The 72,089-nt window shown below is 44.6% G+C and overlaps 1 long non-coding RNA gene and 1 pseudogene across 1 annotated transcript; one reads left to right on the top strand and one right to left on the bottom strand.

Annotated features, from left to right (window-relative positions):
- Nucleotides 1–9,738: 9,738 nt before the first annotated feature.
- On the bottom strand, nucleotides 9,739–10,935 carry LOC122684805 (annotated as a pseudogene).
- Nucleotides 10,936–41,978: 31,043 nt separating this feature from the next.
- LOC122684815 lies at nucleotides 41,979–54,903 on the top strand. The gene is made up of 3 exons (XR_006338157.1): nucleotides 41,979–42,088; nucleotides 42,488–42,628; nucleotides 53,787–54,903. It is a non-coding gene; the product is annotated as an uncharacterized LOC122684815 (long non-coding RNA).
- The last annotated feature ends 17,186 nt before the right edge of the window (nucleotides 54,904–72,089 follow it).

Genomic DNA, 72,089 nt, shown 5'->3' with positions numbered 1-72,089 from the left:
TTAATTTTTATTTTATATTGGGGTATAGTTGATTTACAATGTTGCATTAGTTTCAGGTGTATAGCAAAGTGATTCAGGTATGTGTATGTGTGTTAGTTGTGCCTGACTCTTTGCAGCCCCATGGACTATAGCCCACCAGTCTCCTCTGTCAATGGAATACTTCAGGCAAGAATACTGCAGTGGGTTGCCATTCCCTTCTCCAGGCTTCCCAACCCAGGGATCAAACCAGGACTCCTGCCTTGCAGGCAGATTCTTTATCATCTGAGCCATCAGGGAAATGCATACATATAGATATATCCATTCTCTTTTAGATTCTTTTCCTCTATAGGTTATGATAGAGCACTGAGTTGAGTTCCCTGTGCTATAGAGTAGGTCCTTGTTGATTTCTTTACTTCATTCCTCCTGCAAGGAAAATGAAAGGCCTTTCCTCCAGGCCTCTCCAGTGATCCAGCCTGGCAGACTCCATAAGCCCCAAGTGCAAGGGACAAGGGCTGAGCCATTTCACCTCTGCTTGCCCAGCTATTTGAGCTGATTCACACATAGTGTGTCTTCCTCTGGTCCCTACTCTTCAGCAGTTTACAGCTAAGGCAGGAAAGAGGTCAGATCATACAGAATCTTAAAGACAGGTTCAGACTCTCCAATGCCAAGGGAGGCCACAGAGGGCTTTCACAAGACAGGCCTGGTCATCTTTCAACATTGCTGAGCTCACCTAGGATTTAGGGAGAAGACTGATAAGCCAGCTTTCCAGGAGCGGCCTCTGGTGAGCAAGACCAAAGGACGTCAGGTACAGAGCAGAGGTATGAGCCATTTGAAGTGAAAGCCTCTATGTTAGCTCATGGCTAACCCCAACTGGAGGATTCAGAGCAGGCTTCCTGGAGGAGGTGACATATAAGCAGGGCCTTGAAGGGTGTGGTAGTTTGATGGGCAGAGGGGAGGAAGGGAGGCTTAGAGGTCTGGAAGTGGAAAGCCTGCCTTAGGAACAGATGGTCCATCAGAGTAGATGGCCTACTGGATAAAGGAGGCAGAGAAGCAGGTTAGGACACAACAGCACAGTGTAATAAATAGGATGCTGAGGAGTTGTGGCTTTTTGTGCAGGGAGAGGTGGTCTTGAGAGCAGGGATCTGGGGCCAGGCCAGCTGCTCAGGTAACATAGGGCATCACTCATCTGTGGGGTGTTCTGGGAAACGGAGCCTCACTGATGTCTCACACATAGGTTGTAACTTGGGGCCATCTCTGAGGGGAGCAGAGAACTAAGGGCAACTCAGCCGCATGTTTCCCCACCCCCAGGCCTATGTTCATATCGTCCCAGGTGACTCAGTGGTAAAGAATCTGCCTGCAATGCAGGAGACTTGGGTTCAATCCCTGGGTCTGGAAGATCCCCTGGAGAAGGCAGTGGCAACCCACTCCAGTATTCTTGCCTGGAGAACCCCATGGAGGAGGAGCCTGGCAGGCTCCATGGGGTTGCAAAGAGTCAGACACAACTGAGCTACTAAACACATATACACACAATTTCTGTATTCAGGGAGATCAGCTCACAGGCTATGGGGCCTGGAAATAATGAATGTCTCAGTTCAGTCGCTCAGTCATGTCGTGCTTTTAAAATGGTCTATATAAAAATTTTAAAAAAAAATTAATTTACTTACAAATTTCCCCAAATTCTGTTTTGACTATTCTACCAAATATTTTAGGCTTCCCTGGGAGGCCTGGGTTCGATCTCTGGGTTGGGAGGATCCCCTGGAGGAGGGCATGGCAACCCACTCCAGTATTCTTGCCTGGAGAATCCCCATGGACAGAGGAGGCTGGCGTGCTATGGTCCATGGGGTCTCAAAAAGTCAGACACGACTGAGTGACTAAGCACACACAGACACCAAACATTTCAGTGGCCAAGCCTCCCAATTTCCCTCCATCACCTAAGGAATTACATCATATCTGTGAGCACCGACCCTCTTGTGTAATGGCCAGACCGAAAGCCGTCTCTTAGGGCACTTTGGCAGATGAGGGTCAACAAAGGAGAGAGGAACCAGGAATAAGGGGAAGTGTGTTCCATGGTGTGAATTCCATGAAACTGACAGTAGATAGGCACTATTTTTTTTTATCTTGAAATAAATGTGCTTTCCTTCCAAAGTGACAGTCTCTGCTAATAACCATAGCACACTGTGGACAGATCCTCAGTGCAGGTTAACTTGGTTGTTTCTGGGGATGCCCAGGGTCCCAGACAAGAAGAAGAGGGTTTGGAAGGGAAGGTGTGAGTTAGGGTGGAGAACAGCAGACTTGTGAAAAGAGTTTCTGACAGCACCGAGCTGTCTCCAAAAGAAATTTGCTTCCAGACTGTGCAAGCTCTTTCTAAATTTAGACCTGCAGTCTTTGACTGACACAGGTGAGTGATTCCAGCCCTGTGGTAACCGTTGGAGACAAACACAAATACTTAGTCTCTTCGATTTTTACAAAGCAAACACATGAGACATACTCACCAGACCTTGGCCCTAGATCAGACCGCTGTGAAAGCCAATCGCAAAGCTAGATATTAAATGGGATACCCAGAAGTTCTTAGCCATCACTTTCATCCTCAAGGGACATATAATCCAGCTAAGAAAAAGAGATATGTGTGTATAAAAGGATAACATGGCATCAGTGTTTATATAACTGAGATTAGTTCAGCTGCAACTAAATATCTCACAAAGAGAAAGTCCACAGATGAGCATTCTCAGGCTGGTGGGACTGAAGACCTTTCCTCTGAGCTTTCCGCCATCTTAGGGTGTGACTCTCCTCCTCCTGGTTCAAAGCACAGATGCATTTCAGGCAGAAAAAGGGAGAAAGAAACTAGGAAGGGCTATCACCAGAAAGATAAGAAATAACAAGTGTTGGCGAGGACGTGGAACAAAGGGAACCCTTGTACATTATCAAACTACATCTCATTGAAGTGACTGTGGCAACAGTATGGAGGTTATTCAAAAACTAAAACTAGGGGACCATATGCTCTAGAAGTTCTACTTCTGGGTATTTATTCAAAGGAAACAAAGCACTAACTCAAGAAGATATCTGTACCCAAATGTTCACTGCCCCTTTATTTACAGTGGCCAAGAAATGGAAATAATCTGTGTCCATTGATGGAAAATGGATGTAGGAAACTTGGACATAGATACACAGAAATCCTGCTGTTTGTGACACATGAGTGAACTTGAGGTCATTATGTTTAGTGAAGTCAAACAGAGAAAGACAAATACTGTATGATTACACTTACATGCAGAATCTTTAAATACCAAACATAGAAGCAGAGAACTGATGGTTGCCAGAGGTGGAGGCTGAGAGTCACCCAATGGTACAAACTTCCAGTTATAGGTCCTAGGGATGCAATGTACAGCACGCTGACTACACTTGATAGCACTGTATTGTGAATTTAAAAGTTGCTAAGAGAGTAAATCTTTAAAGTTCTCATCACAAGAACAAAAAAGTGTAACTATGTGTGGTGATGGATGTTAACTAGACCTATTGTGGTGATCATTTTGTAATATATACATTGTTGTACACTTGAAATTAATACAACATTGTATGTCAATTATATCTCAATTAAAAATCATGTATAATATTTAATTGCATTGAAACATGCTGGCAGTACTCTTGAAAAAAGAAACATAAGACCTCAAAAAAGAGTCTGAAATAATTTTCACTGAATATTTTGAAATTAGTCTACAATTATTGCTACAGTTTACTCTGCTGGTCCTTAATCAAAATGGATATACTATAAGCTATTTGTAACTAATAATAAGGAACTGATTATGTTGAACATTTTCTTTTACAAAACTAGAGAGGATTCATGTTATTCCTCTATCGATGTCACTTGTTAATTTTATTCAACATCCTTTTTTAGATACTGGTGAACGTATAAGTCATATCACTTGTGCACTAGACATTGTGCCTTATGGGCATCCTAACTTCTTTATAACAGAGCTTTTTCAGTACCTTATAATGATAATTACAAGTCTGTTTAATGCTTTCTTTTTGGTCATTGCTATGACTGTATGTTGGATTTTCCAATAGTATTAAGTTGTATATTCAAGAAGTATTTACTGAGCTGCTACTATGCAGGGTGATGATGGTCTAATGATGAATAAAAATGATGTAGACCTGGCTTCATAAAATTTAACTTATTGCAAGAATGATGGACATTTAAGAAAGGATAATGTCTATGAGATATTGACTGCATGTGCTTCTATCTATAGCAGTCATCACAGAAGCCAGATCCTTTTGTGGGCTAATGCTCTGAGAGCAACAGAAGAATAACATCTAACTTAAAATATGCCACAGCAGAAACCGGCTGCAAAACGTGTGTTGGACAAGTAGCTACTGCTTGTGTGTTCTTCACTTTGGACACGAGGCAGGGAATTTCACAAGTGGAGAGAAATTCAGACCAGAGGATTCTTCCTCTTGGGTGTAACTTTAAAATTTTTAGAACAGCCCTGACTAATACCATGACTCTCCTGATTTTGGTGAATTTCCTGGCTCAGTTCAAGCTACTGATTCAGCAGATATTTGCCGCCACGTCAGACCATCCTGGAAACCAACACGTGAGGTCTGGTGCCAAGCAATTTCCTACATTCAGTAAGGATTTGTACAAGAGATGAATGCATGAATACTCACACTAAACAATTCTCTTTCTGTCTTTACCTCCTTTTTCCCCCTTCCTTCACTTTCTTTCTCTCCTTTTCTTCCTTCTTTCCTCCCTCTTTCTTTCTGTTTTCCCTCTCAGACTCTTTTAATTGCTTCCCCGCTCATGTTCCAGTGCTTCTCTCGAGCACATGGGAATTTTACAGTCCCTTGGGTTCAAAGATTACTGACCCATCGAAGACCAGTGACGTGGAATCAGAAGATCTATTTTTCCCCCTACTTTTTAAGGAAGTATGTTGTAATTTCTGCAGCAGGAGTAAAGTGATTAGCAGCTACTCAAATGTTTGCAGGGCACAAGAATTTTTTGAAGGTCTGAGAGTAAACCTGCGCCTTAGTTCTGACCACTCAGTGGATGGAAATGAAAGCTGTGTTCAAGGAAATGTTGTCACTGATTAGAGGTCTCTCATCAAGCAGGGTGCCAGGGGAAAAAATGTTCATTCTAACTTGTCTACAGGCATATCTCATTTTATTGTGTTTCACCTTTAATGTGTTTTGCAGATCTTATGTTTTTTACAGATTGAAGGTTTGTAGCAACCTTGTGTCAGGAGGCCTATTGGTGCCATTTTTCCAATAGCATTTGTTCACTTTAAGTCTGTCTGTCAGTTCAGTTCAGTTCAGTCGCTCAGTCATGTATGACTCTTTGCGACTCCATGGACTGCAGCACTCTAGGCCTCCCTGTCCATCACCGACTTCCAGAGCTTGCTCAAACTCATGTCCATTGAGTCGGTGATGCCATCCAACTATCTCATCCTCTGTCATCCCCTTCTCCTCCCGCCTTCAGTCATTCCCAGCATCAGGGTCTTTTCAAATGAGTCAGTTATTCGTATCAGGTGGACAAAGTATTGGAGTTTCAGCTTCAGCCTCAGTCCTTCCAATGAATATTCAGGACTGATTTCCTTTAGGATGGACTGGTTGGATCTCCTTGCAGTCCAAGGGACTCTCCAGAGTCTTCTCCAACACCACAGTTCAAAAGCATCAATTCTTCAGCACTCAACTTTCATTATAGTTCAACTCTCACATCCACACATGACTACTGGAAAAACCAAAGCCTTGACTAGACAGACCTTTGTTGGCAAAGTAATGTCTCTGCTTTTTAATAAGCTGTCTAGGTTGGTCATAACTTTTCTTCCAAGGAGCAAGCGTCACTTAATTTCATGGCTGCAGTTACCATCTGCAGTGATTTTGGAGCCCAGCGTTTCCCATGATGTACCCTGCATATAAGTTAAATAAGCATGGTGACCATATACAGCCTTGACATACTCCTTTCCCAATTTGGAAACAGTCTGTGGTTCCACGTCCAGTTATAATTTCTGCTTCCTGACCTGCATACAGATTTCTCAGGAGGCAGGTCAGGTGTGCTGGTATTCCCATCTCCTTCAAAATTTTCCACAGTTTGTTGTGATCCACACAGTCAAAGGCTTTGGCATAGTCAAGAAAGCAGAAGTAAATGTTTTTCTGGAACTTTCTTGCTTTTTCGATGATCTAACAGATGTTGGTAATTTGGTCTCTGGTTCCTCTGCCTTTTCTAAATCCATCCTGAACATCTGGAAGTTCATGGTTCACTTATTGTTGAAGCCTGGCTTGGAGAATTTTGAGCATTACTTTACTAGCGTGTGAGATGAGTACAATTGTGGGGTAGTTTGAGCATTCTTTGGGATTGCCTTTCTTTGAGACTGGAATGAAAACTGACCTTTTCCAGTCCTGTGGCCACTGCTGAGTTTTCCAAATTTGCTGACATTTTGAGTGCAGCACTTCCACAGCATCATCTTTTAGATTTGAAATAGCTCAACTGGAATTCCATCACCCCCTCTAGCTTTGTTTGTAGTGATGCTTCCTAAGGTCCACTTGATTTTGCATTCCAGGATGTCTGGCTCTAGGTAAGTGGTCACACCATCATGATTGGGTCATGAAGATCTTTTTTGTACAGTTCTTCTGTGTATTCTTGCCACCACTTCTTAATATCTTCTGCTTCTGTTAGGTCCATACCATTTCTGTCCTTTATTGAGCCCATCTTTGCATGAAAAGTTCTCTTGGTATCTCTAATTTTCTTGAAGAGATCTCTAGTCTTTCCCATTCTATTGTTTTCCTCTTTTTCTTTGCATTGATCACAGAAGAAGGCTTTCTTATCTCTCCTTGCTATTCTTTGGAACTCTGCATTCACATGGGAATATCTTTCCTTTTCTCCTTTGCTTCTCGCTTCTCTTCTTTTCACATTTCTTAGTCACACTTTGGTAATTCTCATAGTATTTCCCACTTTTTCATGATTATTATATTTGTGATGGTGAACCATGATCTTTGACGTTACTATTATAACTGTTGGGGGGAACCACAAACCACACTCATGTAAGATGGTCAACTTAATCAAACGTTGTGTATGTTCTGACTATTCCCCCTTCTCACTTCCTCCCCTTGGGCTTCCCTATCCCCTGAGGCACAACAGTATTGAAATTAAGGACCCCACAGTGGCCTCTAAGTGTTCAAGTGAAAGGAAGCCACACTCCCCTCAAAAGCCAGAAATGACTAGGCTTAGTGAGGAAAGCGTGTCAAGAGCAAAGACAGGCCGAAAGCTAGACCTCTTGTGCCAAACAATTAGCCAAGCTGTGAATGCAAAGGGAAAGTTCTTGAAGGAAATAAAAAATGCTACTCCGGGACTTCCCTGGAGTAACAGTGGTTGAGACTCTGCCTGCCAGTGCAGGGGACACGGGTTCGATCCCTGGTCTGGGAAGATCCCCAGTGCAGCGGGACAACATAGCCCGTGTGCCACAACTACCGAGCCTGTGCTCTAGAGCCTGAGGTCTGCAGCTACTGAGGTTTGCAGGCTCTAGAGCCTGTGCTCTACAACAAGAGAAGCTACCACAATGAGAAGCCCGCATACTCCAACTAGAGAGTAACCCCTGCTCGCCACAGCTAGAGAAAGCCCATGCAGCAATGAAGACCCAGTGCAGCCAGAAATAATATATATATTTTTTAATTAAAAAACAAGATGCTGCTCCAGTGAACACACAATGATAAGAAAGCAAAACAGCTTATTGTTGACATGGAGAAAGTTTTTATGGTCTGTCTGGATAGGAGATCAAACCTGCTCCAACGTTTCCTTAAGCCAAAGCTTAACCCAGAGCAAGGCCCCAACTCTTCAATTCTGTGAAGACTGGGAGAGGTGAGGAAGCTGCAGAAGAAAAGTTTGAAGATCGCATAGGTTGGCTCCCGGGGATTAAGGGAAGAAGTCATCGCCATAACATCCAAGTGAAAGGTGAAGCAGTAAATGCTGATATAAAAGCTGCAGCAAGTCATCCAGAAAACCTAGGCTAAGACAGCTAAGACAGGAGGCTACTCAGAACAACAGATTCTCAATGTAGACAAAAGAGCCGTCTACTGGAAGAAGATACCATCCAAGACTTTCATAGCTGAAGAGGAGAAGACAACGCCTGGCTTCAAAGCTTCAAAGACAGGCTGACTCCCTTGTTAGAGACTAATGAAGCTGGCGACTCTAAGTTGAAGCCAATGCTCATTTACCATTCTGAAAACCCTAGAGCCCTTAAGACTTATGCCAAATCTACTCTGCCTATGCTCTATAAACAGAAAAATGAAGCCTGGATGACAACTTATAACATGGTATACTGAATATTGCAAGCCCATTGTTGAGACCTCCTGCTCAGAAAAAAATATTTCTTTCAAAATATGATTCCTCATTGACAGTACACCTGGCCACCCAAGAGCTCTTACGGAGATAAACGACAAGATTTATGTTGTTTTCATGCCTGCTAACACAACCTCCATTCTGTACCCCTTGGGTCAAGGAGTAATTTTGACTTTCAAGTCTTATAACTTAAGAAATACATTTCTTTCTTTAGAAAAATCACTGTAGTATCTAAGGACCTTTATAATAAGAGAAAAAAATTAAAAACTCCTATGTTTTACTGTCACTGGCATCAAACTCTAATTTTCTACATTTCCTAATTCTCTGATTGTGGCACCAATGTCTCCAAAAAATGAATTGTGGCTCTTTGGCTCATGCGGCAAATTAATTTGAGACACTGACTGCAGAGAAATAGTCTATGAACTAAAACTACAAGGTACTGCTTTGGGTCTGGTCTGCTTGCTGAGTACCGTAAGTCTAACTGCAGCTGTGATGGCCCATGGAGAATGCAAACTTGTCAGCTTCAGCAACAATTATGCATGTAACACACATTACTCTAGGTAAACAGATAGGTTCCATAAAATATAAAAAACACAAGTTGTTTAATCTGTAAATATTTGATCCTCAGTAATCTTTAAAATGCTTCTAATGTTTTAAGACAGATCAAAACTCCACCATGATGTATGTCAAACATGAAAATCCTTCCCACAAGAATACTTCTTTCAGAGAATTGATAAACTTAGTAACTGCTAAAGGCACATAGGAAAGTATCAACTATATTTTAAGTATTAAAAAAATAAAGATATCTAGTGCAGAATTCAAACCTTTATGTCAAACTAGGTTATTTAAATTAAAAGTCAGTGATTTCATGAAGCTGGAAAACAAATTGAACTGACTTTTTAAAAAATGCAAAGGGTAAAAATGCTCACAAAAGATTGATTATTAAAGATGCTTCTAGTCTACAAATGTTAAGTAAACTAGGGCAGACCTGAACATTAAGTACTTGATTACTGTATTCCTTTATTACTAGTGTCTATAAAAGTGAAGTGAAAGTCACTCAGTCGTGTCCAACTCTTTTGCAACCCGTGGACTATACAGTGCATGGAATTCTCCAGGCCAGAATACTGGAGTGGGTAGCCTACTCCTTCTCCAGCAGATCTTCCCATTCCAGGAATCAAACTGGGGTCTCCTACATTGCAGGCAGATTCTTTTTTTTTTTTTTTTTTTAATGTTCAAAAGTTAATTTGGTTATATTATCAAATTATAGTTCTTCAGAGAGATGAAACTTGCTCTAAATTAGATTTGGGGAGGCATATCAAAACTAAATAATCTGCATATAAGACACACTCACATAAAAAGAAAAATACAGACGACCAAGGGTTCTTAAGTTGGGGGAGGCTATATTCCAACTTGGGGGAAGGGTGAAGGCATTCCAGTTCTGACGCTTGATCGTGATGTTTCCGAGTCCTGCAGTCTCCGAGTGTGGCAGGCTGCTGGGCCTGGCTGGACTCCCCACCCCTCTGCCGCACAGTATGCGATACCGGGCAACTGCAGTGTCAAGCTGGCACCGCTCCTGAGGCTCCTGAGTGTTTATCAACTCAGTAGGTCAAAAGTCTGCAGACACTGGGTGGAGCAGCAGTAAGCCACAAAACTCACAGTTGTCCTCCCCTGGTGCAGCCCTGCCACTGGCGTCTCTCTCAAGGGAAAGAGCTTGGGGTAGACGACCGCAAACGTGGGCTCACTGCACCGGTGAAAGTGCCCCGGGGGCAGTGCAGCAGCTCCAGGAGACTTCTGGGCAATGGGACTGGAGACAGAACGTCCAGATCTTTTAGAGAAGCGCGGTAGGTGTGATGCAGAGTCCTCATGGCCAGCTCCTGCAGAGGCAGGACGTGATCCTTCTCTGTCCCTGTGGCCTTCACCTCAGCAGGGAGGAAAACGGTTAGTTGCCCCACTGCACCCAATGACTTTGTTGTACAGAAAGGATGGCAAGCCTTTCAGATGAATGTTGTTATCCACGTACACGTATTGAAGTTCTCGAGATCTACCTAAATCAAGTGGCAAAAATGCAAGACGGTTTCCAGCCATGGAGAGCTCACTGAGGCTGGGCAGCTGGCAGAGGTGGCGCGGCACACACCATAGACAATTTCAGTCCACAGTGAGGTACTGGAGATAGGAATTGCAGTTGGTTATTAGCTAATCGAAGATGACGTAAAGCTCTCAGACGACCAATTTCTGGGCAAACGATTTCTAAGGCATTGTCACTAAGATCCAAACATTGTAGTTTTACAAGGGACCCAATGGCTTCCAGAACCACAACTATATTATTTGAATGAAGATACAGTTCCACAAGGTTTGGAAGCTTCTGAGAAAGGTTTTCTGGCAAGGTTGTAAGGGAGTTCCTTTTCATGTAGAGTCTCTCCAAGTACTGTAGTCCCTCATTTTTCAATAACTCTAATGGGAAATGCTACAGATTCCTGTAATTTAAGAACAAATTCTTGTGCTTTTCCAGCCTTGCCACAGAGATCGTCTTACAAAGTTCGGATGTCATGGCTGAACATATTCCATCAGGCACGCTGCAGTACTACATCTTGTCAAAATTGGTCCATTTCTCCGCCGGCAAAGCCAGCGCTCCCAAGCTGCAGGCGGATTCTTTACCAGCTGACCTACCAGGAAAGCTAATGTTTTTCTCAAGTTTATATAGGTTAAGTACAATTCCAGTGAAATACCTGTATCTTTGGAGGAGGAGAACTAAACTTGCCATTTCTTAGGCTAAGTAGAGGACTGTTCATTAGGTCCCCCCTACCCCACTGATTCTCCTGCCAAGCTTTCCCGCAGTGAGTACGCACTGGAAGTCAGGTGAGGCTTCATCACCTCCCAGCGCTGCCTCTCCGTGGTGTGTGGCTCCACTCTTAGACTCACTTCCACTCCCATCTTTGACCTCTCTTCCTCTGGGTGAAATCCCTCCCTTCGTTGCTCAATCTTAAAGCTACTTTCTGTTTCTCTTTTCCTTTTGCAACCATTTCTATGGCCCATTAAACTCTAAATCAGAATAATGGAATGGAAAAAAAATAATTTCCCTCCCTTGAGCACAAGGAACTATTAATCTTCCAATTTTTCATGGATGCGAGAGAAAGTTAATTATACTCTATAGTTTTCCAGTGTTGCAGAGAAAAATAAAACAAAGTTGTGAACTTTCTACCCAACTGTGGATTTGTCTACCTCTCCTCTTCTACCGGTTCTATCATATATTTTGAAGTTCTGTTGTTTATATACGCATTTAGGATGGATCCTCCTGGGCGGACCTCTAGTCCCCCTTCTTTTGTCAATAACACCCCTTTCTCATGAATTCTCTCTGTTGTTTGGGTGAGTCTAATCCCTCCCCCTGACTACCAGGTTGGTCCATGACACAGGCATGACCAAGGAGGGTACCACTGCCCCACCACTCCCATCCCCACGGCAATGGTTGACTTAGGAGTATATTCATCACACCAAGTGGGCTACTCAGAGCCAGTAAGCACATCCCAGGGAGTTTCACTGGGCTCCTAACCAAGTCTGAATATCTTTGAGCATGAGACATCTCACCTGCCTCAGGGGATTCATATGACATTAAGATTTAAATGCAAATTGTTACATGATTAGTAGTAGAACTAATAGCTCCCAAATAGTAGAGTAATAAAAAGAGGGGCAGGGGGCGGAGACCTATACAGTTCTATCCCAACTCAACATACAGCATTGACAAAGGGAAAGGAAAGAAAAAAAAAGGGAAAATTCATGGCAAATAGAAAGCAAAAATAAGATGGTTCGCAATAAATATAGTGGATATGAGTCACTTATTTAAAGATGTATTTATCACACTGAATGAAAAAAAGAAAAGAAAATCCAGCTACATGCTATAACCAAGACACTGTGCTGAAGCAAATTCATTCAGACGAGTTGAAAAGAATGAAATGGGAAAAATATACCATGCAAATGCTGATCAAAAAATGGTATAGCAATATTAATGTGGAATTAATATTGGAAAATCAAGTGGAATTACAGAAAAATAGTCCCTTTTGTAGCAAAGAAGATCCTCTTTTCTACAGTTATTTCTATAAAGTTAATTTTTTCCTTTCTTTTTTTTAATTGAAGGATAATTGCTTTACAGAATTTTGTTGTTTTCTGTCAAATATCAACATGAATCAGCCATAGGTATACATACATCCCCTCCCTCTTGAACCTAAATTAATTTATTTTTAGTTGAAGGATAATTGCTTTAAATAATGTGTTGATTTCTGCCATATATCAACATGAATTAGCCATCGGTATACATGAATACCTACGGGAGGTTCTCCCTCTTGCACGTCCCTCTCATCTCCCACCCCATCCCATCCCTCTGGGTTGTCACAGAGCACCTGAGTTGAGCTCCCTGCAATATACAGCAAAGTTCCCACTGGCTATCTATTTTACACACGGTACTATGTAAGTTTCCATGCTTCTCTCTCAATTGTCCCAACTTCTTTTTCCCCCACTGTGTTGACAACTTTGCTCCTATGTCTGTGTCTCCGCTGATGCCCTGAAAATAGATTCATCAGTACCATCTTTCTAGATTTCATATATATACATTAATATACAATATTTGTTTTTCTCTTTCCAACTTACTTTATGTAACAGGCTCTAGTTTCATCTGCCTCATTAGGACTGACTCAAATGTGTTCCTTTTTATGGTCGAATAATATTCCATTATATATATGTACCACAACTTCTTTATCCATTCACCCGTTGATGGACATCTAGGTTGCTTCCATGTCCTAGCTATTGTAAATAGGGCTGTGATGAAAATTTGGGTACATGCATCTCTTTTGATTATGGTTTTCTTACAGCATATGCCCAGTAATGGGATTGTTGGGTCATATGGTAGCTCTATTCCTAGTTTTTTAAGGAATCTCTATACTGTTCTCCATAGTGACTGTATCAATTTACATTCCCACCAACAGTACAAGAGAGTATTCTTTTCTCCACACCCTCTCCAGCACTTATTGTTTGTAGACTTTTTGATGATGGCTATTCTGACCAGTGTGAGGTGATAAATCATTGTACTTTTGATTTGCATCTCTCTAATAATGAGTGATGTTGGGCATCTTTTCATGTCTTTATTAACCATCTTATGTCTTCTTTGGAGAAATGTCTGTTTAGGTCTTCTGTCCATTTTTTGATTGCTTTCCTGGTTATTGATATTTTTAGCAGGACATGTGGGCATCCAGAACAAACACTATTTTCCAGTCTCTCGGGCATGATCTACGTTTGGACCATTAAGATGTGAGCAAAACTATTGTGTAGTCGCTTCTTGTGTCGTGTGTGTTCTTGGGAGGGACAGTTCTGGAGGTCACTGCTATTAATATCAACCTAGCCACATAATGCATCTCTCACTTTCTCAGGCTGTGACAGAAGTGCTGAAGCTGAGCTCATTTGCAATCGAAATGCATGTGTACGGTGGTACTCAGAATACTGCATTAATTTGTGTATGAACAAAAGGTATGTTATTTTATTCATCTTCAAATTGTTTATAAATTGTGCACCCTTATATAATGCCTCCCATGGCTATGATGTCGCTGCCCTTTACCCTATGGATTAAGGCTTTAGTCCCACAGTACGGACTGGGGAGAAACACCTGGACCGGGGCGGGGGCGGGGGGACGGGCAGTGTCCCTCCTGTGGCGGCAGATGCCACTTCCCCTGCGCCTGGATCACAAGAGGTGCTTCCTCAAGGACTCTCCCTAACCTTGTGGTCTGGAGAGAAAGAAAATCCCCCCTTGGGCTTCACACTTTCTGTCTTTACTAGTCTCTTAAGCATTCCGACTGAATTCTTGCTGCAGTCTAGCTGTGTCGGCTGATGCTCACTCCTTGTCTCTCCCGGTGGGCACTTGTTTCCTCTTGGATTTCATTCTAGTTGGTTGTCCTCAGTTCTCCCATGGGTTCAATAAATATTGTCAACTTGTCATTTTTCCAACTTAAAAAAAAAAAATCTTTGCAGTGGTGGGAGTAATATGCTTTCCAGGTTGCCCCATCTAGGACAGAAACTGGAAGACAGAGTTAAGTTACTTTTTTAAAGGAAAAGAAAATATATCATTTTGCTCACTCAGTTTATGGACTGAATAGTATTCATTTTTTCATATAGTAAATTGCCATTTGCTTCTTTAGTTAAAGTTTTTCTCCATTAAAAAAAATTGAAGTATGGCTGATTCATAATGTTTCAGGTGTATAGCAAAGTGATTCAGTTATACATGTATCCATACATGTGTGTGTTTTCTTTTTCAGATTCTTTTCCATTATAGGTTATTACAAGATCTTGAATATAGCTCCCTGTGCTATACAGTAGATCCTTGTTGTTTATTTTATATATACTAGTGTGTGTCTATTAATCCCAAACTCCTAATTTATTCCTCCCTCCCCCTTTCCCCTTTCATTCCATAAGTCTGTGTTCTATGTCTAATGAATCTGTTTCTGTTTAGTAAATAAGTTCATTTGTATCATTTTTTTTAGATTCCACAGATAAGTGATATTAGAAGATATTCGTCTTTCTTGTCTGATTTTCCTTCACTTAATATGATCATCTCTAGGTACATCCACATTGCTGCAAACGGCATTATTTCACGATTTTTATGGCTGAGTAATAGTTCATTGTGTATATTTACTACATCTTCTTTATCCATTCATCTGCCAGTGGACATTTAGGTTGCTTCCATGTCCTGCCTCTTGTAAACAGTGCTGCTGAGGACACTGGGGTGTATGTATCTTTTTGAATTAGAGTTTTGTCTGAATATATGTCCAAAAGTGGGATTGCCAGATCACTTAGTAGTTCTAGTCTTCTAAAGAATCTCCATAGTGTTTCCAGAGTGGCTCCATCAGTTTACATTCCCACCAACAGTGTAGAACAGTTAGTTCCCTTTTCCTCACACCCTCTCTGGTATTTATTATTTGGCGGTTTGATTCTTATAATCCCATGAGGTAAGTGACTGCTCTTCCCATTTACAGCTGAGGTTTGGAGAGGACTCGGGCAGGCACGGGGGTTTCCTCTGATCCTGCCTCACTGCCTGAGCACCACTGCTCTGTGCTGCCTTCTGAGATCACGGGGTGTGAGCGTGAGATTAAGGGGGAAGCTAGGGAGGAGGCAGACCACCTGTGTCCTTAGCCAGTGCTCGGACGAGCTTTAAGGCCTGAGCTGGGGAATGACAGAGGTGCTCAGGGTGAGGAGAGAGAACGGCATGGTCTGTAGTGCACTTCGTATGTGGACTCAGGAGGAAGCAGGTCTTGGGGAAAAGACCACTGGCTGAAGAAATGCAGAAGGCTTTCTTCTGAGCTTTTCACTGCCCCCACAACAGAGCATGGAGTCCTAACAACTTGGAATCTGGGCTCAGAACCAGGGCAGGGGTGGAGGCTCTCCCAATGTTGGGGAATTTAGGCCTTGGCCCTGTGTGTGGGGATTGGGGGTGGAGGAATGTGTATGGAAAATCCATGATGGGGATGGAGCTACTAGAAACAAGACTGACGCTTCTGCTCAGAAGCACTCCCAACCCCAGGACAGAAGTGTGGGTTTGTAGCACCTTCCTTTAATATACAAACATACACAATCTTTTTGTGGATTTCTCTAGAAGATTTTGATTATGTATTTATCCACACATTCATTCATTTTTTTCATTCATTTATTAATCAATAAACATTCACTGAAGAAAGTAGGGAAAACCACTAGACCATTCAGGTAGGACCTAAATCAAATCCCTTACGATCATACAGTGGAAGTGACAAGTAGATTCAAGAGATTAGATCTGATAGACATAATGCCTGAAGAACTATGTTTGGAGGTTTGTGATATTGTACAGTAGGCAGTGATCAAGACCATCCCCAAGAAAAAGAAATGCTAAAAGGCAAAACAGTTATCTGAGGAGGACTTACAAATAGCTGTGAAAAGAAGAGAAGCAAAAGGCAAAGGAGTAAAGGAAAGGTATATTTTTTGTTGTTGTTGTTTTGGCTTTTTTTTAAAATGTTTTGGCTTTTTGGCTGCAAAGCACGTGGGATTTTAGTTTCCCATTGGGGATTGAACTCACACTCCCTGCATTGGAAGGCAAAGTCTTAACCATGGACCATCAGGGAAGTCCCAAGGCATTTATTTTTGAGAGGGGATTTTATCTTTTTAGAAAGCACAGACAGAACCCAATATGCCCTAGACCAGGGTGTACAATATAATATGTATCTTCTGCAGGCCGCATGACCTCTGTCACAGCTAATCCCTCTGCCATTTAAGCATGAAAGTAGCCATGGACAATACACCAAAACCTGGACACAGCATGGCTATGTTCCAATAAAACTTTATTTACAATCCAGGCAGTGAGCCAGAAGAGGCCCAGAGCCATAATCTGGCAGCCTGTGCCCCAGGCCAACCCCGGAAGCCTGAATCTCCCCTGTAGTGTAAACGCTTTTCTCCTGCGTTTGCCCAGATGGATGCTCTGGCTCTGCCTGGCCATTACACAGCCCCCAAAGAAGCCTCCCACTGGGAGATGCTGCCAAAGTCTGACCACAGCCCTGGGCCGAACTTGTGCTTTTCTGCATCCTGTCCAGGGAGGCCCAGCTCATTCTTGAAGCCCTGTTGCCTGCAGGCTGTCCGGGTGCCAGTGTCCACCCTGGATGCCCACTCTGGACAGTGCCTGTGCTCATCTGACCTCCTTCACGCCTTCTCCCACTGAAACTGATCTATTAGGAGAAGAGGTAAGACAGCCACTTCATAAGCCTAAAAGTATCGATCACCCATCATACATCCACTCACCACTAATCCACTGGAACAAAGCCAGAAGGTGGACTTTCAGAGCCTCTGATGAACCTTGTAGCGTGTGACCTGGAGTGTCTGGGCCCAAGGCTGGTGGACCTGACTTGTCTTTAGAGATGGACTTGGGGATGCGCCTGCCTGCAGGAGCAAATCAGAGGTGCTCCTCAGATTGGAGCCCATTTAATGGTCCAGCCATTGGCATTTTTTTTCCCAGTGGAGTTCCTGGTCAGTTTCCTAGAGGTCCCCACCCCAGATAGGACACTGACACTCTCTGTTTGTGTGGCCATAGGGCCACTAGCTAAGGGGTATGTAATTCTGACCATGCGCCTGAAAAGGCTCGTGCGCTCCCTAACCTCTGTATCCCTCAAAGAGACCCTTGGCCAGTTTGTAGCAGGCCTCTCTTCCCTCTCCCCCAACCCTTCATCACCACTCCCACCATACCTCCTTCACACAGAACCTCTGCAGAAGGCAGAAGGAACCCTGCCAGGCTCCTGTGAGTTGGTGCAGACACCCGTAGCTTTCATCCAAGGTCCTTCTGGTCTTCTGTCCCCACCATTCCTCCCTGTCACCAGCTTTTCCCTCACTTTAGCCCCCACTCTAGCTACAGCCAGCTAATTATGACAAAGCTGCTTCCCGTTTGATATGGCGAGCAGATTTACGGGGAGTGGGGGTCAGAAGGAGTAATTATTTACTAGAATATCAGGAAGCAGGGGGCAGTTACACAAGAGGTTTTGGGAAACCAAGCTGATTCAGATGACTCAGATAGGATTCATTTCGTCTCATTCCAATGCCTTTAGCTTTCTAAGGCACCGGGGCCTTGGAATGCAGAAGCAATTTCTCTGTATTGATCTCTGAAGAAATTGCATTGGCAGGAGTTGTGAGTTTGATCCCTGAGTCGGGAAGATCACTCCAGTATTCTTGCCTGGGAGATCCCATGGACAGAGGAGCCTGACGGGCTACCGTCCATAGGGCCGCAAAGAGTCCGTGGGGCCCCAAAGAGTCTATGGGGCTGCAAAAAGCTGGACACGACTGAAGTGACAGAGCACACACATCAAAGAAGTTAAACCAATAGGCACTTTTATTTTTGCCTCCAGACTTTTAATTTTGCTTTCCTTTAGAGTTTTTTCATTGCTGGGAAGTGAAAATGTTTAGCATATGATTGCATTTTGACTTACGTCTTCTGGGATTGAGTACGTAGAGGATGCAACCTGGACGAATAATACAAAAATGAACTGTGTGCAGTGACTCAGCAAAGAGGAGTTTGAGAAGCTATGGGGGATTTGTGTTTATCTGACTTTGGATCTTTGACACAGGAAATACACAGGTGGTCTTAAAAAAAAATTTAAGCAATTTTAGATTATGAAAAAATTGTGAAAATAATATAGATGTCCATATATTGGTCACCCAGCTTCCCCTGATGTTAAATTTTACATGACACAAACATTCAAATTATCAAAAGCAGGACATTAACACTAATACAGCCCTATCAACTAAACTATAGATCTTGGTGGCATTTCAGAAGTTCTCCCACTGATGTCCTTTTCCCTGTCCAGGATCCAATCCAGAATTCCACACTGTGTTTAGTCTTCACGTCTGCTTAGTCTCTTCTGGCTTGTGAAAGTTTGTCAGTTTGAGGGTTTGTCTGATGTTGTCTTGTGAACAGATTGAGATTATGCGTTTTGGCAAGGATGCCACAGAAATGATGTCACGCCTTTCTCGTGCGTCACATCAGGGGCACGTGATGTCAGGATGTGTTATCACTGGTAACGTTAATCCTGGCCACTTGGTTCAGATGGTAAGTTGCTCCGGTGTAAACTTATCATTTTTTCCTCTGTAATTAATGAATACCTTATCAGAAGATAGTTCGAGGCTCTGAAAACTGTGTGTTTGTCCTCATACTTTTGCTCACTGATTTTAGCAGCCATCAGCAGTTCTTTTCTTGCTTCTAACAGCTCTGAGTGTGATTTTGCCCAAAGCCAAGCTTCTGTTTGCTTCATTCTCTCTATGTTTATTGACTGGAATTCTGTAGGACAGAACTGTCCCTTCTCCAATATTTTGTTATTTATTTATAGCAGTATGAACTAAAGGATATTTATTTTATTCCATGGGTTATAATAGATTACTATCATTATTTACATGGTTACTAAACTTCTTCCACCTTTGGCGTTAGGAACACCTTCAGGTTGGCACTTATGTCCTTTGATGTCCTAAATTTTGTTTTTAGTACTTCTTTACTTCCTGGCACTGTAAGATGTTTCAGGCTAATTTTCTATTTTTTTTTTTTTAGCCCCATCCCTGGAATCAACCATTTCTGCAATGAGTTCTGGTTTCTTTTATTTGAGAATGGTGTTCAGAAACTAAGACCTGGACATCTGGTGTACTCACTGCTAAGGAGGTATCTTTTCTCCTAGGGCCTCTCAGCAGACAGACCTAGGAAAGCACACACACACATTTCTGAATCCTTCGATGTGTGTGTGTATTTCATTCTAACCTTCCACCTTTCCTTATTTATTACTCTTCTTGAGCAGTAAAAAATCATAAACGGAACGAAAGTGTCTTTCATTATCCACAATAGTTTCACTTGTTTGTTCAATCTTAGTACAGCCATAAAGTAGTTTCAAGATTGCTATCTTATACCCCATGGAAAACAAATTTGCTAGCTAGAGTATAGTATTTGCATATATATATTTGCAACTTCTCCCTAATTTTGTAAGGATTTTTGGTTCTTTGTTCCTTAGGAATTCTTCAAGTATTAGGAGGGATTCCCAGACGGTGCTAGTGGTAAAAAAAAAAACAAACCCACTGCCAACGCTAGAGACATAAGAGACTTGGGTGTGATCCCTGGGTCGGGAAGATTCCCTGAAGGAGGGCATAGCAACCCCCTCCAGATTTCTTGCTTATAGAATCCAATGGACAGAGGAGCCTGGCAGGCTACAGTCCAGGGTCACAAAGAGTCAGACACGACTGAAGTGGCTTAGCACACAAGCACACACATGAATTAGGAACATTGACCTGTTGTCTATAGTATATGGTGCAAATATTTTCTCCCCCTATTAGTTATTTTTACAGCTGTTTATGATAATTTTTTGCCTTGTGCTTGACTGGGTTTTTTGTTCACTTGATTTGTTTCAATTTAGTCAAATTGATCCGTGTTTTCTTTTGTTGTGACTGGGCTTTGAGGCAGAGTTAACTGAGTTAACCTCTTAACTGAGGTTAAGAGGAATTCATCCATGTTTTTTTACCAGTACTTTTATGGTTTAGATTGCTAATCCATTTGGAATTTTCTCTCACATATGGGGTAAGGTATAGATCTAATTTTATCTTTTTCCAGTTGTTTCAGCACCATTTATTAGAAAATATCATCTTTGCTCTAGTAATTTGAGACACTACCTCTCTCATATACTAAATTTCCATGAGTATTTGGTCTGTTTTATTCTCTTTCACTAGTCTTTTTGTCTGTTCCAGCACCAATATTATGATGTTTTCATTACGGCCACTTTGTGATATGTTTTAATGCCCAATGGAGCTACTTCCCTCAGGAGTTTTACTTTTTAATGTTTCCCTGTTTGCTCTTGTATGCTTCTTTTTCTATATGAATTTTACTTATCAACTTGTCTAATCCTATAAAGAGCTTGTTTGTGTTTTTGTTGTGGCTTCATTAAATTTTAAAAAGTAACAAAAAAGGGAGAACTGACGTAACATTTATAACGTTGTTATCCTATTCAACAGCAAATGTCTTTCCATTTGTTAAAGTCTACATTTGTGTTTTTCAAGAGTATCTTTATATTTTCCTCATTTAGATTTTGCATGTTTTTAACTAGAATAAACTTCGTAAAGTTTGTCCCAAAGTATGTCATTCTCCCCAAGCTATTATAAATGAAGTTTCTAGCATTGCTGTCTGCATACACTCGGCATACTTGACTCTATCCTGCCTTGCATCATTCTCTCTATAAAAATGGAGCACCTCGGTAAGATCTTAGATGTCTCATGAGCAGGGACCTAAATTTGTATTTTCCTCCTCTTGTGTCCCCTACTTATTTGGTTGAGATTTTTGCTATGACTAATTGGTGAAATGATGTGAAACCTCTGTGTCTGACCCTGAATCCACAGACCCGTCTTAGAAACAAAAGGGTATTTCCTGTTTATCTTTCCAAATCCATGCCCCTGTTGCTTTAACTGCAGGCATAAGTCTAGGTGTGAAGACAGCTCTCTTCCTGCTTAAGGTGACCAAGCCTTCCATGACCAAGTCTTCCTAGAAGGGGCTTGGTTATATCCTGATTATATTTTGCTCTCTGCCCATACATCTCTTCCTGGAGTTGAGCCAATGACCAGAATCTACATATTCTGAACCTCTCATTTCACAATTTTATCCAGGGTCAGCCTGGTAACTACTGAAGTTCACAAGAACCAGAGTCCACAGCCTGTGGGTAAATGACCATCTAGTAAGGCCTCTGGGTCATGTGGGAACAACCAGTCTTGAACTTACCCTGGCGGTTTCATTGTGGCTACAGACGCGCTGGGTACACTCAGTAGGTGCTTAACAAATATCTTCTGGATCTCAGATGGACGGATATATTGACAAGGGACTGACTAATGGATGGACGGGTGAATATATGGATGATTTTTAAATTTTTTAATATTTTAAATTTATTTATATTTATATATATTTTATATTTTTAAATATTTTAAAATTTCATTAATAGTCCCTTAGGTTAGTAGTGAGTGTTTAGAGTACACGTGTCCACAAGCAATCTTTCTCCTCAAACAACCAATATCCAGACAAGCTACACAGCACAGCCAAAAATGGAGGGGGTGGGGGGGAGCCTTTCGGGAATTCCTTGGCAATCCAGTGGTTAGGACTTGGCACTTTCACTGCCAGTTGCATAACACAGCCAAAACAAAAAAATAAATATTTTTTCTCAAAAAACTTGTTCAAGAAAAGTTAATTAGGAAGTTGTTAATTAAAGCACTGTCATATTCACCATTACCATCATCAGTATCACCTTAAAATTATAATATAATAGATATTATGTAATGAAACAAGAATCTCAAGGAGAAAAACATTTGGGAATTAATTCAGAATGTGTGATAACATCAATCAACATGCTATCACACTTTATAAAACTACCACGCATGCACTAAATACACAGAGAATTTAGTAGGAGAAAAGGAATTTGATGTTTCCTCAAAATGGATAAGAGTGTATCTTGGAAATCAAATTAATGGACACAGCAAAATAGCAAAATAAATTTGGTCAACTCCAAATTGTTGGATCCAAAGGAGACAGGAGAGCGTGACCATTTTCAAGTTATAAGTTCTCCCCAAGCCTTATTTCAGGCCAGAAACTTACTAACCTTTAACAAGAGCACAATTCTGTCCTTGGTCAAAGTTTCATACCCCAACCCTTTCCTCTCTCTCCCCTTTCTCTTACTAGCTCTTCCTACCTCCTTTCTCTTCTCCCCAGCTGTTAATCTCTTACTCCAAAAAGGAGCTAACAAACTCATTAACTTGAAATGTATGTGACTCATACTAGTGTCTGGGCTTATGGCTTCCAAGGAGATTCAAGCTTTAATGGGAGCCAAGAACCACGTTGCTTTTAACATAGTATAGTGTTTTTCGAAAATTAAAGTAAGGTTGATTTACAGTGGCATATTAATTTCATGTGTGTATCACAGAGACTCAATATTTTGATAGATCACCATCTATTTGAAGTTATTACAAAATAATGGCTCTACATAAAAAAGAATGAAATAATGCTATTTGCACCAACATGGACGCCACTAGAGATTATCATACTAGGTGAAGGAAGTCAGAAACAGAAAGACAAACATCGTATGATGTCACTTATACGTGGAATCTAAACTATGACACAAATGAACCTATCTATGAAACAGAAACAGAATCATGGACACAGAAAACAGACGGGTGGTTGTCAAGGGAGGGGGTTGGGGGCGGGAGGGATGAGTGGTCAGCTGGGTTTAGCAGGTATAAGCTTCTATACACAGGATGGATAAATAAGGTCCTACTACATAGCACAGAGAATTGTATTCAATACCCTATCATAAACCATAATGGAAAAGAATACGCATATGACTGAGTCACTTTGCTATACAGCAGAAATTTATAAAATTTTAAATTAACTATACTTGGATTTCTTTAAATTGACAAAAATAATGACTCTATTACCTCATGCTGTATAATATATCCTTGTCGCTAAGAACCACATTTGTAAGTGAGAATTTTCAAAGTATATCAAGTCAGGAAGGAGACCCACATTGGCAGTACATTTTACCCTGCATCCTTGAAATCACTCCTCCCAACTCACAGTCTTCTCTGGGGTTCCCAGCCTCCCAGGGGGAGCAGCATGAGCCAGGACCTGAGACCAAGCTGCCCCAGTGTCCTGCCCTGGAGTCTGGCAGGCAGTGGTTTCTGATCTTTAACCTACTTGCTCCAGTGCCTAGGGATCTAGGTTCCAATCAGACCATCGTCCTCCACGCTGTAAAGCTTTCAGGAAAGACAACAAAACTTTGATTTGAGAAGAGGCTCTTGGCAAGAGCTATCAGGTCTTATCTCTGCCCAGAGCTAATCATCAAGAAGTGGACAGAACATCAAAATGAACACGAGACCCACCCACCCATCTGGGTTACTGGTACTTACTCTTTTCCAAACATTTCTCCATCATGTCCTCACTTGCTCCCAACCGCTGTAAGACAAGTGTCATAAGCCCCAGCATAGAGAAGAACACTGGCCCAGAGAGGTTATATAACTAGCTTTAAACAGCACATTGTAGACTCTGGCAGAGATTATGGGTAAGCCTCCGACTATCTGCCTGGCAGCCTTCCTGCTCTGTTGGATGGTTCCAAATCAGAGAGGCACCTACATCTGGAAAATTTTAATCAGGTTAATAGCCCAGGAATTTGCACATCTGGTTTATAAAGGTTGCCCCAGCCTGGGACATGGTGAATATCTATACACACATGCACATCTCAGAAGTGGATGGCTGACAAGGTGAATCCAGGCACAAACCAGTACATAGCACTGTCTTATGTGTGGGTTTTGAATTTCAAGTGGTTATTGTTCTTTGATCCCATAGAAATCAACATTGTTACTTTTTAGATAAGGTTTGAGCATGATTCTGGGACAACTCAGCTCAAGGTTGATTCAGTAGGGCTTGCCCAGACTGGCTCTTCTCTCTTTTCCCATCTGAAGGCTCCTGCTGAAAATGATTTTACCTCATCAGAGTTTAAGCAAACAAGCAGGTGGGTAGAGATGGTGGGACCCAGTGTAGGTGAGCTACTTGGAACCCACCCTTGAGAAGATCTGAATTCTAACCCTATTCCTGCCTTGAAACCACTTTGGGAAAGTCTTTCCTCTCCCCAGGCTTCAATGTTCCCAAGAATGAAATGATAAAACTGGAATTGATCAGCCCTGAATTCCCTTCTGGCTCAGACATTTCGTGGTTCTGAGATCTGATAAGGAGGTATGCTGTAACCCAGAACACTGGAAACACATCCTAGACGCTAGGTGAGAGACACCATGAGTTCATTCACTGACTTGTAGTTGCTTTAGGCATGTTCCCTTCTCCCTGGTAATGTCATCATCTGACCCAAATACAAATGCCATCATAGGGAAAACCTCATCTGAGACTCCTGGGATTCCCCCTAGAGCTCTGAGAAGTAGGAAATAAATAGGCCTTCTCCAGACTAAGTAAATATCAGAGCTGAGGAAATTCCCTGCCGAGTTTCCCTATGAAGACAGCATCTGAGAGGTTAACACATCCCCGTGAATCTGTAGATCAGTCAGGAGCTATGTTCAGGGCTGGAGAGAACAGACCAGAACTAGAAGATTCTAGATGATATGGGGGCCACTGCTTGATTAGAAAGAGGAAAATGACCTCCACTCACTTTCCAGGGAGACTTTATCAGTAAAACTGCAGTAGCTATAGCTATTGAGAAGCTGTTGCATATGGGGAATGACCGTCAGGCTAACTGGGTCTACCAGATAGCTGAGGGGGTGCCCCCCACCCCGCCCGCCACCACCACATTTGATATATTATGGAGCTTACAGTGGGTCTTGCAGTGGGTCTGCATAAATAAACCCTTGAGGAAATATGATTTTAATACAAACTTTTCTATAGTGATACTTGTTTGCAGATATGGTTTGTTTGTTGTTGTTGTTTTTAATATTTCTTTCTTTCTTTGCCTGCACCACATTTTAATCCTGGCATATGGGATCTAGTTCCCAGACCAGGGGTTGAACCAGGGCCCCCTGCATTGGGAACATAGGGTCTAAGCCACTGGACCACCAGGGAAGTTCCAGATAGGGTTTTATAGAAAGATCTGGGAACAGAAAACACAGTAGTTGTTAGTCTATGACCTTATGCAAGGTGCGTGACTTCCTCTACAAAGCAATGATATAAACATCTATACCTTACAAGATTTTAATGAGAAGGAAATGAGGCAATTATGCAGAAGCTCTTTGCCAATGGTAAAGTACCATGTACAGGTTGCCATCCTATCCTCCTCTAATCTGGATCAACACAGAGCACTATCTGTTCCTGATCATTTAAGACCATTACTGTAAGCATCAGCCATCACCATGTTCTTTAGCTACAGCTGCAAGCGGACACGTGGACACCATCCTGTGTAGCAGGAATACCCTAACCCCAACCCCATTCACTCTACAGAGATTCAGTGAGTCAGTGTGTTGGGGCACAATCCAAGCATCATCTTGCTAAAACACCCTGGGTGATTTTGGTGTTTCTTAGAAGCTGTACTGAATGCATCAAAATCAGACGTGTTTCTATCCTTTCCCAGGTGAGGGACAGCATGGGTAACTGTCCATCCCCTTTCTCCCCAGATCAGTGGAGTCATGATGTTCTCTGTTTAATGGTCATCATGATCACCATCAACTTCACTTGGGACCACCACCTGAGCACCTGGCCCGTTGCTGCTTTGGTTTATGACCACAATTGCTCTCATCCCTCAGTGTCCCCACCTTTGCCCGAGTCTCTTTTTCTCTAGGTCTTGTGGCTTTTCCTTCACTCTATGACATTTGTAAGTGAAGACTGGCCTTTGGTAGATCTCACCAACCTACCCCAATGCCCTTCTGCTTCTGTCTGCTGAGCAGCCCCATCTCAGCCCGGGCCAGTCTGGTTCAGTGGATCTCCTTCTGGTATCTGGAGGTGAGGGGTTGCTCTCTCATATGGTTATAGTCTGAATGTCTGTGTCCCCCTGAAAATTCATACGTTGAAATCCTAACCCTTAATGTGATAGTATCAGCCAGTGGGGCTTTGGGAGGCGATTACATCATGAAGGTGGAGCCCTCGTGAATGGGATTAGTGCCCTTATAAAAGGGATCCCAGACCGCTCTCTCAGCCGTTCTACCATGTGAGGACACAGTTAGAAGTCAGCAGTCTGCCACCAGGTTCTGACCAGGGCTCAACCGTGCTGGCTCGCTGACCTCAGACTTCCAGCCTCTGTCCTCGGTAAGATGCCTTGTCTATGATGTTCTGTGACAGCAGCCCGGATAGACCAAGACTATTTGGTTGGTTTTTTTCTAGAAGGCTTTGACACCAACAATGCATGTGACTGGATGCCTGAGAGACCCAGAGGAAAGAACTGAGTGATGTCTGTAGGGATTCATTGAGGGAGAGGTGGAATAGGGCTTCCACAGACGGTGCTTAAGCAGTCGGCCTAGCAAATGTGGCCCCATTTCCTCCAGGAAAAACGCAAAAGGACTCCCAGTTGATACTGTCAACTCTCCACTAATTCATGGTAAGATCAGACAAGTCAGATTTACAGACCCAAACTTTCTTTCTTTCATAACTTAGCTATCTTCTTTCTTCCCAATTTTTGCCAGAGAGACAAACAGCCCAAAGCAGGCAGAGGCTGTGGTTACAGGCAGCACAGGTCCCAGAGAACAAAGGCGCGAAGCAGTCAGAGGCAGGATAGAAGGAAGGCTCCCCCGGACACACCGCCCTGTCGCCTGCTCCAGGATTCTCTGTGGGGCTCCTGCTGAGGACTGGGCGCTGTGCCCTCTAGGCGCTGCCACGGGGGGCTTCACTGCGGAGCTTTCTTAGAGCAGTAGGACTCTCTTTGGATGCTTTGGTCATTGCAGATTCAGGCCAGTTACTGATTCACGTGGAAAAGTGCAGCGGCTTTGTTTTCTTGACGTACTGGTTGGCCAGAGCTGTTGTTTCAAAGCACCACAAACTGGGTGACTGTCTTATGGTTCTAGAAGCTGCAAGTCTGAGATCAGGGTACCGGCAGGGTTGGTTCCTTCTGAGAGGAGGAGGGAAAATTCTGTGCCACACCTGTCCTCTAGCTTCTGGTGGTTTGCTGGCAACCTGTGGCATTCCTTGGCTAATTTTCTGCTTCAACTTGACTTGGCTCAGTGATGCTCAGAGAGCTGATAAAACATTATTTCTAGGTATTTCCAGATGAGGTAAGTGTTTGAGTCAGTGAGTAAAGCAAGTTGGCCCTCACCAGCACAGGTAGGCATCACCAGTCTGTTGAGGGCTCAAATGGAACACAAAGGTGAAGGAGCGGTGCATTTACATTTTGCCTGAGCTGTGACGTCCATCTTCTCCTGTTCTTAAGTGTCAGCGCACGTAGTTTTTGAGTTTTTGGAATGAGACTGGGACTCACACCATCAGCCTCCCAGTTCTAAGGCCTTCAGACTCAGACTGAATTACACCACCAGCTTTCCCCATTCTCCAGCTTGCAGACTGCAAACTGTGGGATTGCTCGCCTCCATGACCACATGAGCCAATTTCTGTAATAGACCTCGTCTTATGTCTCTCTCTGTATCCTATCAGTTCTGTTTCTCTGGAGAACCCTGACTCATAGAAGGGGGTATGTGACATCTATAGCACTAGTGGTTAGCAACCCTAACGACCTAATTAAGATGGTGTTTTCCAGGGACTTCCCAGGTGGTCCAGTGGTTAAGAATCTGTCTTGCAGTGTAGGGGACGCAGGTTCATGATCAGGGAGCTAGGATCCCACATGTTGCAGAACACCTAAGCCCACATGCTGCAACTAAGAAAACACGCGGCTAAATTAATTAAGTAAAAACAAAAAGATGGCATTTGCTAGATTTCCCCACGGTGGGAGGCAACTACTTCCTCTTTCTGTATCTGTCCTCTGGAAGGAAGTCTCTAAGTCTAGCCCACACAGGGGGTAGGAGCAGGAGTAGATTCAGTTCCTCGCTCCTGGAGGTGGGAATATTAACCTATATTGTTTGAACTTCTATAAGGAAGATTTGTCTCTTCTGCTTTTATTCATTTATTTGATTATTTTTATCACTATGGACTCTTGTATCAATGCCACTTTAACATTCAGCATTACTGCTTCTCCATAAAATTCTTGCGCAACTCTGGATATTCTGGCCTGAGTCCCAGCCTCCCTTTCCCACCCAGGCCTGTTCATCCCCCTCCACATTTTGGCTTTTGCAGCATTTGCTAAGTCCAGAGTGTCTCGCACATGCTTTTCCTCCAGCCAAGTCCTGTTTCCCAGTGACCAGCTCAAGACTCATCTTTCCAATGAAGCATCACTCAGCTCTATGTTCCTCTTTCTCTCCCTCTCTCTTTCTTTTAATGACTTCTATAACAGCAACCGGGCTTCCCGGGGGCTCAGTTGTAAAGAATCTGCTTGCCAATGCAAGAGCCTCAGGAGATGCAGGTTCGATCCTTGGGTCAGGAAGATCCCGTGGAGGAGGAAATGGCAACCCACTCCCGTATTCTTGCCTGGAGAATCCCATGGACAGAGGAGCCTGGTGGGCTACAGTCCATGGGGTCACAAAGAGTTAGATACGACTGAGTGAGCATGTACGCATAACACACTGTTGTTCAGTTGCTAAGTCATGTCCGACTCTTTGTGACCGCATGCACTGCAGCGCACCAGGCTTCCCTGTTCTTCACCATCTCCCAGAGTTTGCACAAACTCATGTACTGAGTCGGTGATGCTGTCCAACTAACTCGTCCTCTGTGGTCCACTACCTCTTATAAGTCTATCAGCTCCTTAAGGAAGGAGAGCAGACTGTCTTTTCTTTTTTATTCCTTTCCAAATAACAGCTATCCAACAATTCAAATCATGGAATTGAACAGAATCAAAAGATCAAATTCAAACAGAACAGAACCCATCCAGATAGATCTGGATCAATTCTTTAAACTATGCTATTTCTCAAGAGCAAATAAGCAATTTTATTTCATGACTGATACATCATTTTCCTGTAATCAAGGCACCAACCTTGTGTCCTTCTCTGGACCAGATGCTAAGTCTGTTCTTTTGCATGACCGAAAATACCTGAACCCCTTCTTTTGTTTGGCAGATCTCAGTAGTCAATTTGTCTGATCAATGTTCATAATCAAGGAACTAGTGGACTAACTGTAAATTGTGTCAATATTTACAAAGCAAGCATGGGGCCTTTGGCCTGGCTGTGTGTACGGGGCAGACGCCTTTCTCGGGCCCTCCACATGAAGAAACAGCCTTCAGAGGGTAGCACTCCAAGATGGTGAACGCTGGTTTAAAGAGGATAACAATGGCAGGTGGGCATGAGGGGCGCGCAGTACATCCTCTGATTTCCAGAGCATGTTGTAACCACCGTCTCCTGGTCCTCGGGTCACCCTGTCATTCTTGAAATATAACCCTGCCCCATGAATGCCTGATCAAATGGGACTGTCCATCAGTACAGGGGGCAGGTCTGCCCTCCACACCAGCCTTAAAGGAGGGCTTCCCAGGGGCCAGACCAAGCCTCTTGGGTAGGCTTTGATGGAGGGGTTGGTGAGAGAGAGGTTGGTGGGTCTCTCACTGGTGAATTTCAGGCTGAAAGACCCAGCTCAGAGCCAACTCTGTGGTCACTGAAATGACCATTTGGTGAAACCATCAGCTTGATGCTGTTCTCCTAGCCACATGACTGGCTCTTGAAGTGATCGGATGTTTACTGCATCAGCACCTCTCGCATGCAGCTTTTATCCTTCTTAGGAAACCTTTTGATTGGCCAGGAACCTGCCCTCTATGAAACTGTCTATGCTGCTCCCTAGGGCCCTCAGGCGACACTGGAGAGTTATTCCAAGCTTGGTTTCAGGAGTTATAAGGTCATGAGAACCCCTCAGAGCAGTTCATTTTGTGTTGCTATCTATCAATGACATTTCCACCCTCAGCCCTGTGAGTAGAATTGCTAAGACTGTTCCACTACGTCTGCCCCAAAGAAGGGCTCATTTTCCCCCGCCTGGGAGCTGAGGCACCGGGCAGTAATAGTGCCAGGGCTTCTATTCATGAATTCACAACACTGACCACATTGTTCACAGTTGGGGTGGACATACACATAAAATTATTGTTCAGTGGTGGCCATGTGTTATATTGGCAGAGAAAATCAGTTTCCAAAGACTTCATTAGCACTGTACCTTCAAGCTCAGGAAAGAGATGGAAACTTTATGGACAACTTACTGAGCAAACTCAGGTTTCTGTTGCCATCCTAAATCAAGAGGAAAGGACATGAACTGGGACATTTAAAAGACAGATGAGGGAAATGTGCTCCTATCTCCCACCCAGTGAAAGGCTAAACACAAGGTCACCTGAAGTTCATCAGAGACTACTCTCATGTTCCCAAGCCTTTCACAGCCAAGAGAGTCCTTCCACAGACCAGTAACCTCAGCCATGCATTTTCAGTCTGCAATGATTAATTTTATGTGCCAACTTGGCTGGGGCACAATGTCCCGATAGTTTGTCAAACTTTACTCTAGAAGTTTCTGTGCAAGTGTGTTTTTAAAATGAGATTAACATTTAAATTGGTGGGACTTCCCTGGTAGCCCACTGATTTAAGAATCCAGCTGCCAATGCAGGGGACATGGGTTTGATCCCTGGTCCAGGAAGACTCCACATACCCTAGGGTAACTACTGAGCCTTGCTCTAGAGCCTATGTGCTGCAACAAGAGAAACCACCACAATGAGAAGCCCTCTCACTGCAGCTAGAGAAAGCCCACAGCAATGAAGCAATGAAGCAATGCAGCAATGAAGAAACAGTACAGCCAATAAAAAGTAATTAAATAAAAGCATTTAAATTGGTGGAGTTTGAGCGAAGTAAGTGACTCTCCATTATGTGAATGGGTCTCACCTAATCAGTTGAAGGCCTTGCTTACCAGAACAGGGACTCATCTACCCGAGAAAGAAGAAATTCTGCCAACAGATGGTCTTTGGGCTGCAGCTCTTCCCTGGTTATCTAGCCTGCTGGCTTGCCCTGCAGATTTTGGACTCACCAGACTCCACAATTTCATGAGCCAATTCCTTAAAATAAATGTTTCCTAAGTGGCACTAGTGGTAAAGAAGCCACAAGACATAAGAGATGCGGGTTTGATCCCTGGGTCTGGAAGACCCCCTGAAGGAGCACATGGCAACCCACTCCAGCATCCTTGCCTGGAGAATTCCATGGACAGGGGAACCTGGAGGACTAGAGTCCATGGGGTCTCAAAGGGTCGGACAAAACTGGAGCAACTTAGCATGCATGCACCTAGCATCCATGCGCTGTACAACAAAGGGAACTATAGTCAATATTCTATAACAGAAAAGAATCTGAAAAATAATATATATGTGTGTTTATAAATACATATACATATACACATATATATGTGTATGTACACATTATATATACACAGGGCTTCCCTGGTGATTCATATGGTAAAGAATTTGCCTGCAGTGCAGGTGATCTGGGTTCAATCCCTGGGTTGGGAAGATCCCCTGGGAAAGGGAATGGCTACACACTCTAGTATTCTTGCCTGGAGAATCTCATGGGCAGAGGAGCCTGATGGGCTACAGTCCATGGGGTTGCAAAGAGTCAGACATGATTGAAGCAACTTAGCATGATAGATAGATAGATATCTAGATAGAAACTGATACAGATACAGACATCCTACTGGTCCTTTTTCTCTGGAGAACCCTGACTAATTTAGTTAACACCTATTTTTATGGAAGATTCCTGGATATTTTGTGGTGGTGGTTTTCCTAAAATGTTATTTGAGCTCCTAAGCCCCTGAAGTCTCTGGTTCACCATTTAACTCAAAAACACCGCTCTGATCTGGTACAAAGAATCATTCGCCCCGAATCCTGACATCCCATGTACTTTTTCAGTCAGCCTTCCAGGTTCTGTTGGTTACAGAGGCAGTATCCCTTTTTTTTCACACATCTTAGATCATGTGTAGGCTAATCATGGACAAGAGGAGACACATACTCAACAAATCTCTTGGATCTTCAAGCCCTCGGGCTCCCAGCTACTCCTTGTTCCCACCACCCAAGGAGGTAGATGGCTTCCTTCTGATTTCAGATTAGAAAGATAGAGCTGATTCACTCCAGGAGATGGTATGAATCTTTGGAGTAGCACAAACATGAGAACATAAGCTCTGGTTTCTGATTATGGGCATTAAATGATGCCACCAGCTTCCTTAAGCCTGACTTCAGAATATGTTCATCTTATTACCACCCTCTCTCCTGCTTATCCAATTTCTTTACCTCTAGAATGGACACAACCACATTAGCTATGTCTGCTCAGTATAGTCACAAGTACCATAGCCTTCAGCCCCAATGGAAATAATATAACTCATATCTATTGGGTGTTTCCTACGTGGCAGACACTGTTTTAAAGACTTTGCACGCATCACTTCATTTAGTCCTCATAAAAATCCTACTATTAGTCCTGTGAGTTGCTCAGTTCACAAACAGTAGGGCTGGCCTAGTCCTGGATGTGAACTTGCAGGGGTGGTGCTATGGCAGAAGAGTAGGGAGCAAGACTTGATGTCCTGTATCTGAAACACAAAAGCCCGAAGTGTTGGCTAATGGACTGACCTTTCCCTGAGGACGTCATGGTCCAAAGTCCCAAGGGCAAAGTCATCTGGGAGCAGAAGGCAGAGGGTAGGCAAACCAGAGGATGAACAGTCAGAGAGAACCCTTGGCAAAATTTGGAGGCTCACCTGGGGTGCCTCCCTCACTCTCACGTCTGTACCTTTCCTCCTGCTGGCACCCCTCATCCACCCCTGGCTCCCAAGCCCTCCATCTTTCCACATCCTCTGTGTTCAAATCAGCTTTCAGGAGACTCTCCTCAATAAATGTACACACTTGCCCATTATAAAAAGTGAGATGTGTTCACAGTAAGGACCGTGAACAATGGTAAGGACCATGAACAATGGTGAGGACCGTGAACAATAGTGAGGACCGTGAACAACGGTGAGGACCGTGAACAATGGTGGGACCGTGAACAATGGTAGGGCCGTGAACAATGGTGAGGACCGTGAACAGCGGTGAGGGCCGTGAACAGCGGTGAGGACCGTGAACAATGATAGGACCGTGAACAACCAACGGTGAGGGCCGTGAACAACGGCAAGGACCATTCCACTGAACTTGTGTTTGCAGCCTGGTCTGTGACCCAGGGCTGCCCACAGGGATGAGGCTGTGAACAAAGTTGTACTCTTCCCCTAGGCTGACTAGCCCAGCTCGCTCTGCTTTTTTGGTTATTACGTCTGTTTTCTTAGACTTGCTGCCACTGCTCCACTGCTGGGCTGTCCACCATCTTCTCTCCTTACCGTGCAACTTGCCCGCTCAGCATCACCGTCTGATTTGCTATAGGCTGGAGACTCTACTAACCGACTTCTAAGAGCCGTGAAAGCAGGTCCAAGAAAGGTCGGGCTGGGCTGTGGGGGCATCCTTGTACTTGTATACATTTTATATTTCACCTCTGGAAGGCCCATTTGCATCCTGGGTTCAAGCCTTCATTTCTTCTCCTGTAAATGGTGATAATAACTAATACCTCATGGGTGGGAAATAAGGGAGATAATACATACAAAAAACATATCATATGTGAATATGTATTTATATATTTATATTATATATAGTACTTTACACATAAAAAGCATTTAGTAAATGGCAACTTTAATATTCATATTTTTATTTTATTAATTATTTTTTAATTGAAGGATAATTACTTTTGATGTCCCAGGATTATTGGGGTTTTTTTCCTTTCATCTCTTCTGTAGTATTTTCAGTTCAGTTCAGTTGCTCAGTTGTGTCCGACTCTTTGCAACCCCATGGATTGCAGCACGCCAGGCTTCCCTATCCATCACCAACTCCCAGAGCTTGCTCAAACTCATGTCCATTGAGTCGGTGATGCAAGTATTTAGGTTGTCAAATAAGTTAACACAATGTACAATTTGATCTCCATGTTATTCTAGCTACACTTTTGTTACCCACCATGAAAATAATTGTCTTTTTACACCTAGGGCTTCTTTTGTCCCTGATGTCTTTCTGAGGGTGTTTAGTCTGCATGCTGTAATTTCCCAGGGGTGGAGCAGGAGCCTGACAAGCACCCTGGCTCCCTTCCTTCTCCTCTACATGTATTACCTGGATCCAGAAGACTGGAACGTTTCCCTTTTTCCCACTCTTGATCCAGTCCAACTGAAGGTTCAGATTTCCTTGGTCAAGAGCCAAGCTCTCAATGGGGGACTCTGAGTAGTCAGTCTGATCACGTGACATGCAGAGGTCCTGAGTTGAGTCCTAGTGCGGCCACAGAATGCAATAGGCTCTTCCCCCAGCTCATCAGCAGCAGGGATCCTCGCTCTCCACTCCTACACCATTCGTGGGAATGTACACATGTGCAGCCACTATGGAAAACGGTACAGAGGTTCCTCAAAAAACTAAAAATAGAGTTGCCATATGATTCTGCAATCCTACTGCTGGAAATACCCCCAGACAAATCTATAATTTGAAAAGATACATGTGCCCCTATGTTCAGAGCAGCACTATTTATAATAGCTAAAACATAGAAGCAACCTACATGTCCATCGGCAGATGAATGGATAGAGGATGTGGTATATACACATACAATGGAATGTTACTCAGCCATTAAAGAGAACGAAATAATGCCATTTAAAGCAACACAGATGCAACTAAACATTATCATACTAAGCAAAGTGTAAGTCAGAAAGAGAAAGATAAAAATCATATGCTATCTCTTATATGTGGCATCTAAAATATTACACCAATAAACATATCCACAAAACAAAAACACAGTCACAGACATAGAGAACAGACTTGTGGCTGTCAGGAGGCAAGAAGGGAAGGATTGGAAGACTGAGCTTAGTGAATGCAAACTATTATATATAGAATGGGTTAACAGCAAGATCTTATGGTATAGCACAAGGAACTATATCCAACATCTTGTGATAAATCATAACAGCTTATGATTGAAGGAATATGCATAACTAAGTCACTTGCTCTACAGCAGAAAATTAAATAACACATTGTAAATCAACTATATTTCAATAAAATTAAAAATATATATATTTGCTATCTAGCAGAGTGATCTTGGGCAAGAAGCTGCTGGCATCTCTGGCCCTGCCCAAGATGACAAGGACCAGGCCACCAGCAAGGAAGGGTCATGAGCAAAGCCAGCTTAGGACTGAAACTACCCAGAAAGTGGGATCCAGACCCCCCTCAACCTGTGTCTCCCCAGCCACACTCTTCCAACTTGCCCCCCTTCCCCAGTGCCATCTGCTCACAGCTGACAGTGCGCACAGGGGAAGAAGTCATGGAGCAGCTGGCTGTTTACGAAGTGCACTCAGACTTCCCAGGAAAATCCCCTCAAGTCATGAACATGGGGAGAAGGGAGGGGCTGGATGGAGGAAGAAGGGGGATGGAAGGCAGCAGAGTTATCAGAAAGGCTCTGAGAGAAAGAGCAGGGAATTCCCAGTGACAGAAGGGTAGAGCGGCTTTACGTCAGAGCTAGAAGGCACTCAGGACCAGTGGTTGAAGTTTTGTGGGGGTCACCAATGGCCTTGGGACCCTAACAATGGAGCTCTCCCCTGAGAAACATGCATCTGAGCTCTCTCCCCTGTGTCCCACCCAAAGTTGTGTGGCTGATGAGTGAAGCTAGGATTTGAACCCAGATGGTCTGGCTCTAGGGTCTGTCCAGGTTGTTAACCCTTTCAACACTGCCTGGATCCTAATAACAACCCATATTCCAACAGGCCAGCAAAAAGCAGCATCCTCCTGGGTGGACAATGCTGGAGGCATACTAAGTCACTTCAGTAGTGTCCAAGTGTTTGCGATATGGTTGGGCTGCAGTCCATGGGGTCACTAAGAGTCGGACACGACTGAGTGACTTCACTTTCACTTTTCCCCTTCATGCATTGGAGAAGGAAATGGCAACCCACTCCAGTGTTCTTGCCTGGAGAATCCCAGGGACAGGGGAGCCTGGTGGGCTGCTGTCTATGGGGTCGCATAGAGTTGGACACGACTGAAGCGACTTAGGAACAGCATCAGCAGCAGACTGTAACCCACCAGGCTTCTCTGTCCTTGGGATTCTCCAGGCAAGAATGCTGGAGTGGGTTGCCATGCCCTTCTCCAGGGTGGACAATACTGGTCCTCTAAAATCCTCTTTTCTCTATTGTTCAGACCCTGGCTTTGGCTTATATTAGTTGAGACTTCATAGTTTTTCTCTTAGGATCTATTTTCCCTCTCTCTATGTAGATCTTATATTTCTGTAGTTATTTACTGTCTTCAAAATCTATTATCATCCACTATTTCATCTGATCTTAGAAACAACTCTATAATGGCAGATGAGAAAAATGGAGAAAAAGGTCCCTGGGCAGGCAAGTGATCAGAACCAGAACCAATAGCCTCAGAGTGCTGTGTATTTCAGCTCTGTCTGCTTCCTCTGACCATCATTTAGCTTTTGCTCAGACCTAGAGTGAGCTAGGAAGCCTATCCTGTGAGCAGAAGGGCCTCTGCAGCTTCTGTGATGAAGGAAAACTTATTCACAAGCCTATTATATGATATGTTTTATTAACCTTCAACAAAAGGATAAATCTAGGTTCATAATGCCAGATTTTAATTGAAATGTATTTATTTAACTTTTGCTAATAGGGTGAAGCAATCTAAAATTCCCGAGTATCATCTTAGCTCCTGAATTGCACCATCTGTCTCTCTCTAGTCCTTGCTGCATTTGCTTCCTGAAGTCATGTTATGTTATTGTTGCTCTGATTTCTCAAAAACTGAGCTGTGCTGGGCTGCCTGCCAGCTGGTGCCCCCACCTTTATCCAGAAACTGCACCCCTTTACATACCCTCTGTGTCCTCAAATTCCACATTCCAGTTAACTGGTCCAATCTACAGTTTACATTTTGTCTTGGCAGAAATCTCAAGAAATGATTACCAGTATCTGGATAAGACCCAGTCTTTTAAGCAATGTTCAAAACAAGATCCCAAAACAGAAAAAGAAGTTCCAATTTCCCTTGCCTCTTCCTCACAGCATGCAGACCTTGCCTCTTGAGCTTATGTAGTGAATAGAATTGCTTCTACTTAGAGTGAATGAACATGTAGCTTTCCTTAATTTAATTATGAATCTATTCAGTGATGCACTCAATTATATATATTTAGCATCTATTATATGTTACTTTTTATGCCCCAAGGCTTTCTGGAAAGGAAGTAAGGTGGATGCAGGCTTTATCTGTAAAGATCACTAGTTCAGTTTAATTCAATAACCTTGTCTTTATTGTCAGCTGACTAACCTGTGTCAAGCCCAAGTCTCCTGCCCGTGAGACCTTTCAAATTTCTTTGGACAAGGAAGATATTCACACACCAAGTAGCCTGAAACTCATGAATATTCACCTCCCATCCACAATAGGTTAACTTGTGTTGAAAAGGATTTTTTTTTTTTTTCGGATACAAGAGACATAAAGTTTGCTTTGCAGAAGGAAAGAAGGGGATGTGTTCTTCCGGAGACAGGAAAGTGATCTGTCTCAGGGATGAAGGCCAGGTTCTCCAAAGATGGGCTGGGAGCCTCCCTCCTCCTGTTGACTCAGCTTTCCAGCATCAACCCCCAGGTCAGTCTTCTTCTTTGCTACTGTGGAAGGCTTTCTCTAAGGGGCAATGGGAGACAGAACAGGGGCAGGACAAGACAAGACTGACAATAGCTCGTGTCACCTCTGCTAAGCAACCACCAGCAGAAGGAAAGGGTTTTTCTGCTCGCTTCAGTATGTCAAAATATCCAGGAAGAACAGTGATTGGCCAGACTTTAAGGGTTATGGATCCCACGGACCAATCATTGTATGAGTGGAGGGGAGCAACTGCTGTGATTGGCCAAACCTGAGTCACATGTTCATCCCTGTGTCCCGGCAGTAGAATAAGGCAATGGCAGCCCCAGCAGTATCACAAGTTGAGAGGTGAGGAGGTGGACTTCCTCAGAGGAAAAGGAGTGGGTGGGATTGTTATCAGAAGAAGGGGAAAAGGCCATGCGGCAGACCCAAAACAACAGATGCCCACTACAATTATGTTCCAAAAATTCATCTGAAAGTGGTTGTTTGGAACTCAAATTATATTTCCCCATAAAAACCATATTACAACAAGTTCTTGTATTTACATGGTGTTTTATAAGGCATTTTCTTATCCATGATGTCACTTGACCCCTCAATAGCCCTGTGAGGTACAGAGAGGTCTCACATGACCCTCACTCTCAAGCCAGCCCTGAAGCATCCTTTACTGGGACAGGCCTCTGTGCCAGCTCTCAGGTTCCAGGAAGGATTTCCATGCTGGGGCAGGGAGTCAGGCTAAGCTGTCTGCTCCCTCCTGGCTTGAAAATTTCCTCATCCTTCTCCCCTGACTTTGTCCTGGGCCCCTCAGAGGCCACCTAATGTGGATGGAGCTCCAAGGCTGTGGGCAGCATTGTGTGAAACTGTGCTTGGAACAGAAGGTAGAGGGATGAGGAAAAATGTTACCTGCTGGCACCAAACTTCCTCACAGGAAAATAGCCTGAGATCCTAAGGTGGAATGAGGAGGGGCTGGGGAGAGCTGAGCTGAGCAACACTGTGGGTGGCAGGAACAATGGGGGTGCAGAGAGGGTGGGGGTGGGGGCCATAAAGACATGAATATTCTGTCTTAATTTATGCACTGTATGATGCTGCAATAAAACTCCCCTTATATAAATCCCTGAATTGCCAGTTAAATTTTCTAGAGCAAGACATTAAGCTTCCCTGAGCGGGGGAGAGTAGGTGCGGACGGGTCAAAGGGAAGGAGCAGAGACAAAGGAAGATTCAGAGAGCTCAGAAGAAGCAGGAAATTGGAGCCAGAGGAGACTCAAGGATGCATAAGCTCTAGAATAAGCAGAAATCATGAGGGCATCAGCCATTGTGAGTGTTGAGCGAACTTTTTTTTTTTTGAGGTATTGTTGCCTTCAATATTATTATATATTAGTTTCAGGTGTACAAGACAGTGACTTGATATTTTTATAGATTATACTCTATAAAGTTATTATAAAATAATATGCTGAAGCAGAAGCTTCAATACTTTGGCCACCTGAACCAAGTTTTTGGCCAACACAATATGGCTTACTATAATGCCTCTGCTTGCAGTAGGAAAAGAACAGGTGGGGAGGAAGGAACAGAAAATACTGAGGCAGTACACCCTGGGTGTTGGTCAGGTGGCCACCAAGGAGGTGGTGGCCTAGACCAGGGTAGTGCTTGAGGAAATGGGGAGAGATGCATGTTTTGAAATATATTTACATATCTTGTCTTCTGATGTCATTTTCCAGTAAAAGGATCCAGGGCTCTTTACAGAACATAAAAGTTGGAGCAAGAAATATATGAGATGAGCCTGGAGCATCTTGTAGCACCAGAAAATAGGGAAGTGCTCAACAAATATAAAAAACCCCACAAGTATGGATGGAGAAATGTTGAGAGTAAAAATACTTCCCCTTCTCGTGCCCTCTTTTGCTGATCTAGCTTGCTGTGGGCCAGCTGACAGAGGTCCCAATGGTCAGAGCTGGGACAATTAGAGCAAGAAAATGAAGTAGGATTGCATTCCAATCCAAAGTATAAAATAAATATCCGTGAGTCCATGATGATATAAAGGAATGATTAAGTTAATAAACAAGGGAAAGAGACAAATCTGGGCAGAAGAATTTCAAGTTAATTATGTAGATACTCCATCCTCAGGGAGGTGGAGCAGAACTCCCCACACCCCTACTGTGAGCTGCACAGAGTGACTTAATTCCAACAAGTACAAAATGGAAAAATGGAAAAAACCCAGTAACTGCAGGGACTTCCCTGGTGGTCCAGTGGCTAAGGCACAGTGCTCCCAGTTCAGGGGGCCCCAGGTTCAATCCCTCATTGGGGAACTAGATCTCACATGCCACAACTAAAGATCCCTCAGGCTGCAGCTGAAGATTCCAAGTGAGGTAAGTAAGACATGACACAGTCAAATAAATAAATTAGAATATTTAAAAAAAAAACAGTAACTGCAGATGAGAAACCTGATAAGCTCATCTCAACCAAGTGATCAAGATTAGCATCAGCAGGGCTAAAGCACGTGCCCTTGATATGATGCGATGAAGTGTAATGAAAGAGGCAAGGTTTTCTTTACCTCTCAATGAATTATTCCAATGAATAATTTAATGCATATAGACTATTAATTAATTTGAAAAATATTGACTACCTTCTATGCACCAAGCACTGGTCTAAAGGCTGAGATTCGTTCTACTGGAGAAAAACAATATACAAAGGAATAGAAAATCTTCAAGTATAATAAGCACTATGAAGGAAAGTAAAACAGGATAAGAATGTTATGAGGGTAGAGGTGTTCATTGATAAGGGGCAGTCTATGAAGACCTCTCTGATAAGGAAAATAAGAACCAGGATCTTAAGGAAACATGAAGTTAGCCCTGTGAGAAACACGCTCACCAGCTCAAACTCAAAGAATGGACTTGAGACAGGAGGTGAAGCGGGAAGAGGAGGCTTTAATGAGGGTCTTGTGAGACCAGGTGTCTGGTTGGCAGGCACACCCAGAATCATTATAATGGGGTTTTTATTTTCTGCCCACACAAGTCCTTTCCGCAGTTCCTCATTGGCTCAGTATTATGGGGTTAACAATCTTCCTGAAGTCTTTTTATCAGTGAATGGGGCCATGAGTAAAACTTGTAGGCTTCTGAGTGGAGGATTTATATTAACTGTTTTCCTCACCTCTTTAGTTTCCTGTGCATGTCCAGGGTAAAGCCTGCAAAATTGTTCTTATGAGGAAGGGGAACCAGGAAGGGAAGAGACCAAAGGACTGGCAATGAGCTGCCATCTTTAGAAATCTTATTCACAAGCTGGGTACATGGGTGTGTGTATATGTGTGTGTATATATATATATGTGTGTGTGTGTGTGTATATGTGTGTATATATATATATACACACATATATATATATACACATCTTTCTATTTAGCTATTTTAAAAAATGAATATGGATCATTTCATGATTTTTTATATCTTTCTCTTTGGTAGAAAAGACCATATTTTTCTTACAGCCCTGAGGTTACTGAAAAAAGAGCACCCAGGCAGAGACTCCCTCAGAATGGGCTGCAATCCAGGCCTTTTGATTTCACATCCTTGTGCAGCTCTGTGGCTCCAATTGAATCCATTTGAAGGGATGGCAGGTGATTTCTGAGCCTAAGGTGTAAAAGGCATTGCAACTCCCACCTTATTCTCTCGGTTTTTACTCTGAAGGAATCCAACCTCCAACTTCTCTAAACATCCTGCTGCATACCCATGGAAAGGTCCACGTGAAGAACTGTGACCTCCTGCCAGTGGCCAGCACTAACTGGCTAGCCCTCTTGTATGTAGACTCCCCATCCCTGCCAAGCCCCAGATGACTCAGCCCCTGCCAACATCTGATTGTAATATTGAGGAGGGCCATGAACCGGCCTCTTAGGTGGTGTTAGTGGTAAAGACCCGCCTGCCAATGCAGCAGACTTAAGAGACTCGAGTTCCATCCCTGGGTCAGAAAGATCCCCTGGAGGAGGGCATGGCAACCCACTCCAGTATTCTTGCCTGGAGAATCCCGTGGACGGGGAGCCGGGCAGGCCACAGTCCGTGGGGTCGCAAAGAGTCAGACACGACTAAAGTGACTGAGTGCACACACAGGAGCCAGAATCACCCTGGCTAAACTGCTCCTGGTTTCCTGTCCTGCAGAAGCGGTAAGAGATAATAAGATGATTAGTATTACTTTAAGCTACTAAGTTTTGGAATGAGCTGTTATGCAGCCTTAGAAAATTGAAATCAGCGGCAAGTTTGAAGACCCCAAGCTATAATATGCTTATTGTATTCAAAGCTCAGCTGGTGGGGTAGGGAAAGTCTGGCTGGAACAGAATGAATGTGCAAGTGAGGGTGAAGTAAGTAGCCTGGGGCCACACGAGGGACAGCATATTTCTTCTGTTGGCAAACCATAGAGAGTTTTGAGCGGAAGACCCTGATCTCATTTATATTTTATATATTTATAAATATATATTTATATTTATATTATTTATATTATATTGTGTGTGTATATATATATATATATATATATATATATATATATTTCATTTATATTTTAACAGAATCCCTCTGTGCAGCATTTGGGAGTAGACAGCAGCAGGGGAGTGGTGGAAACAGGGAGAACAATTAGGGAGCTACTACAGTGGGCAGGAGATCCAGCAGCTTCAGGATCTATTTCTGAGGCAGAGCCAACCTTTGCCCAGGTATGTATGACAGTGTCAGGAATGACCCCAGAGTTTTGTAGGATGGACTTGCCATTTACAGAATGATAAGGTTAACTGGGGAAAAAGTCAAAAGTTTGCTTTGTGACTTGGCCAGTTAGATGGGAGATGGAAACAACGATGACAGAAAAAGACAAGTCAAGGACAAGATCTAGATTCCTGAAAGGGAAAGGGGTGGGCGGAGCCTTCGTAGATGTGGCCGTTCCTTCTATATGTGTTTTTGATCATTTGAAACATAGAACAACGTTTGGGGTCCTCAGGCTCCTATAACCACATATCTTCTGGCGCTGGAGATAGTTTCCTGACTTTCTGGTCTCTTCGTTGTGGTGTCTCAGGTAACACAGGCAGGATGGTCTTGGAAATATTAGAGGAGAGTCCATGCCTCATCTCAAGTGACGACAAGGGACATCACATCTTCCATTTAGTCAAGAGAAACCAGAAAATGCAGGTTTTTATGTGCAATCTCCCCGTCTCTAAATGTTGTCATGCAATTCAATTATTTAGAAAGTTATGCAGACCACAGGACACAGTGGTGGCCTGGATGTGGCTCAGGATTGCCACTATGCACTCACGGGTTTAGATCAGTCGCTCAAGGAATCTTTCTGACTCACTCTCTTTGCCTAGAAAATGGGGCAGTACATGTCTCCTCTGCTTCTCTCTCATGTCTGCTGGGAGGCAGAGGTGTGAAGTCATGTGAGGGAGAAGGTTTGTAAACTATGGGACCTACTGAAGCAGAGCGCCGATGCTGCTATGGGTACCACTGCTGCTATCCTAGGCATCAGGCTCGGGATGCAGCATCCCTTGATGCATCTTTGTTGACATCACTAACAGCACAAGCCACTACCCAGGCTGCAATTCACTAATTCTCATGCCTCAGTTACTCATTTACTTAAAACTCACTTATTTGCTTCCTACAGCACCTTGCAGTGCCTGCTCACAGGAAGTACTCAATAAGCCTTTGCTCTAGGTGATGTTAATCATTCATTCACTCATTAATTGCACTAGGATTTTTTCCTTTGGTGCTAATTACGTGTCCATGGTTGCCGGGTCAGCCAGGCGAGCTTGGAAGGCATCCACGTGTGAAGAACACAGCCAGCACTGAGTTCTCAGTGGAGGAGAACCATGTGCCAAAGGAGCTCCCCAAGGGGACTGGGGGCGGGGGGTGGGGGCGATGTCAGGAAGGCCTTCGGAAAAGAGGCAAGACTGGAAGTAAGCTCTCAACTATGATAGGATTTGGATTGGAGAAGAGAAAGGGAGCAGCTGGGGTGACCAACCATCTGGGTTTGCCTGGAACTGAGGAGTCTCTCAGGATGTGGGACTTAACATACTAAATCTAGGACAGTCTGGAGCCAGCCAGCCACACTGAGAGCAGAGAAACTAACAGTTCTGAGTATAGACTGTGAAACCAGACAACCTGCAGTCACATTTCTCCCACTGTCCTAGCTGTGTGCTCTTAGACAAGTTACTTAACCCGTCTGAGCTCTAGTTTTCTAATTAACAAAACAAGGACCCATCTTGTGAAGTGGTTTTAAGGACTGAATGAGCAAATACAGTAGATACTCAATAAATAGTAGCCAGCAGCAGCATAATCCCAGGTAAAAAGAATAAATTGTGCTTCTCTTAAATTCCCAGCACACTGTGTCCAGACTCAAGCCCAGGCAGCTGCTATGATTCTAATAGCCATAGGGCCTACTCCTCTTGGGCTTTGCTGGTGGTCAGATGGTGAAGAACCTGCCAGCAATGCAGGAGACCCAGGTTCAATCCCTGGATTAGGAAGATCCCCTGGAGAAGGAAATGGCTACCCACTCCACTGTTCTTACCTGGAGAATTCCCTGGACAGAGGAACCTGGTGGGTTACAGCTCATGGGGTCGCAAAGAGTCAGACACGACTGAGCAACTAACAAACTACTCCTCTTAGAAAAGACACTTTTGTCTGCTATTTGAGGCTGGGTCTAACCAGAAGGTCTTAGAACATCATCAACGAAATTAAGAGCTAACCCGAGAAGTCAGACAAAGTTTCAGATAGATGCAAGGGTTGTAGCAAAATCCACGCATATTTGAGATATTCTCCCTCCATGGGCAAGGCTGCCTATAAAGGCTGCAGAGTCCTTCCTCCTGCCCTGAAAATTCCAACTAGGCTGTAGGCAGCAACTTTAAGACATCAGGCAACATTTTTGACTTTCCTTAAATTAAAAGCCAAAGAAGCAACACGCCAGCAAGAACAGTCAGAATTCCACCACAGACTACAGAAGCTGTGTCTCCATCACCTTTCTTCACCCTCTCCTCCTGAGATATTTTGGTTCTCTGCTCTTCACAGCTTCTCTGGCACCACACCTGGTTTTGATCCTGTCCCCACCATGTGCCATCCCATTCTTAACAGCTAGAACCTCTTCTAAGTGACTTTTTCTTTCTATAAATATAATACAGCTTTACAGAAAGTAAACTTGGAATATTAAATATGTGAAAATAAGAAAGTAAAAATTATCTTTACAATTCTACCAGCTAGGAATGACCACCAAATCAAGTTGATGTTGATCCTTCCAGACGTAGAAAGGTAGATGGCAGATGACAGATGGAAAGATAGACAGATAGATGCCTGCATACGTGCATGCTGAGTCACTTCAGTCGTGTCCAACTATTTGTGACCCTGGCTCCTCTGTGGACCAGGCTCCTCTGTCTATGGAATTCTTCAAGTAGGAATACTGGAGTGGGTTGCCACACCCTCCTCCAGGGGATCTTCCCAACCCGGGGTCGAACCCACATCTTGAGTTTCCTCCATTAGCAGGTGGATTCTTTCCCACTAGCACCACCTGGGAAGCCCCCAGATAGGTAGATAGATAGATATAAACAGATGCTATGATGTCCATCCCTCCCTTCTTTCTTATTAAGAAAAACCTTAGTTTTGTACCCAAATAAAATTCTGCTTTCCATTTTCCCTTATAACTAGGGATGGCCAGAAAATGTGGTCTGATCCAGGAGCTCCAAGCAGTTTGTTGGAGATTTCTCAGAAAGTTCATTTCCTGATGCAAGTGCTTCCTCTTCCTCCTTTAAAAAAATTATTTATTTATTTGGTTTCTTGAGTCTTATTTGTGGTGCATGGGCTTAGTTGCTCCTCGATATGTGGGATCTTAGTTCCCTAACCAGGGACTGAACTCACGTGCCCTCCATTGCAAGGTGGATTCTTAACCACTGGACCACCAGGAAAGTCCCTTATTCCTCATTTTTCCTGTTGGTTTTTTTTTTTCCCTTGCCTGGGGTATTTATACAGTTTATAATTTTAGGAGATACTATGCTCTGACAAATATCCTTGTAGCTGAAATTTGACACACATCCATGGTGATTTCAATAGGACAGATTCCTAGAAATGGACCTACCTGGAAAAAAGGCTTGCAAAGTGTTTACACTTTTGATAACTACTTGCCGAACTCTCTCAGGAATTGTTGTACCAATTTATACTCCTATCAACTATATATAAGTCCGTCGCTCACTTTCACATATGCCCCTGTTAAATCTTTGCCAGTTTAACAGGCAAGAATTTTATCATCAATGTGAAAACGTACATTTCTGGTAGTGCAATAGATTCAAAAGCTTAGATGTCTTCTTGCTATAAAAACACCTAGAAATTCTAGATAAAAGATAATGAGCATCCCTTCAAACATATTAGCTGAGATTTTACTTTGGAAAAAAAAAAAAAAAGGAAAATCTTGCAGCCAAAAAAAGGAGAAGAAAAGAGAAACCAAAGGAGGAGGTAAGAGTGATGCTGTGGCCATTCTGGGTGGGGTGGAGGTAGGACAGGGGTGAGGGGGGCGTGCTGAGAGCTTGAGACCCGAAGAGCTTCAGATTTAATGTCCATTAACAGAGGCAGGAGCTAGGCCTGAAGCCATCATGCGTTGGAATTATTACTCCCACACAGAGCCAAGACATTCTAAAGTGTATCCCCTCAAAAAAACAGTGACAGAGAAAACAATCTGCTCACTTACAAAGAGAGATAATAAGCTGGCTTATCTAACTTGTTCAGAGCTCTGATAGAAAATAATATCTCCCCTAACAATTTATAACGAGGGCCCTACATTAATCTAGATTTGGAATTCAAATTTATACTACCTGCATGATCCAGTAAGCCCCCACCTCTCCCTACATAAGAGGTTACTAGCTCAGGCTGAAATCGCTGTGAGATTCAAATGCCACACCGCTCTCCAGAGACTGCAGAGGAATTTCACAGATGAAACTCTGCAAAACATGAACTCACAATGCAAAATTCAAATAAGCCAACAAGAGTGAGAATCAGCAAACTCCCAATCACTTCAGATAACAAAATTGTCACATACATACCACTTTCCAAGAAACATTTTTGTTAAGGTAAAATGCCTCATCTGTCCACGACCAATTCCGAGTCAATGCTTTTTAACCAAAGTCTTAGTGAAAGATACACATTTGTCAAATGTATAGATGATACATAACTTGAAGATAGCACAGACTTTTCCTATGCCAAATTACATATTCAATAAGATTTTGTAAAGACAAAAAGATAGGTTAAAGCAACAAGATGAAATGTAGCAGGGAAAAAATAAAATAAATTTCTGCCATGTTAAAAATTATCACCCACAAAGTACAGAACAGGAATACTTGGCTGAAAGTAATACAAATGAAAAAAGACTAAGAAATGAGTGGAAAGGTGTGATAGGCAAGGGGAGAGGAGTCACATGATAGCTATGCTTTTTTTTTTTTTTTTGAGGTATAATTCACAAACCACAAGATTCACCCTTCTAAAATGTACAATTCAGCAATTTTTAACATATTCCCCAGATTGTGCAACCATTACCACTGTCTAGTACCAGAACATTTTCATCAGCCCCAAAAGAAACCCTGTACACTTTGACAGTCACCCTGCTCCCTTCTCTCTTCTTCTCAGCCTCTACAACCATTAACCTACTTTCTGTCTCTGCGCACTGACCTATTCTGGTTGTTACGTATAAATGAAATCACACAATACATGGCTTTTTGTGTTTGGCTTCTTACGCTTAGCATAAATGTTTTAGAGGTTCAGCCATGTCAGAGCATGTAGCAATGTCTCAGTCCTTTTCTTATGGCTGAATAGTGTCCCATTGTTTGGATATTCCATATTTCTTCATCCATCCATTCTTAGGAGCATTTGATTTCTTTTCACTTCTTGGCCCTTCCAAAATAGAGCCAAGTTATAAAATCTATTTATAATAGATTATTGTGAACAATTTCGTTATGAACATTTGTGAACAAGTTTTCATGTGAAAATATTCCCTCCTATTCAGTAGTTTGTCTTTTCACTTTCTTGATAGTCTTTTTTTGAAGCAAAAAAGTTTTTTTTTAATTTAATGATATCCAATTCATCTATTTTTTCCACTTTTACTTTTGGTGTCATAGCAAAGAAACCATTGTCTCTGCCAAGGCCACAGAGATTTACCCCTAGGTTTTCTTCTGAGAGTATTATAGTTTCAGCTCATACTTTTAGACCTTTGATCCATTTTGAGTTAATTTTTGTATATGGCGTGAGGTGGGGTCCAACTTCATTGTGCTACATGGGATGGTCAGTTATCCTAGCACCATTTGTTGAAAAGACTAACCTTTTCCCCATTGAATTGTCTTGGCTCTTGATAGTCACATTCAATGTACTTGCCAGAAGGAACCCCCCCCCACCCCCAAAAATAAAACCCCAAGAGAAATGTAAGATCCAGTAATAGCCTGCCCAGGGTACCAACACCTCTTCTCTGGGACTTGTATATCCATTGGCGCCTTATCATTCAGGTCGTCTCTGTCGGTTCTCAAGACTTGATTCTGAGTTGTCCCTGGGTATAAAAGACAGTTAAGACTTTGTATTCTCCAATGTTGTACAGAAATTTCAGGTTTTTTCAGCACCAGTGGTAGATGTTATTTCTCTGAGTCACCAGCTATTTGTTCCCCGTTAACAATTAAAATGCTAGGAAATTCCATCAGTTCAACATACAGCTGGCTTTTTCCCCAAAAACAGCTGTTCAGGCTCCAGGAGTCTGAAGTGACCTCAAGAGAACTTGGACCCAGGCCACACTGGCAAGAACACTTGGGGAGCCAAGCCTCCCACTTCTGGAAGACAGCCCACTGGCTTGGGAAAAGCAACATAGGATGCAGGGTAACTGGATTTACTTGGATGCTCCGGGTTTCTGAGTCTTTTCTTTGGTTAGAGCCACAGAGATGCACACAGACAAGCCTCCCTGGATTGCTTGGATAACATCCTTCACCTAGATTTCCCAGCATTTTGTTTACATCTTTACTATGGTTTGATCACCATAGTATTGATCTCTGGTGGCCTCGGCCTGCAGCGGCTTAAAGGACTTCGGTACCGGCCAGAGACTGAGGTCAGAGGTGGGTCACAACAGTTGAGAACACTGAATCCTAAACATTAGACCAGTCATCAGTGACAAGGCCCTCACTCTTTGGCTTTACAGAAAAAGAATCCCCACAAATATGAAAAATACTGAAGTAAGTAGAGTGTTTATTGTTGTTGATGTTGTGTAGTTGCTCAGTCACATCAGACACTTTGTGGTCCCATGGACTGCAGCATGCCAGGCTACCCTGTCCTTCACTGTCTCCTGGAGTTTGCTCAAACTCATGTCCATTGAGTCGGTGATGCCATCCAACCATCTCATCCTCTGTCGCCCCTTCTCCTCCTGCCCTCAATCTTTCCCAGAGTCAGGGTCTTTTCCAATGAGTTGGCTCGTCACATCAGATAGTCAAAGTACTGGAGCTTCAGCTTTAGCATCAGTTCTTCCAATGAATATTCAGGGTTGATTTCCTTTAGGATTGTCTGGTTTGATCTCCTTGCTGTCCAAAGGACTCTCAAGAGTCTTCTCCAGCAATACCATTCAAAAGCATCAGTTCTTCATCACTCAGCCTTCTTTATGGTCCAACTCTCACATCCATACATGACTACAGGAAAAACCACAGCTTTGACTAGATGGATCTTTGTCGGCAAAGTAATGTCTCTGGTTTTTAATACACTGCCTAGGTTTGTCATAGCTTTTCTTCCAAGGAGCAAGCATCTTTTAATTTTGTGGCTGCAGTCACCATCCACAGTGATTTTGGAGACCAGGAAAATAAAATTAGCCGTTGTTTCCACTTTTGCTCCATCTGTTTGCCATGAAGTAATGGGACTAGATGCCATGATCTTAGTTTTTTCAATGCTGAGTTTGTAACTAGCTTTTTAACTCTCCTCTTTCACCCTCATCAAGAGGCTCTTTAGTTCTTTGCTTTCTGCCATTAGAGTGGTATCATCTGCATATCTGAGGTTGTTGATATTTCTCCCGGCAATCTTGATTCTAGCTTGTGATTCATCAGGCCTTGCATTTCACATGATGTACTCTGCATAGAAGTTAAATAAGTGGGGTGACAATATACAGGCTTGAGGTACTCCTTTCCCAATTTTGAACCAGTCCATTGTCCCATGTCCAGTTCTAACTGTTGCTTCTTGACCTGCATACAGGTTTCTTAGGGAGCGGGTAAGGTGGCCTAGTATTCCCATCTCTTAAAGAAGTTTCCACAGTTTGTTGTTATCCACACAGTCAAAGGCTTTATTGTAGTCAATGAAGCAGAAGTAGATGGTTTTCTGGAATTTCTTTGTTTTTTTATGATCCAATGGATGTTGGCAATTTAACCTCTAGTTCCTCTGCCTCTCTAAATCAGTTTGCATATCTGGAAGTTCTTGGTTCATGTACTGTTGAAGCCTCGCTTGAAGGATTCTGCTAGCTTCTTTGGCATTGCTTTTTTTTGTGACTGGAATGAAAACTGACCTTTTCCAGTCCTGTGGCCATTGCTAAGTTTACCAAATTTGCTGGCATACTGAGTGCAGCACTTTAACAGCATCATCTTTTAGGATTTGAAATAGCTCAGCTGGAATTCCATCACCTCCACTAGCTTTGTTCTTAGTAACACTTCCTAAGACCCACTTAACTTCACACTCCTGGATATCTGGCTTTAGGTGAGTGAGCATACCATTGTGGTTATTTGGGTCATTTCTGTATAGTTAGTTCTTCATTCTTGTCACCTCTTCTTAATTTCTTCTATTAGGTCTTTGCCATTTTAACACGGGCACAATAAAGGACAGAAATGGCAAGAACCTAACAAGCAGAAGAGTGTTTATTAGGAGAGGGAGAAAGTAGAGTATATGTGGATAGACAGAGTCGCACCCTTGTGGCAGTTTAAGTCACTTATATGGGGCATTTCCTCTAGGTTTCCTGTGGCCAGTCATTTTGCTTTGCCTGGCTCAGCATCCATATTTGGTAAATCTCAGAGTCTTTCCATGTGTGCACACACATTTCTTAGCAAAGATGGGTTCCACTGAAGAGGCCTATGGGTAGTGAGCATCAGTTAGCTTCACTCCCCTTTTGACCTCTAGGGAGCCTTTCTGTGCGTGAGAAGTCAGAGGGGTCTCCTGACTTGGAGAATAAGAAATGTTTGGTCTCTTATCTTCGGTCTCGGCAGGGGCCAGCTTCCTCTCTCAATTGTCCTGCTTTGATATTTTGGAGTTTCAGTCCACAGGGTGCGAATCACCAGTCATTTTACCCTAGGGGAGCTAACACATACAGAGAATTTGTTATTTGGCAGGCATTGTTCTAAGAACATTTGGGTCCATTTTATAGGTGAAGAAACTAAGTGTGTAAATAACTTTAGAGAGATCACACAACTTGTAAGGGTTCAGATTCCTGGAGTCTGGCCCCAAATCCTTAATGGTTTAAGCACCCAGATTCAGAATCCGAACTCTTGGAGGACACCATCTGCCTGTACCGCTTTCTGCAGACCCACGCAGTACACGCCCCCTGAGGGCCATTTAAGAACTGCAGACGCCGTCCAGAGCTAGGGAATGTCTCAGCCCAGCGTAAACTCAGAGGCCGTCTAGTCCAGCCCTCTTGTGTTACACATAATGAAAGCAAAACCCAGAGAGGGGAAGTAGCGAAGCTGGGACTGGAGTTCCAGGTTCTGGACTCCCGGCAAAGCTCTTTCCTCTTCACTCCAGATCCATTTAACGCAAGAATGTCTACAACGAAAGGAACGTCTAGGTGAGCAGGGCCTGTGTCCTTGGAGGACACAGGAACACAGGATGTGCTTCTTGTCCATTTTCAATCCAAGTCACATGGTCCCCCATCTCAGGAGGTCAGCAGGGCCCCGGCAAGGCTCACTGCTGGGCTGTACCTCAAAGGGAAGTGTACCGAATGCAACTCACAAGGTCCAACCCAACTGCTCCCCTTCCTTCCTCCACCCCCAGGGGTGAGAAACAGGCTGAGAAACACAAATATGGGATTTCTGGGATATTTCAAAGGAGTGTGGGGACTATGGGACAGAGAATAGTCAAAACGCTTAATGTAACCAAGCAGGACCCCATGAGGCCTACCTGGGACAGGCCTTCCCCATATCCTCTGCTTTAGCTCCTGCCTCAAGTACCTGTTGTTGCTGAGTCACTCAGTGGTGTTTGACTCTTTATGATGCTATGAACTGTAGCCCACCAGTCTCCTCTGTTCATGGAATTTTCCAGGCAAGTATACAAGTATACTGGAGTTCAGATCAGTTCAGTCGCTCAGTCGTGTCTGACTCTTTGAGACCTCATGGGCTGCAGCACTCCAGGCTTCCCTGTCCATCACCAACTCCCAGAGCCTAATCAGACTCATGTCCATCGCATCGGTGATGCCATCCAATCATCTCAACCTCTGTCATCCCCTTCTCCTCCCACCTTCTACCTTTCCCAGCATCAGGGTCTTTTCCAATGAGTCAGTTCTTTGCATCAGGTGTCCAACGTATTGGAGTTTCAGCTTCAGCATCAGTCCTTCCAATGAATATTCAGGACTGATCTCCTTTAGGATGGACTGGTTGGATCTCCTTGCAGTCCCAGGGACTCTCAAGAGTCTTCTCCAACACCACAGTTCAGAAGCATCAATTCTTTGGTGCTCAGCTTTCTTTATAGTCCAACTCTCACATCTCACATGGTCTTTCCATACATGACCACTGGAAAAACCATAGCCTTGACTAGATGGACCTTTGTTGGCAAAGTAATGTTTCTGCTTTTTAATATGCTGTCTAGGTTGGTCATAACTTTTCTTCCAAGAAGCAAGCATCTTTTAATTTCATGGCTGCAGTCACCATCTGCAGTGGAGCCCCCAAAAATAAAGTCAGTCACTATTTCCAGTTTCCACCCCTTTACCTGCTCTCCAAAAGTGCTTTGCCAAAACCCTTCCGGGAGCTTGAAGCTTTCCAGGGCATGAGCCACTTCGTCTCCTTTTCTGGCCTTGCACTAAACCTTGCTGTGCTCCAAACTCAAACGTTTTGGTTTGTTTGGCTTCACTGTGCTTCAAGCACACAAGTTAACAACTTGGGTTAACAGTAACACTGGACTTACCACCATGCGAATTTCTCCAAAGAACTCCCAGCCCTGGTTGGTGCTTTCCGATCCTTGTCTTAGTCACCCACCTGCACAGTTAGAAGAAGACTGCTATATGTTGCTGTATTGGGGGGTTGCAAGTCTAAGTCTCCAGAAGCACCATGAGCCCTAGGCTGCAGACCCGTTCACTGTAGAACTGGTCTCCCCGTGCTCTGCTCCACGCACTGTTTGCTAGTCACTCTTGCTATCTCCTCATTCTGAATTGATCTTTAATCAAAATCAGGCCACTCGTTTGAAATCTGAGACGCTGACACATGACATTAAATGTTTTAAGGAGATACGTGTTTCTCAGTCGGGGTAGTTTTGTTTCCCAGGGGATATTTGGCAACACGGACAGACGTTTTTCATTATCACAGCCTGGGAGGCGCTGCTGGCATCCAATGGGTAGTGGCCGGAGAGGCTCCTCAACACCTTACAAGGCACAGAGAGCGCCCTCAGCAAAGAATCATCTGACCCATAACATCGGCAGCGTCGGGCCTCTAGATTCTAGAGTATGTTGGGGAAACGAGGGTAAGAGGAGATACAGGGGGCAATTATTCCAGATTAATCCAAGAAAAAGATAGTCCAAACTGCTGCCTTGGGTCCGGGCCAGGGGGGACAATTAGAAGCCCTAGGTTTGACTTGCCTGTGTGTTTGTGTAAAGGGGAGTTCGTCTATCTTCTCAGAGTCCTGTGTAATCGACTCTTTGCTTGTCATTCTTAGAGAGGCCTGCCAGCCCAGAGCAAGCACGTGAAGTGCACCTTGGCCGTGTGCTGCCCCAGTCTCGCCCCAGCCTCACCCGGGCTAATGAGTCATCCGGATGAAAGTGCCTACGCACCTGGACTCCCAGGAAGGACAGCACGCACCCCGGGAACCTCCCTCCTTCCCTCCTCAGGCAGCTCTCCCAGGACCGAGGGGCCACCTCTCAGGTTCTGCTGGCATCTGGCCCACATCTGTGGACCAGGAGTGGTCTCAGGTAGAAATTCTTGGTAGTGAAGCTCCCCTGCGGGAAACACATCCTCCTCTCGGCCCCTACTTTTCAGCCAACACCTCACACTCTTTGTGTCGGACCTGATTCCCCTACTTTTGACCTACTTCCTCAGGCTGAAAGAGACATGAAAATAGACGCGAGGTGTCACATGGTAGGGAAAAAAGTTTGCGGTACACCCAGTTTTTCGGGCAAGTCGATAGCCAGGAAAATGAATAGCAAATTCATACATCAAGATTTTGATCTTAGAGTGACTTAGAGTGACTCTGTTCTTTATCTCATGTGAAAAAGGTTTTATGCTTTTTTTTTTTTAAGGCATTGGTTCCCATCAATATATGGGAAAATATTTTGGTTGCCCTAGATATGTCTAGTTTCGACACCATTTGTATTTTAGGGCAAGTGCCCAGATCAGATATGAGTTCTTATTGGATAATCATACTTCACACCAGAATCTTGGAGGCATTGTTCTTCCTTGTTAAGGTTCTCACTAGAGGGCCATTTTCTGCAATCAACCCACTCGACAAACACTGGTGGAGCTCAGGTGAGGTGGAGGCCATGGGGACAAAAGTAGTAAGCCGCGTGTGCTCCCAAACCAGCACGCATGGACTTATATAAGTAGTGATGGTAACTCATTACAACACAGTCTCAGCACACCCCGTCAGCCTGCCCTGTCAGGAAGAATCTTCTAAGTGACATTCTCACCTGATTTTGCCCTCTGTGGAGCCATAATCTGACCTGCCCTGGGAACAGCAAGTGGGGTTACTTCTGCAGGTACCTAATAGATATATGTTGGATGAGACCAGGTCTGCGTGAATGTAACTAAAGCCAACAGAAAGAGTTAATGAGAATAAAAGGAAAATAACTGTATAAATTCACTTACATGAGGCACCTGGAGTTGTCAAATTCATATAGAATGTCGAGAGGTGATCGCCAGGGGCTGGGGGAAGGGGAGAATGTGGAGTTACTGCTTAACAGGTGTAGAATTTTCCTTTGGGAAGATAAAATTGTTCTGGAGAGGGAACACTCTTTGATGTAAATTGTAGCAATATATTTTTTTTGGCTCTGTCTCCCAAAGCAAAGGAAATAAAAGTGAAAATGAACAAATGAGACCTAATTAAACTTAAGAGCCTTTGCAGGGCAGAGGAAACCATGAACAAAATGAAAAAATCTACTGAATGGGAGAAAATATTTGCAAACAATATGGCTGATTAGGGGCTAGTATCCAAAATGTATAAATAGCTCATACAACTCAACATCAAAAAACCAAACAACGCAATTTAAAACTGGGCAGAAGAACTGAATAGACATTTTCCTGAAGAGGAAATGCAGATGGCCAACAGGATGCTAATTATCAGGGAAATATAAATCAAAATCACAATGAGATATCACCTCACACTTGTCAGAGTGGCTATGATCAAAAAGAAAAGAAATAAAAAATGTTGGTAAAGATGTAGAAAGAAGGGAACCCTCCTACACTGTTAGTGGGAAGTGGTGCAGCCACTGTGGAAAACAGTATGAAGTTTCCTCCAAAAACTAAAAATGGAACTACCATATGACCCACCAATTCCACTCTGGGTATATATGAAAACATTAATTTGAAAAGATTCATGCACCCCAACGTTCATAGCTGCACTATTTACAATAGCCAGGACATGGAAGCAAACCAACTATGTATCAATAGATGAATGAATGAGTAAAGAAGATTTGGTGTATATATACACACATACTAATATATATATGTATATATATACATATACATACACACTACTCAGCCATAAAAAGAACAAAATTTTGCCACTTGCAGCAACATGGAATGGACTTGGAGGGTGCCATGCTAAGCGAAAGAAGTCAGAGAAAGACAAATACTGCGTGATACCACTTACGTGTGGAATCTAAAAAATACCACTAGTGAATATAATAAAAAAGAAGAGCTAACAAACTAATGGTTACCAGTAGGGAGAGGGAAGTGGGGAGGAGCAATATAGGGGTAGGGGATCAAGAGGTACAAATTAGTATGAATGAAATAAGCTTCAAGATATATTGTACAACCCAGGGAATATAACCAATAATGACTATAAAAGAAGTATAAACTTTAAAATTGTGAATCACTATGTTGTACAGTTATAACTTATATAATATTATACACAACTATACCTCAATTTTTAAAATTTTAATTCATTTATTTATTTAATTTTGGCTGCCCTGGGTCTCCGTTGCCACCTGGGCTTTCTCTTCCTTGCAGTGCTCAGGCTTCTCGTTGCAGTGGCTTCCCTTGTTGCAGAGCACAAGCTCTAGGCATGGGCTTCAGTAGTTGATACTTGTGGACTCCAGAGCATGGGCTCAGAAGTTGTCGTGCATGGGCTTATTTGCTCCACAGCACGTGTAATCTTCCCAGACCAGTGATCAAACCCAGGTCTCCTGCATTGGCAGGCAGATCCTTGTCCACTGCACCACAAGGAAAGTCCTATACCTCAATTTTTTATCCTGTAATAACCTACTACTGAAAAGAATTTGATAAAGAATGTATTTATTTATTTATTTATATCTGTCACTTTGCTGTACTAACCAGAAACTAGCACAACACTGTAAATCAACCATATTTCAATTTTAAAAAATATTCTGGAGATGGATGGTTGTAAGGGAGAGTCAACAGTGTAAATGTTGTTAATGCCATAAACTTATAAATTTTGTATTTTAAATTTAAATTTTTACTGTGACTTTATCACAGTAAAAATTTTATCACAGCAAAAATCAGTTAAAATTGAACAAAAAAAAAAAAGAAGCAAGACAGCACTGGGGAAAGGAATGGAAAGAAAGTAGAAGAGATAAGAGACAGCTGAAATAAAGGTGCTTTAAAAACACCCCAGCTGTTGCCCAAGAATTGATGCTTTCAAATTGTGGTGTTGGAAAAGACTCTTGAGAGTCCCTTGGACAGCAAGGAGATCAAACCAGTTAATCCAAAAGGAAATCAACCCTGAATATTCATTGGAAGAACTGATGCTGAAGCTGAAGCTCCAATACTTTGGCCACCTAATGCCAAGAGCCAACTCATTGGAAAAGACCCTGATTCTGGGAAAGATTGAGGGCAGGAGAAGAAGGGGGCAACAGAGGATGAGATGGTTGGATGGCATCACCGACTCAATGGACATGAGTTTGAGCAAACTCCGGGAGCTAGTGATTGACAGGGAAGCCTGGTGGGCATGCTGCAGTCCGTGGGATTGCAAACTCAGACACAACTTAGCGACTGAACAACAACGTTATCTGTGCAGATAAAATTTATAGTGAAGAATGTGGCCTTGTTCTTAAACTTTAGACTCACTTCAAACCTCTGAGTTCCCTGGCTTCACACACCTGGGGTTTATCACACCGCGATCTGATCCTTCATGCAGGTCTGGGCTGACACTCCTGTGACCCCCAAGGATCCAAAGAACCTCTGCCTTCAAGAAGCTTGTCTGCTCAAGATGAGATACTCAGATGAAAGTGAAAGTGTTTTAAGAACCATGAGTGTCATAGAAGTTATTTTAAAATGTAGATAGGCTCCTGGGCAGAGACTTCCATTTCCTCCCTCTCTGTCTAAGGTCTGGGGACATGAGGCTCATTGCAGGTAAACTGCCCCCACCCCCCCACCCCCTCCCCCACCCCCGACTGCTCCTTCGTTATGTTATCTGACATTCTGACTTTAGCTCCCCATCCCCAACATATCTCAGTGACACTTGCCCTCTCCCTGTGACCCCAGGTGAGTCCAATGAGGACCCTCCCCAAGACCCCCCAGACTCCTTCCTTGCAATTAAAAAATCAGCACACATGACTATCCTCACACACCTGCTTATCTCTTCCGCAGTAATTGCTGGTGTAGACACTGTATGGTCCCCTGCCCTTGATCGAAGCTCCTACAGGCCGTTTTGGACACAGGCAGAGCGAGGTCAGAGGCTGAGCCTCATTCCGTGTGTATTTCTGTGCAGCCAGACGGACTCCTGGAACTAATTAAATCACCAGATCAGACTGCCCGCTTTTCTTTCCTCCTCTTCTCCCTCTTTGAGCTCCCCTCCCCATTCAAAGGGCTTCCCAGGTGGTGCTAGTGGTAAAGAACCCGCCGGCCAGTGCAGGAGACCTAAGAGACATGGGTCCTATCCCTGGGTCTAGAAAGATCCTCTGAAGGAAGAGGCATGGCAACCCACTGCAGTATTCCTGTCCTGAGAATCCCTTGGACAGCGGCACCTGGCGGGCTACAATCCATAGCGTTACAAAGAGTCAGACACAACTGAAGCGACTTAGCATGCACACTCGCCCCATTCAGAAGGCCCCAGGCCTTCAGGCCTCATCAGCTTAGCTTTGGCCCCAGAGGCCTGTCTGAGGGGCTAAGCTGGCCACAGAAGAAGCCCCAGGCACCCAGGCCTCCCCAAGAACACTGGGCCGGCAGGGCAAGGAGAAGGCAGAGAGAGAGGAAGTAGGCTGTCTGACTCTCCAGGGATACCTGAGTGCAACTCCCCAGGAGAAAGGGGGACTTGAGGCCTAGGGTTAAGGGGTCCTCGAGATATTTCTGGATCCCGTCTTCCTCCCCTTCAGCTCCATTCACCCTCCATCCCTGTGAGCTCTCCCTCAAGCCCAGCGGGGGTGTGATTCCTCCCTTTTTAGCTCCCACTGTTCACAACTTCCAGCAAGCCTGTCTGGTCTGGGAGCAGAGAGAGAGGCTGGGAACGTGGAAAGGGCTCGAAGCCTGGGCATGTTCCTCGGCATCCCCCCAACCCCTCTACCAGGGACTGAGGGCCGCGTGAGGGGAGCTGCGGGGGGCAGAGCTGGGGCACCCCTCCCTCCAGACACCATGGGACCATCTGCACAGCCAGGGCAGCAGAGAAAAAGAGATGGGCCATCTCTTATGTTCTAAATAAAAATCTGAAGGGGAAAAAAAAAAAAACAAAGCAAAACTCATGAGATTATTTCTGCAGCTATGACCCAAACCTGGGGAACCAGGTCAGGGAATGGGGGACACAGGGTGTGATTGAATTCCTGGCCCAGAAAGCCAGGCCCCAGCCTGGACACGGCAGCTTGGCAATGCGACCCGCTTCTCACCAGAGCCTGCACGGAAGGGAGGCTGAGACCCCAGCGCCAGCCCTGCCTCCTGCCCCGGAGACCCCACAGCCGCCTTTCCCAGACTCTGAATTCTGGATCCTCCAATGGGCCTCCCATCAGTTTGGCCTCGGACCAGCCTGAGCGGAGGCGCACTGGCTGCTGTCTCCTCATGTCCCAACCCCATCACGCCTCCCTCCTCTCGCCACTCCCGCCCTGAGACAATGCAACAACATGCTCTGCTGCAGAAAACAGATGGGCCTGACCGCACTGGCAGCCCTGATGCCCTCGTGGAAAGAGACCAAGAGGAAACTAGAGGCCCAGTGCGTGCCCAGCCCCACCTCGGCTGGAACGTGAGCCGGAAGGCTGTGCGTGCGATCACACAGGAGAACGCACCAGAACACGACACAGCCCGGCCACTTTGCAAATGACCAGAGCCCGCGGACACGCGACAGACCCTTCCCCGCTCCCTGCAGATGGCAGCGTCGGCCAGGCTCGCCAAGCTCGAGCTCTATCAAAAAGTTCTATCAGAAAGACCCAGGAGGGAGCTTGTTGAACCTCGACTGTGCTCTCGGCCCAAGAAGAGAGCCCAAAGTGGCAATTGTTCTCATTCTCTCATATCCAGCCAAGGAGCCCTGGAGCAGAGAAACTGCAGGATCTAAGCAGAGCCTCCGGTGTGCCTCTTATGAGGAGTGGGCCTTGAGGACTTGATAAGTTGTCTGAATCTCCTTTTCCATATCTGTAAAATGAGCCTAATGACACCCCACGGGCTGACTGTATTAAAGGAGAAAATAAGCAAGTACTCCCTGATCGGAGCTATAATTATGGCAGTGATTATCCAGTTGCTTGCTTAATCAACACAAACTTATTGATCACCTACTATATGCCAAGGACAGTCTCCACGTTGCCTCATCTTATCTTCACAACAACCCTAAGAGGAAGGTATTATTATTCCCTTTTTATAGATGAGGAACTGGAGACTGGGCAGCCAGGTTAATCATTCACTCCAAATTACATTGCCAGTAAGTGAAAATTCTTGGCAGGTGTGGGGCCTCCAAGGCCTATGCTTTCTGGCACCATAGGCTTCTGCCCAGATCTCTAGGGCAGAAAACGCACGACAGACAGGGCACACGTGGGTAGAATCAATTAAGATAAGGTTAGTATGAGCAGAAGGTGTGGACTCAGGCTGGAGGAGTTCAAACTCCAGGGAAAGACAGGCGTGCAGATGGCAGAAATCAGGTCCAGTGTCCAGTGAGCCTGGAGACACCCGGGGCCAAGGTGAGGGCTGGGTGATAGCCTTTGGTAAGGCACTCCTGTTGGGAAGGGGAGTGAAGGGGGCTGGGTCAGTGCGACGGTTTACAGAGGCCCCGGGGGCAAGTGTCTGTGAATGTTCTGCAAGAAGCTGTGACAGCCCCACCCCCACCCCCACCCAGGGCACAATTACAACTCAGCCAGGTTCGCCTACATTTTCTGTGGCTTCCCATCTTCACCCTCTATCCCCTTGGGAGTTCCCTCCTATCTAAGCACCCAAGGTTTCCAGGTTCCCCCCTCCTTCCATTGATTCTCCACCCCTAGAATCTTCTAGGGCAGCATCCCCAGCTATTTTGACACCAGGGACCGATTTTGTGGAAGACAGTTTTTCCATAGACCCACGGTGGGTGTGGTGGTTTGGGGATGATCCAAGTGCATTTATCACGCACTTTATTTCTCATCTAATGCTTATCTGACAGGAGGTACCAGTCTGAGGCCCAGAGGTTGGGGACCTATGTCCTAGGGGACCTTTAAAAACACATACATGGACCCTAAGCTAGAAATTCCATTTCAGTTGGTCTGGAGGAGGTGAAGAAGGCTGATGATTGCTTCAGAGATGAAAGGACTTGCCCAGGTCAGCAGGGAGGCCTGGACTCCCCTAAGGCTTCCTAACTTGGAGCTCAGTTCCTGCAGATTACAATCACAAGCACATGCAGGGGGCCTAGGGGGGTGTTGGGGGGCAGGGGAGGGGTGGGCACCAAGACGAGCACTTGCACACCAGTGTCTTCTAGTGATGGGACTTCCAGGTTGGAGCTCTTCCCTTGGCCTCACTCTGCCCACCAGTGATGACCACCATCTCTTTCTACTGGATGTCAAAAGCACGTTCCTTGGCAAAGTCTGACTTTTGGACTTCGAATTCCCAGGTGGCTCAGTGGTAAAGAATCCATCTGCCAATGCAGGAGACACGGGAGATCTGGGTTCGATCCCTCGGTCGAGAAGATCCCCTGGAGGAGGGCATGGCAACTCACTCCAGTTTTCTTGCCTAGAGAATCCCATGGACAGTGGAGCCTGGAGAAAGTGAAGAACAGGGGAGCCTGGCAGGCTATAGACAGCAGGCTGAGTAGCGCCCAAAATAAGTTTTCAAATTCCTGTGGACTACAAAGCCTGTAAATAGAACTTCATGCCACTCAGGTCAGCCCTGGGGGCCCTTAGGGTCTTGAATTGAAAAATAAACAAATAATTTACAAAGCCTGTAAATAGAACTTCATGCCACTCAGGTCTTGAATTGAAAAATAAACACTAATAGGTCTTCCCTCGTGGTCCAGTGGTCAGGACTCTGCACTTTCACTGCAGGAGATCTGGGTTCTATCCCTGGCCAGGGCACTAAGATCCCACATTACATATGGTGAGGCCAAAAGATAGAAGAAAAAAGAAAGAAAGAAAGAAAAGAAATACTAATAACATCTAACTCACAAAACTTTAGCAAAGATAACTAGAAATGATGCCCACAAAGAGTAATGCCCGACAGAGGAAGCAGCGCTCAGTCCTCCCGTAAACACTCAGGATCTGCTGCAGGTGGATCTGGTGGGGAGAGGACACGGGTCCTGCAGACGCTCCTGGGTTCACAGGGCTCCCTGCCTAGGGGGAACTCAGGCAATCAGAGAGGCAATGTGCCCCGGGGACACAGCAGGGACACACTTAACCCATCTGAGAACACACATCAAGAAGCTTCCAGGAGTCGGGTTGAAGGGGAAGGGAGGCCGGGCAGCCCTGAAGGAAGAGTGAGTACAAGGAAACCCAAGTAACTGCAAGTTGCAGCTGAAACAGAAACAGTGCCTTGGTTTCCTAGGGCTGCCGTGACAAATTAGCACGAACACGGTGGGTTCAAATGACATAAATTGATCTGCTCACAGTGCTGCCAGTGAGAACTCCAAATCAGGGCGTCATCAGAGCCAAACTCCCCTCAGAAGACTCTAAGGGAGAATCCTTCCTCACTTCTTCCTAGCTTCTGGGGGTCGTGGCCATCCTTGATGTTTGTAGAAACATGACTCTAATCTCTGCCTCTTCTCTCTGTGTCTCTTCTTCCCATAAGGACGATTGTCATTGGCCTTAGGGCCACCTAATCTAGAGTGAGCTCATCTCCATCCTTAATCACACTTGCAAAGACCCTACCTCCAAATAAAGTCATGTGCTGAAGTTCCCAGGGGATATGAACTTGAGGGGGTCATGATTCATCACATCACAGAGGGCAGGGGTGGAAGCGGAGAGAGATGAGATTCTCAGAGGTAGTCAGGGGACACACATAGACCCTGGACTTCATCCAGGGACATTTGTGACAGGTGGGAGCATTTTAAAATTTAAGTTTTTGAGAGATGTGCTGCCTGTGGGATGGAGGGCAGACCCTTCCATCTAAGAACAGAGTCGGATGTTCACAGCAATTCGGTGAGAAGTACTGGTAACTCTCGACAGTCAGTGGGTTTGCTGGTGATCTGGAAGTGGGAAGAAGGAGAGAAGCCACATTGTGTTCTCCGGTTTCTGACTCGGGGAGCTGAATGAGGGCACCTGGTGAGAGGAGCAAGGGTGGCGAGGAAGGAGATGGGAGACCCAAGTGAGATGCTGGGAAGACGCAAGCTCAGGGGAGCTCTTGGGGCTGTGGAATGAGCCCATGGAAGGACCCGGGGCCATGAAAAGAGAACAGTGTGTAGTGTGGGGAGAGGAGGCCTAGACCAGGGAAGCACAATGAGGGCTCAGGCTGATGCAGGGCTCACAGCAAAGACTGGGGAGGAGGGAAGACAGGCCAGGGCAGCGGGCAGTGGGCAGTCACACGGAGACAGGGGCGGTCCTTTCCCTGACTCCCACCCTCGCGTCCTGTCCAGCTCCCTTTCCACTTTGCTGCGGTTAAGTACTTGACCTTTCCTGAGATGATGGGAGACTAACCTCACAGGGCAGACTATAACAGTTCCCTGTTTATTTACTCAAGCACGTTCTGTGCTCCTGTTACCTAACCACAGCCTGGACTGGGCAACCCAGGGTTACCTGAGTTATCCAGAGCCTCCCATCGAGTCATCTCTGGCAAAGAGCCCACACCCTCTGTCTGCTCCCTCCCGTAGGGCAGGGGTTAGGCCCACATGGGCTAATATTGATTGCCTGAGATGGGGCTGGTCTGATTGGAGATGTGCCGTAAGTGAAAATTACATGCACATTTCAAAGACTCAGCCTGAAAATCAAGGTAAAATATCCCATGAATAATTTTGCATTGGCTACATGCTAAATCTACATTTTTAATATATTGAGTTAATTAAAATATATTATTAAGATGAATGTCACTTATTTCTTGGTACTTCTTCAAAACTTTTTTTTGGACATGTATACACTGCTGTATTTATTTATTTTTGGCTGTGCTGGCTTTTCGCTGGCTGCATGCAGGTTTTCTCTAGTTGCAGAGAGTAGGGGCTACTCTCCAGTTGCCATCCATGCACAGGCTTCTCATTCCAGCGGCTTCGCTTGTTTGCAGAGCATAGGCTCTAGGTGCAGAGGCTTCAGCAGTTGCAACTCGCTGGCTCTAGAGCATGCAGGCTTCAGTAGTTGTGGTCCACAGGCTTAGTTGCTCTGCGGCATGTGGAGTTTTCCCAGACCAGGGTTCAAACCCATGTCCCTGCATCAGCAGATGGACTCCTATTCACTGTACTACCAGGGAAGCCTTGTACTTTTTTAAAACCTAACATTACACCTGTGAGTGAAAGTGAGAGTCGCTCAGTCGTGTCTGACTCTTTGTGACCCCATGGACTATACCATCCATGGACTTCTCCAGGCTAGAATACTGGAGTGGGTAGCCTTTCCCTTCTCCAGGGGATCTTCCCAACCCAGGGATCGAACCCATCTCCCGCATTGCAGGCATATTCTTTGCCAGCTGAGCCACAAGGGAAGCACTTACACATGTGACTTGCATTTATTTCTTTTGGGTAGTACTGCCCTGAGACCTTTTTGGATGTCAAAATTTACTTTAAACAGAACGTTTTCCAGAGTCCACCTGGCACAAGACTCGAGAAGGGAGAATGGCATGCAGAATGCTGCATCTGGTTTTTCACATTCTCATTTTACTTCTCAGAACTCACATGATTCCCCCTCACTCCCCTAACTTTTTAGATGAGAAAACCAGAGGCCAAATTTAACTTACATCTCAGTTCCTGTATTTTTTCCAGTAACACAACGTTGTCAAGTCTAATGGTGGTAACAGCTTTTAAGGAACCCCCTTAGACAGTAATAGTCATAATCTCATTATGTACATAAAATGTCTTATATCATTTACATCATCCCATTGGCTCCAAAAAAAAAAAAAAACAACTGCAAGACTTCCAGCATAAAATATTTTCATTTTAAAAATTTGTTTAAGGAGAGCTACAGGCAGCAGCTCCGGGCTGATATACAAAAGCGACTGCAGGAAGACCCCAACTACAGCCCCCAGCGCTTCCCGAATGCCCAGAGGGCCTTTGCTGACGATCCCTAGCTCCATGGCCCTCCATCATAAGGGGACCATTTCCCCCCTCTTCCTTCACAGTATTTAAGAAATAAAAAGTCAGATTTTCCTGGCAAAAAAAAAAAAAAAAAAAATTTGTTTATACACAATAGAAAATTAAAAAGTACAAAGAAATAGAAAAGTCAGCCTCCAAACCCCTGACTTGCTCCCTCTTGCCACTCTCCACTTCTCCCTCCTCCCTCCACCCCTGTGAGCCATGCCCTGTGTATCTTCCTAGCGCTGGTGGTGCACAAACACAATCAAACGTGTGTAGACATACAGTCATTTTTTAATTAGCTGTTCAGGACTTTATTATTATTATTCTACTATTTTAACCATTTTAACTGTGTGGTTCACTGGCGCTAAGTACATTCACATTGTTATGCAACTCTCACCACACATGTAGGCATTAAAAAAAAAAAAACTTAAATATCAGCAGACTGAACCCACATTCCATGTGTTACCATTTGTACTTAGCCCCTTATCTTGGAGAATATCAGTACATCAAGGCCTGCCTTTAACTGATATGTCATATTTAAATGAAAAGAATTTTATAAATCACAAAATACATTCAAATCAGGAAACTAAGTTCAAGGAACACCAGTTTTCCTTGATGGTGACAATGACAGAATGAGGGTGGGACCGAGGACGACTGATTCCAGTTCGAGCCTGCCTGGACTGGAATCTCCTTGACCTTCCCCATGTCCCCATCTATGAAAGAACAGAAACATTTCCTGACCCACCTACTTGAAGCTGATGTGGAGATTGAAAGAGCTAATAAAACCTAGAAAGTACAATTCAAACAAGAAACACTGCCATTACTGTCATTGTAACTTTTTTTCTTAACGTTTTTCATTGTGGTAAGAGTCACACAATATAAAACATACTGTTTTAACCACATGTAACTGCAGAGTTCAGTGATACTAGGTACATCCGCATTATTGTGTAACTCTCACCGTCTTCCACCTCCCGAATTTTTCACCTTCCTAACCTGAAACTCTGTCCCCATTAAAACACTAAGTCCCCATTCTCCCTCCCCACCCCCCACCCCCAGCCCCTGGCATCTATCAATGTACTACTGACTTTATGAATTTGATTACTCTAGGTACCTCAGAAAAGTGAGATCAAGCAGTATTTGTCTGCATCTAATATATTGGAATGTATTTTTAAGGTTAACTTAATGTGTGTCCTACATACATATTGTACCTTCCTTTTGTTTCCCTTGTGCTTTGTAGTAGGTTCTCATTGGTTATCTATTTTATACATAAGAGTATAACTTTGTTAATCCCAACATCCCAATTTATACCATCCCCACTTCCCCCTGAGTCACACCTTGGTAGAAATTTCAGCAACATAGGGGAGGGCAGGTGTATTGGGTCAGGGGACTCTTCCTTCCTTCAAATCACACCGTCCCTGGGCCCATACTATTGGCCCCCACCCAGCACTGCTCTAGATCCTGGCTACCTCCTTAAGAAGGTTTGGAATGTTCTGAAGGGCTCAGGTGTGATGGCTGAGACCTTCATCTCCTGGGGAGGAGGTGGCCCCCAAGGACAGGCTTCCTCAGGAAGGAAACTCTATTCACAAAACCAAGACATAAACATAGACAGACACAGGCCCTGGAAGTCTGGAGCAAGGTGAGTGGAAAAGTGTCCTCAGCCCAGGAGTGGCTGGTGGTTTATGTACAGCCGGCCACAGGCTGACATTTTCCAGGCCTGGGCCCAGCACGGGAAGCTGACTGTGCCCACCAGCATAGCTCCAGCCCGGACACCGGCAGCAAGGTGAGTGACGGGAACCGCGGGGAATCGGGCTGGCCCAGGGGTCTGGCTTGCACCACCCATGTGAGCAATCAGCTGCTTAAAGGGGGGCCGCCTCATTTCATGTGGTGGCCCTGCCCACAGCCTTTGTGTCTGGGGCTTGCTTCTTACTTGTTCCTGGGTCTCCTCTGGCACCCACGGTCTTGGGAGGGAAAAGGAGGGGGAGAAGGAGGAGACAAACCTCCAGGGAAGAAAAAGCAAACCCAGATGTAGCCAGGCTAAATCCAGCCACTGGCTAACCAGCCTGGATACACCCCACACATTTTCCCAACTTTTCCAAGATGGCCCCATGGCTCCCAGACATGCAGGAAAGGTGTGCTTACACTGTGTGATCACAAAGACTGAGCTTCCCCAGGAAGGTTCTGGAGTCTGTTAGAAGGGCCCACGAGGCACAGATCTCCAGAAAATGCACCTAACCTTGGCTCCTCACCTTGGCAAAGATTCACACTGCCTCCGCCCAGACAGGTGGAAGGCCAGTCCACTCATCCTGTTTATAGAAAAGCGCTGGGGGGGGCAGGACAAGTCCCAGCCTCTAACAAGTCTTCTCACCAGCCTGCCATTTGAGCACTTCCTTGCCACGTTCAGTCAACCATCCTTTCTTCCTAAAGTCAGCCTGTCAGTGTCAGCTAGTGTTCCATGCAGGTGGTCCTAAGAAAGAAACAAGTATTCAAAGCTAAACATTCAAAGCAGACACGTGGCCGAGAGTCACCCACGTAACAAAAAAGTTAATTACGAAACTTCTCTGAACAGACAACTTTCCTAGAGCATATAAAACACAACTTTACTTACATCATATCAATGTATTCACAAAAATTTTTTTGGTATAAACCTAGAAAGGTGTGTATGCTTGAATATAAATGTATTAGTTGTGTCTTTTTTTTTTTTAGATAATTTTGTTTATTTATTTAGGCTGTGCTGAGTCTTTGCTGCTCGAGCTTTTCTCTAGTTGCAGAGAGCAAGGGTGGCTCTCTCGCTGCGGTGAGCTGGCGTCTCTGCGGTGTCTTCCCTTGTTGCGGAGCACAGGCTCTAGGGCACTCAGCCTTCAGTAGTTGTGGCAAATGGGCTCAGTAATTGCGGTTCCCAGGCTCTAGAGCACAGGCTTAATTGTTGTGGCCCAGTGGCTTAGTTGCTCTGAGGCATGTAGGATCTTCCCGGACCAGGGATTGAACCCAAGTCTCCTACATTGGCAAACAGAGTCTTTACCACTTAGTCATCAGGGAAGCCCTTGTGTTATTTTTCAATTCTCAGGACAAAATCTTGATTTAGGCAGGGATGGTATCATTGTTTCTACCATTCAGGTGAGGAAAGTGAGACTCAGAGAGAGTCTAAGCAAAAACAGGCATCCCTACGGCTCCTCAATGACCGGCTGAGAGTTCTGTTTCTCAGCCTGCCAAAATCCCACTGGTGTACCTGCGCTGTTTACAGAAAGTGGAGTAGAGGGCACCAGGGGCTGGGCTGAGGAGGGAGAGGGGGGATATTATTTACGTTGTGAAGAATCTCTGTTTGGGATAATGGAAAAATTCTGAAAATGGATAGTGGTGATGACCGCAAAACATTATAAATGTACTTAGTATACACTGAATGTACACTTAAAATGATTAAAATGGTAAACTGCATATATTGAGATATATATACATATATATATGTATATGTATATATATATATCGGCTTCCCTTATGGCTCAGATGGTAAAGAATCTGCCTGCAATGCGGGAGACCTGGGTTCGATCCCTGGGTTGGGAAGATCCCTTGGAGAAGGGAAAGGCTACCCACTCCAGTATCCTGGCCTGTACAGTCCATGAGGTCAGTGAACACCTCCATGGACAAGACTCTGAGCTGTGTGCTATGAGGTGCGGAAGGAGAGAAACGCAGGGTCAGCGCCTTCTGTGAGCTCCGAAGTCAGCTTGATGATGTGTGGGATAACTGCTACGACGCAGCCTCTCTGGGAAATGCATAGAAACCGCTTCTGACCGAGGAAGGCTCCCAGAGCTGGACCTAGATGGGCTGGTAGGATGTGATCGGTGTCTGAGGAGGAAGTGGGTGCACCACACCTGTGGGGTGATTGATACCTGGGACCGATGGCCTTTGGAACATCCAGGTGAGCAGGGAGAGGTGGGCAGAGAGCAGGTCAGTCTGAGAAGCAGATCTGAGTGAGGGCAGAGAGGCGGATGAGGCTGGACGGGACACTGGAGGTGGACAGTAGGGTGTCCTGCCTGCTGGAATCTGGGAACCTGGAGATTCCAAATGTGCCCACCAGCTTCCTGCCGCTTCCAAAGTGAGGGGTAGATGGGCTGGGTATGGCTGGGTTTTTTTAATGTGGGAAATGTGCCCAACAAAGATCATCTGTGGCCCACTTAGCCAGTGTGCATCTCCAAGCAACTTCTCTCCTGGGGTCCCTGCCAGCCCCAGACACCCACCAGCATCCAAGGGAGCTCTGAGCCTCCCCAGCCTGACCTGGAGGCCTAGAGGGCCCATGTGCTTTTGAAGAGCTGGGCTCCAGTATTCCTTGTTCCTTGCCCTCAGACAGCAGGGACTTCCTGTCACATCAACTTCTGACCACCGCCCCACACACCATTGCCAGCTGAAGGGGAAGAGGGAGGAAGCCCTGAGGCTCACAGCAAAGCCTCAGTGCGCCCGAGTCCCAGGAGTGCTCAGATGGAGTCTGGGCCAGCCAGACCTGCTTGGCCATCCACTTGGCTGCAGGATACACAGAATGTACCTTTGGGTGCCTCCAGCAGGTGTGTGTGTGTGTGTGTGTGTGTGTGTGTGTGTGTGTGCGCGCGTGCATGCACATGTGCAGATATGGGCTCCCCGGCACAGGTGTTAGGGTGTTGGGTAACCTAATGCCCCAGCCCAGCGCACAGCCAAAGCCAACCACAGCCAGGCTCTCCCTTTGAGGAGGGCAGACAAGCAAATCTTCTGAGAAGGTCCTTGTCCCTGAGAACCCTGATGTCACAATCCCATTGCACCGTGTCCTCCCTCTTCTCATGGACAGCCTGTCCAGCTGAAAGCAAACACAAAGGTACCCATGACTTCAAGCTGTGTGCCTAAGTTTCCGCCAACACCTAGGGATGCAATAAGTGCAAGCTGATTTAATGGTAAAGGGGTCGCAGGAAGACCAAGCCCAGGGTGTCTGTAGCACATGGGAGTGAGGAGGGCTTGTCCAGCCCTTCCCCGCTTCCCTTAGGGTGGTGGTGATGGAGGCCAAGATGCTGCGCTTGATGGGGAAGGAGAGAAGTTATAGATTTGCTGCAGCAGAATCTCTGGGGCATTAGTAATCATGCATTAAAATTTCCTAACGCTTCCCAGATGGAGATAAAGATTGCGAATTAGCTGCCCCAAGGAAAGAGACGTGAAGAGGAGCTTTCTTTCAAGTTGAATCATGTGCCCAGAATAAATCAATCCACACTGCTGTCAAATCCACCTGCTGGACCCTCACTGTAACTCAGGTTCTTTTTAAAAAATATTTATTTATTTACTTATTTATTTGGCCATGCTGGTTCTTAGTTGCAGCACACAGAATCTTCCATCTTCATTGTGGCATGTGGGACCTAGTTTCCTGACTAGGGATCGAACGCTGGCCCCCTCTACTGAGAGCATGGAGGCTTAGCCCCTGAACCACCAGGGTAGTCCCATAACCCAGATTCTTGCCTCATTCTATCAGCCACCTTCCACCTCTCCCCCACCCCAGCCTTATTCCAGTTTAGCCCCTTTACTATCCCTGTCATCCATGGCCTGCCATTCCCTTAGGATTTCATTCCAGAGCCAGTTAAGAAAACCATCCGATCACCAGCTTCCAGACTCCACTGCCTCCACTCTGCAACACTCCAAGATCCCCCTTCAGATTGGAAGAAATAAGAAGAATTTGGAGTCTTTTCCCCCCAAGCAAGTGGGCATCCATATGTGGGCAAAATTGGAGCATACTCAGCATGCAACCTCCTGGTGTTGGGATGAACGTGCAGGCCAGGCCTCAGCCCTGCCAGGATGCCGGGCACTTGGCCTCTTTAAATGCAAATGTCCCCTGTGGCAGCCTTGGCCTCTTCTGCAAGGGTGGCAGCCGCCCTGGGAGGAAAGACGAGATTTAAATTGGTAATCAAGCACTGTACCAGATTGGACTCTGACCTTGTTCAGAATTCCACTGGCCCATGTTCCCTGACCGGCCACCCCCCTTTCTGCCCAGTTGTTCCCTTGGGTAGCCGCCTGCTATCTAGGCAGTAAGGCAGGCTGTCACCAGCTGCTGCCTCCCTGGCTGCCTTCCACCTGGCTGGATCGGAAGGCCTTGGAAATCAAACAGCTCTGCCTTTCCAGTCTCTTTGCTACCTCTGCTGCTGGTGCATGAGAGTGGTCTGGACGAGGCCTGCTTGCAGGGCATGGGAAGAGGCGAGGGCAGGCCCAGGAAGCTTCTTTTATGCATTCTTGGTTACCAAAGCGATTCCCAGACAAGGTCAGGAATGGCCGGTGTGGGCCCACATGCCTGCTACATCCATCGAAGCAGCTGGAGCCAACGTTCATTCTCTCCAGCTCCTTCCACTGCCCCAGAACACCCTCTGCTTGCTGCAAAACAATACACTTTTGCTCTTTTCTTTTTCCTGGAAAGTCTTCCACATTCTCTTCTGCATATCTAAATTCTTCCATTCCTCCCAGGGCCTGGAGGACCACTAGCCCCCATAGAGTACTTGCAACCCTACCATCCCATCACTTAATGGCAAATAGATGGGGAAACAATAGAAACAGTGAGAGACTTTATTTTCTTGGGTTCCAAAATCACTGCAGTTGGTGAGTGCAACCCTGAAATTAAAAGACACTTGCTTGGAGAAGGAAATGGCAACCCACTCCAGTATTCTTGCCTTGAGAATCCCATGGACAGAGGAGCCTGGCTGGCTATGGTTCATAGTGTTGCAAAGAGTCAGTGTTCCAAATGACTGAAGTAACTTAGCATGTACACCCAAGACCAAGCTTAAGTCCCACTTCCTCTGAGGACTTCTTTGCTGACTCTTTTGCACAGTGACCTTCCTGGTCACTCCTACAGTAATTATTGCCTATGTCAGTCATTTGGCACTTATATTGTCTTTTGATATTGCTTATACTGCTATCCTGAATTGTTATTTAACCCTTTATGTGTGTTTGTTTTGAGTTCCTACCTGTGATAGAAAGGAAAGAGCATAGAACTAAAGATCAAAGAACTAAGTTGGAGCCCTGGTTATGAAAGTGGGGATCAGGTGTGTCACTTGGGTGAGTCACTCAGACTCTCTGAGCCAGTTTCATCATCTGTAAAATGAAGATTGTAATCTCAGCTTTAGGTATTCCAGTTTATGGCAAGACTCTGTGAATCTAGGGAGCTAAGAAAATATAATTGTTTGTTATTTTATTATCCCATGTGCTTAATAAATA

The sequence above is a fragment of the Cervus elaphus genome, chromosome 27 (genome assembly GCF_910594005.1).
Source record: "Cervus elaphus chromosome 27, mCerEla1.1, whole genome shotgun sequence".
In the NCBI taxonomy this organism is placed as follows: domain Eukaryota; kingdom Metazoa; phylum Chordata; class Mammalia; order Artiodactyla; family Cervidae; genus Cervus; species Cervus elaphus.
Note: the sequence above shows the minus strand (reverse complement) of the source record. Positions and strands in the feature narration are given on the sequence as shown.